Source organism: Ixodes scapularis, unplaced genomic scaffold (assembly GCF_016920785.2).
Source record: "Ixodes scapularis isolate PalLabHiFi unplaced genomic scaffold, ASM1692078v2 PGA_scaffold0__279_contigs__length_252992795, whole genome shotgun sequence".
Lineage (NCBI taxonomy): Eukaryota > Metazoa > Arthropoda > Arachnida > Ixodida > Ixodidae > Ixodes > Ixodes scapularis.
Window position 1 is genome coordinate 28,486,464 of NW_024609835.1, and position 68,175 is coordinate 28,554,638.

At 43.7% G+C, this 68,175-nt stretch overlaps 1 protein-coding gene across 1 annotated transcript; it reads left to right on the forward strand.

Moving 5' to 3' along the window:
• Positions 1 to 29,902: 29,902 nt before the first annotated feature.
• Positions 29,903 to 45,997, forward strand: LOC8025628 (dermonecrotic toxin SPH-like). The gene is made up of 6 exons (XM_029983579.4): positions 29,903 to 29,938; positions 33,425 to 33,662; positions 35,073 to 35,201; positions 36,277 to 36,396; positions 41,887 to 42,124; positions 45,772 to 45,997. Exons 1-6 carry the CDS (start codon positions 29,903 to 29,905, stop codon positions 45,896 to 45,898), a joined length of 888 nt encoding a protein of 295 aa, XP_029839439.4. The 3' UTR covers positions 45,899 to 45,997.
• The last annotated feature ends 22,178 nt before the right edge of the window (positions 45,998 to 68,175 follow it).

Genomic DNA, 68,175 nt, shown 5'->3' on the forward strand with positions numbered 1-68,175 from the left:
CAAGACGCGCCGCAGCGAGCAAAAAGGTTGGCGCTTCGAACTACGTTTGCCCGGCTAAGGGATACGAGAAGGGATCACGCTCGCCGTGGGAGTATGCCAGTGAGTTCATCGACTGACGTTGGCCGTCCGCGCAACCACCCCGTTAAATTTAGCGGGAAATCGAATTGGTGCTGATTTCAGATGACGTCAATTTTTCCGCTAAATCTAGCGGAGAAACTGTATTTGCTCATGGGTGACGTGACACGAAGACATGTGACGCCATTTTCTCTGCTAAATTTAGCGGGGCAGTTGAATCGGTGTTGAGGTAGCGTGACGTCAATCTTCCTGTTAAATTTAGCGGGGAGCTGAACCCGCTAAATTTAACCGGGAAATTTTCCCGCCAAAGTTTAGCGGGACCTAGCGAGAAAATGTTACGCTAAATTTGGCGGAAAAATCTCATCGCTAAATTGAACGTACAAAATTTTCCCGCTAAACATCGGGAAAATATCCCCGCTATATCTAACGGAAAATTTTGTCCACTAAAGATAGCGAAGACAATTTTCACGCCAAATAAAGCGGGAAAATATTCGCGCTAACTATAGCGGGAAAAGTTTTCTGCTAAATTTAGCGAGGAAGTTTTCCTGTTAAATTTAGAGGGGATTTTTTCTTTCTCACTAAGTTTAGCGGGAAACCTTTGCCCGCTGAATTTAGAGGGGAAATTTTCCCGCTAAATTTAGCGGGATAGTTCTCGGCTAAGTTTAGCGGGTTAAGAGGAGGAGGTGAGGTTCTGTACCCTCCTCTTCTCCTCAAAAGCTGCGCTCTAATTTCGCATTACAGATATTTGTAAACGTCTTTCATATTTTATGCTAACCTTTAAGTTGCGTGTAAACAATACGGCCCTCACGGCCCTCTCCTCCCTCACGGCCCTCACGGCCCTCACCTCCCTCACGGCCCTCACCGCCCTCACGGCCTCACCGCCCTCACGGCCCTCACCGCCCTCACGGCACTCACTCACCCTCACACTCATGAATTTTCCTGGTTCAGAAACTCACTCACCTGTGAAGATGAGGGTGAGTGAGGGTGAGTGAGGGCCCTCAGGAGTGAGGTTTCCCGAGGTATGTAACACAGTTGGATAACCTGTGTTGTACACGCCCCTTCCCACAAGTAATAAATACACTTACTTGCTACTTCATCAAAACGTAACCAAAATGAGCGTTACTCCAACCTTCTCTCCAAGAAGTAACCAAGCCATCATTATTGAAAAGAATCAAGATAGAATTAACGCGTTACTGTACTCCGTCTCACCCTATGATGGACTAGGGCCCGAAGGCTGGCGGGCGGAGCACTGCCTCAGAAAAGCGTGGATCCGCATTGCAAAAGAGTGCGCGAGAGAAATTCTGATACGCAGAGTACGAAAATCACTAACATATATTGTTCTCTGTTCTGATAGCGCGCTATTTGATATTGGTGAAGTAGAGGTACATGGTACTTAGTTTCATAAACATTTTTGCCATAATTCGTAAACATGATAACTGCTGGGAGAAGTTGAACGGCGCGCAGGCAACGCTGACATTAAGTCGTTTCGCCTTGGCCATAACAATCCAATCCAATCCTACTTTCGTGTACGTTAAACGTACCCTGACCAACACCTCCCTCCGCACGCGGTCCGTATATACGCTCCCGTGTCAAACACACAATCCGACTCATACTTCCTAATGGCCGCTGGTTCTGATCCCGGGTTCTCTTCGCCCCATCGCTTCCAGACGGTACTTAATCCCTTCCACGGTGTTCAGTAGAAGCAGACGGAGCCGCCGCGAGGGCACGATAAGTGGACGAAAAACTCGCCTCCCCATGGCGCGGTTTAGCGCACTGATACGTACGACGGAGCAACTATACCACGTGGTTTCTAACAGTTTCTAAACTCCGCGTCGCTCGGAATCCGTTTTCACGTTTTTCGCGGACGAAGACATTCACTAAATACGCGCGCGTAGTCACAATTTTTATATCCCGGGTACAAAATTTTGTTTTAAAACGGTGTTTTTTTGTTTTTTTTAAAATAGCTACTTGAGTGATGCTTCATCCACCTCATCGAAGGATTGCGGCAGTCATAGTTGACGAAGGAACTAAAGTATATTTAAGGGAGCAAATCCAGTAGGAACAACGAAATGCCCAAGAAACGAACTGCTCGAGTTACTGCTTTTGAATAGACGGCGCTAGGGTCGTAGGGATTAACGACGGCAATTGTTCACTTCACGCACCTTTTTTTTTTTTTTTTTGAAGAGTGCAGTGCAAAGACTATGATGACACCACCATTCAAGCAAATAAAAAAAAATGAGCATCTTCATGAAGTAATTTTATTAAGAACAGTGTGCATGTAGAGCGTAGATGCCTACTCGTACCTTAAAAAATTCTGGGAACCTAAAAAAACATATTTAACATCACCTAGAAATAGCACAACTCGAATGAAAGGCACATGACCGTGGCTGTTTGGCCACGGTCACGTGCCTACCATTGCTTTGGGGGGGGGGGGGGGGGGGGGGGGGCAGGAACCCGTCAAACTGCATACTTGCAGCTTTTTTTCGTAGCCCCCCTTGTCACATGTGTTTAAAAGCGCTGTGACGAAAATAACCTTATTTTGATTCTGATTCTGATGCATACCAATCAACAACCCTCTTGACGTGTTCTGTGGTGCTGGGATACAGATCAAGAATCAATGCCTAGGATGTGATCGAAATCAATTGTTGTAGCGCAATGTGCAAGTTCATCCTGAAGATACTGTTTTTGCATGCACCTAAGAGGTGTTAAAGCTGGTTCACACTATTGCAACCGACTGCGACCGAGTTGTACAAAACAGGGGTTTATGCCGCTTACGACTGCCATTACAGCTGCCCGCCACGGTCATAAGCCGTCACAAGAAGCTTAAAGACTGGCTTTGTTGAACTCAGTCCTTGTCGGTTGGAAAAGTGTGAACCTGCCTTTAGACACAAATTGTATACAGCAATGGGCTCCATGGCTCCAAGAATGCTTTAAGAAACTCCCTTTAACTTTACAAGAACCTCAGGCATTTAAACGTTGTTGTATTTAGGGAGCCGTCACGTTCGAAACTGGATCTCCTTGATTTGAACGTGTCTCTGTTGTACAAGTGGGAGCGCCTGCCAGATGTGCGAGTTTCCGCTGCAGCACTTGTACTACTAAACACTGCATACGAGATCAGAACATTTTCATCAAATCATTCAACCTTTTTCCTCAGCCATGTAAACTATTTGTGCACCCGTGGGTTCTACAAGTCACGAAAATTTAACGGGTAATTTAAAACGTCTCTAAGGCAAAAATTATAACCTTTATTAGCAACAGTAGAAGTACTCAGGGTGGGTCGCAAGGATAGACATACATATATGCAGGGGCCCAAGCGCATGAGCGCCTGCTAGACATTTAATCAGAGCAAGATAATTACAATAACAAACAGGCAACACGAAAAAAAAAAAAAAAAAAAGAACAAGCACTATGAGATTACCAGAGTTCAGTCAACATTTTTAAGAAACTCCAGGTCCGCACGCCTCCCCCCACCGCCATGGACAGCAAACCGGCGCGAGGCACACGCCATACGCGAGCTCAACGACCTCGCTCAGCTATGGGAATGTGCCCTACCGACCCGCTAAACGCCAGCGCCACATGGCACCTAAACCGCGCCCCGCACCACCCCGCTGGACACGGCGTCAAACCCCAGTGCGCGCAGACAGGGAGTTGCGAGACACTGGGTACAACTCAACGCAGTCGTTAACGTAAGGAAGGATGAAACGACACGCCAAAGCAAAAGTCACCCAATTCTTCACGTGTGTCACCATCCCGAACACATCCAAGGCGCTTGTTCCAAGATCCGTATCCAAGCGTTTGGCAACACAGAACAGTTTAGCGCAACTGGCACAACTTGACAGTGTGTCCAAAGGGCTCACTGATATCATCAGAAACTTTAGAAACTGTTGTGGGCGGCGGTAGTGCCAAGTTTGAACACTTTCAGTAATCGGGTTGCAAACACTGTGCCCACATCTTGTGTAAAACGCCATTGCCTCGTGGGATAAAGATGCTTTTGGTTTCCGGCTCTGGACGCTCTGTTGCTTGCTTGCCGTCGCTGGTGGGCCGTGCAGTTTTACCCACGGCCAAAGCCCGGCACGATGCATGGTGCCAGAAGCAGTGGCCATGAGGCCTATGTCCCTTCGGACCTCTTGACAGCGCACTAGGCCTACGTTCCGCCGTCCTTCAACAGCTCCAACGTGGGTGGGCGTCTTCCTACGTCAGCCCGCTGGTTTCAACTTCGACCAACAACGGTTCTCATCCTACGTGGCTTACGGAATTCGACTACTACGCTTATGTCTCCGGACTTCACCAAGCACCACCGGACATTCAAGTGCAGATACTCCTCGACTGTATGGGCCCCGAGGCTCGGGTCCTTCTCGACACGTTCGGCTTGTACGCCGCCTCCCTGAAAGACTACAACACGGTGGTCAAGCGCTTTTCGAAGCACTTCGTGCACCCTGTCTACAAGTTGTACGAGTCCTCGAGGTTCCACAAGCGGGTTTATCAGCCGGGAGAGAGCGTCGACAGTTACTACACCGAGCTCTGCAAGCTTGAGCTTGTCAAGCGGTGCAACTACCCATCCCCCGAAGTCGAAGAGCGCCTGGTTCGCGACAGGTTTGATGCCGGCCTTTGCGACGGACGCCTCTCCCACCAGCACCACCGGAGCGTCAAGCTCAGCCTCAAGGACGCGTTGACTCAGGCAAGGAAGGCCGAAGACGCCGGAAAAGAAAAGACTGCTCATGGGTGTCAAGAGTCATCCCAGGTCACCGTCAATGCTGACGCCAAATCTTGTCGTGGTCCGACGCACCAACGCAAGACAACAAAACGGTCAGTCGACGTGTCAGCCGTGTCTTCACGCGGCGATAACTACTCAGGTTCCCGCAGCTACTGCGGTCGAGCCCCCCACGCACGCTCCGACTGCCCTGCTCGGCAGTCGCTGTGCATATACTACAAAAAAGGCCCCTTTGCAGGCGTTTGTCGCGCTCGCAAACGAAAGCAGAGTATGGTGGCGGCCTTACAGCTCCACGCAATGAGAAGGCCAAGGCCAAGTACGTCAAGGTCACTGTCAAAAACTACACGGCGACATTTATAAATGTTTAAAACGCACCAACACGCTCAAATAGTACAAGATTCTGGCCCGGAGGTGTCTACTGTTTCGGAAGCCTTCCCGAACTTACCTCGTCATCTGGACAAGGTCGACGACCTCCTGGCTGGACCAGGATACCAGTCGCTAAAATTCATTGTGTCCTTCATGGCTACCCTGTGGTGAAAACCCTTACTCAAATTATTAGCGCACTACTGAAAAAGTACACTCATTCCTTACACACGAAAAAGAAAGGAAAAATTCAAACGAGCCGCACTGACCGACAACTCGTTTTTATATACTTTGTCTTCTTCTATGTCTGGAACTACCGAATTTTCCGAATCACGCGCATCAATTTCCTAGACGACTAGAAAATGTTTTTCTTTTTCTGTCAGGTTCAAAGATGGTATATTGATACAGTTTTCGTAATTCCTGATGATGTGTTCGGCCTCTATAATTTCTCTCGTTAATTGATTACTGTGCCTACATAAAACTGCACAAGATGGCAGGTGAACCTCGCACCAACAATCGCGGCAGTGTATGCCCAGGTGGCCAGAGTTAGGTCTGATGCTATTGTTTTTTGTGTTTACGGAGCCTATCATTAAGGCATCGTCCAGTCTGCCCTATGTACATTTTCCCAGACAAAAAAGGAAATGAATACACCACTTCCTCCGCGCACTCGACGAAGCTGTTCTGATGTTTCTTGGTACAAGTTACCGTTCGGTGAGAATATGATGAGTTAACGTGTTTGCAAAGGTTGGCAAGCTGATTAGGAGCAGAAAAGACGCCGTCGATGTGTCACTTATTAGCGATTTTTTTGATGCCATGAGAGAACCTGTGTATGTAGGGAAGAACGACTGGTCTTGTGGTTCTATCTCTGGCTCTTGGTGTGACAGATGTTATTTTATTTTTGGTTTTCGGGATGCTCTCTGCAATCGATGTTAATAAAGAGATGGGAACCCCGGCAGATGTTAATCTTAAAATTTGCCCATCAAAGCTTACTGAAATGGAGTGCTCGCAAGATTTTTAAAGAGAGCTGTTTAGACATAATTATACAATTCCTCTTTTTACCAGCTGAGAATGTGCTGATTTGAAAGGAAGAACCGTTTTTTTTTACCCCTTGGCTCATATGTCACTGAAATGGAGTGCTCGCAAGAGTTTTGAAGAGAGTTGTTTAGACATATTTTTACGATTCCTCTTTTTATCAGCTTAGAATGTGCTGAATTGAAAGGAAGAATCGGTTTTTCACCCCTGGGCTCATATGTCACTGAAATGGAGTGCTCGCATAATTTTTTAAAGAGAGTTGTTTAGACATATTTTTAGGGTTCCTCTTTTAACCAGCCTAGAATGTGCTTAATTGAAGGGAAGACTCAGTTTCTTCACTCCTTGGCTGATATGTCACTAAAATAAAGCGCTCGCAAGGTTTTTGAAGATAGTTGTTTAGACGTAATTTTACGATTCCTCTTTTTACCAGCTTAGAATGTGCAGAATTGAAAGGAAGAATCGTTTTTTACCCCTTCACTCATATGTCACTGAAATGGAGTGCTCGCAAGATTTTTGAAGATAGTTGTTTAGACATAATTTACTGAAATTGAGTGCTATTGCGAGCACTCCATTTTAGTGACATAAGAGCCAAGGGGTAAAAACCGATTGTTCTTTTTAATTCAGCACATTCTAAGCTGGTAAAAAGAGGTATCGTATAATTATGTATAAACAACTCTCTTCAAAAATCTTGCGAGAACTCCATTTCAGTAAGCTTCGATGCGCAAATTTTAAGATTAACATCTTCCGGATATCCCATCTCTTTATCAACATCGAATGCAGAGAGCATCCTGACAACCAAAAATAAAGTAACCTCTATCACACCAAGAGCCAGAGATAGAACCACGAGACCTGTCATTCTTCCCTACATACACAGGTTCTCTCATGGCATCAAGAAATCGCTAATAACTTTAACATCGACGTCGTATTTTCTGCTCCTAATACGCTTGCCAACCTGTGCAAGCAACTAAACTCACCGTATATTACTCTATGTCACCATATTCCGGCCGAACAGTAAGCTGTACCAAAAAAACATCAGAACAGCTTCGTCGAGTGCAGAGAGGAAGTGGTGTATTCATATTCACCTTCGTGCGTTAAAACGTAAACAGGGCAGACTGGACGATTCCTTAATGATAGGCTCCGTGAACAAAAATACAATAGTACCAGAGCTAACTCTGGCCACCTGGGCATACACTGCCATGATTGTGAATGCGAGGTTCACCAGCCATCTTGTACAATTTCAGGTAGGCACAGTAATCAATTACTGAGAGAAATTATTGACGCCGAATGCATCGTCAGGAATTTTGAAAATTTTATCACTACACCATCTTTCATCTTGACAGAAAAAGAAGAAACATTTTCTAGGCGTATAGGTCTGTGTTCCAAAATTTGCTCGATCCGACTCCGGAGCAAAGATTCAGTACAGTGGCGTTTCAAAATTTATTCACGCTCATTCGATGAAGTCAGAACTCGCGTTCCAGAAGCGGGTTGTTTACTCCGCAGTAATTGCTCACGCTACCCTCATCGATCGGGGGGTAACGCCGGATCAAATCGAGTAAATAGGTCACGTGATCTGTTCGTCGTCTGCTTCCTGCGGTGACAGCCGTCAAAGCTCGTTTGCTCCGTTGGCTTTGGCGGCAGACGATCGAAATAACAAAGAATGAGGTGCCGCCATTTATGTGCTGTTTTCAACGCAGGCATTGATTGCACCCCATTCAGACCATGTACCTCCCCTCAGGAAGTTATGCTTGTTATTATCAGAGTGCGAGCGTAAACAGGAGCTTCTCCGCATCCTCGTCCTCGGTGGGAACTCTGTATTCTTACGTTAAAAGATGAAAATGCTCGAACGCAATAAATAATCTGGAAGTTTTTAGGATTTTCTTTTTCCCCAGAGTGTGTGTAATGAGAGGATAACGCATGTAAAGCAGTGAAGGCACGAAGGTTTTATGTGTACGATCAGTCAACAACCCCATCACGTTTCCCTCCCTAATAAATGGTCTATAGCGGTTTCGAAGTGCTCTCTTTGATTTTATAATTTCGCAATCACATCTCGCAATTTTCTTTTTCGCAATTTTGAGGCCCTTGTGGATTTCCTAAAAAAAGGCAATTCGGGAGGCTGTGAGTTCGTGTCCTTCGATGTTGAGGACATGTTTTATTCGATCCCTCATGGTGAATTGATGCTAGCTGTGGGAGAGTGCATAGAGGCAAGTGGTTAGGTGGCCTTCATGAACTCGATGGGTGTTGTGGTGGGCTTCTTTTTGGTATTATTGAGTTTTTACTTGAACTCCATCTATGTCACGTTTGAAAGTGAAATTTACTTGCAAAAGAGTGGGATCTGTATCGGATCGAGTGTGGCACCGGTCCTCAGTGATATATATCTGGCGAGATGTGACAGGTCTATAGCAAGGTCTTTGGGTTGTCAGGTTTTGAGAGTGTTTCGGTATGTGGACGACTACCTAGTGCTGTACAATGACAACCAGAGCCTTAGCCCTCAAGGCGTGTGTTTGGATTTCTTGGCCTGCTTTACGAAGTGTTCTCCCGGTTTATCCTTTAAGTTCGAAACACCCTCAGGAGGAGCACTGCAGTTTTTGGACCTGGGGCTTACTATGCAGCAGTCACATACATGTTGGTCCTATGAGCCACGTTCAAAGAAAGGGGTTCTTCTATTCGGGTCAGCGCATTCTAAGCCTGTGAAGAGGGCGGTTACTACGGCGTGTATGAGGGCTTCTCTGCTGAAGTCATGCTACCATAGGTGTGAGGACTGTCTATTGTTTCAGGTATCTAGGCTGAGATCGGCGGGATACCCTCTGACGTTGATAGTGGGTGAGGCAGAGTCCCTCATAAAAGTGTTTAGAGGCCGCCCCAATCCTAAGATTAGACAAAAACCGACAACAAGACCGGTGGTGGTGCCTTATGTTCACGCTCTCTCTCATCAGGTCAAGCGAGTGGCGCACAAATATAACGTGCCAGTGGTGTTTTCTGCACCCCAAAAGCTGTCACGACTGTGCTCTGCTGTGAACCGAGGGAGTACCAGTGATTTGCAATGTGATGTCACCCACCGCGCTCCTTTTGCACCATGCGCACTAGAGGTTGTGTATCAGATCCCCTTCACATTGGACAAACGGTGAGGTGCCTGAACGTGAGGGTGAGGGAGCATTCCCTTTCTCTCCACTCCTCCCCCGCTGGCCACTTAGCGGTACATTGCAGTAGGTGCGGTTGCGTACCTATATTTAATCACTTGACGATCTTGGCGCGTAATAAAAGTAAGACCGCTAGAGAGATTGAAGAGGCCTTTTTCATTTTATCAAAAGGGGAAGGGGAATGTGTGAGCGCACCGTCGGTGCACTTGTGGGATCACGAAGGCCTTTTTATTAAGGAGAATGGCAGGCACGCGTGGGCGTGATGACGTGGTAGAAATCTTGTCGGTTGGAATGTATTTTTGTTTCTTGATTGGTTCTTTCCTATGCTCCCTGTGTTTATTTTTGTGGTTCGCTTGAAAATTAAACTTTAGTTGATAGTCAGCACTTTGTCCGTGCACTTCTTTCACTCGTCCCTTGTCAAATTTTTTGCGCTGTTTTTACGTTTGAAGATGTTCAACCAACTCGCCCAATTTACCGCCTTGTTGTAAATTACTGGTCGATTTTCTGTTCTTGAGGTAGAGAATATTGAAGAGAACCACACTCGCAAAGGCTCACAAACGCACAGTTACCGTATTGCCTACTCCGCTCCTCGCCGAAACCGCTGTTTTATACTAAACTGTACGATGGTAACAGCACGACTGCTCGGCGTCCATTTGCAATCCATGGCCCCGTCGCGTTCGCGCGCGTGCTCAAACATTTGCCGATTTTTTGCTGAATCTTTGCCAAACTTTTTTTTAAAAATTTCGACATGTGCCGGACTTTGCCGAATCTGAAGTCAACAGATTCGGCTCATCTCTAATTTTTATGGCGCAGACGATTGAACCCCTAGCAACGACGCTCACGCCGGATTGGCTTCTCGGCAACGCGGGGGAACTTAAATTTCAGATTTGGACGGCACATGTACACTCGAAGCGCGTTAACCCACCACCCCACCTGCGTTCACGCCGCTTTGCGGCGGCAGTATGCAGCTACTAATTACAAAACTAGTAACCCACTAAAACGCCCCCCCCCCCCCCCCCCCCCCCCCCGGCCCCGTACACGCCGCTTTGAGGCGTCCAGCCGGCAACCCAAGCCCCACTTTCCTACATGAACCTCGGTAAATAGAGACCCATACCGTTTAGCTCAGCGAAGTTTCGTCGACAACATACGTTTTTATCAGTGTTAATCGCAAAAAATAAATTTCGCAAATATCGCCAAATGACTCGACAAACCGAAATGCTAAAAAAATTAATAAATAGAAGTAGTAAGCCTACACCGTGAATCGAACCCGGTCCGCTACGCATGAGGCAGATATTTTACCACTAAGGTATACGCTACCGCTTTGGAAACTCGCGTTGCAACAGCTGCCTATATTGATGGCGGCAGCGGCTATCTCCACGTACCATCCAATCCGGCGTGAGCGCCGTTGCTGGGGTGTGCATCGCCTTCGCGTTAACAATATGCCCCGCGGGTCGGGGTACGGTGCCCTTGGTATTCCTTGGGCGGCGCCGGCTAGTGTTTGCCCTGCCCGGTGGCGGCTGTTTTAGGGGGGGGGGGGGGGGGGGGGGGCAAAACACATGCCTTGCCCCCCCATTCTTAGAACTGGGGGGGGGGGGGGGCAAGCCCCCCCCCCCCTCGATCAACCTCCAAGTTAGCTGCAAATTAACACTGATTTTAAGGAACAATGATGCATGGATATCTTTGTTGCCAAAACGTAAGCTGTTTGAGCAGGATTCCCAGCTCGAGGATGGCTCCAGATCGAGAACTGAGAAGAGTTGCGAAACACAATTAAAAGTCTTAGCTTCTGTAATGATTTATCAAAAGGTGTTAAGCGTTCCGGAAAAAAAAAAACACATAAGACAGGGTGATTACCTGAGAAAACCGCAGAGGCGTGTTTCTGTTTTCCTTAGCAATTCATTAAAACAGGTGTTTGACTCACAGAGAAGATCATGTCCTGTGAACAACCAAACAACAATTAAAGTATAGGTTCCCGTAATAATAGTTTTGCCTTCTATAGGCGGTAATAAAATTTCAGATATCAGATAGATAAAATACGTTAGGAATTTTTAACTTTTAATGTTTCTTAAACTTTTCCAGAAAATCAGAGAAAAAAAAAAGAATAACGCAAGCCTTTTCAGGGAAAGAAATAGGAGGAGCCTTATGCATCCTATAGGGATTGAATAAAGGCAGATTACCTTTTTTCAATGACACGCACTCGTATGTTGGTCAGACACGTCGTCATGTACTGGGTTAGTTTACTTAGGCCAATTAAAAAATGCCACTTTATTCTAAGAATTAGCACGCCGTTGCCGTGTTTTACTGAAGGTATCGCTCAATCAGTGTACACTTCTATTAGAATTTTTTTTTTAATTTAGTCGGAAAAACAACCCAATTAACCTGACTCACATCTTTCAGAGCTTTTTTCTAAGAAGGCCCTTTGCAAATGAGCACTATACATTTTACTGCACTTCAATCTTCCTTTCTTAATGCTGATATCCAAAAAATACATAAAATGATATGAACAAAAGCATATATGTGGTCATTCGTTAGGTATATATATAGAGATTGAAAAACACACAAATAACCTCAAAAATTCGAAGCGAGTCAATTTGTAAACAAGTATGTGATCACGTGATGTTTCTGGCAAAAAAAGGAACGCAATACGATGGGTAATTTTCTCATATCACGACATCTTATAAAGGTTTCTTTTTGGAAGTTACATATTGATGATACTGATAAAACATCCAAAGCACAGCCGTCCAATTGACGTTAAGGGTTTTTACGTGCTATACCAATGAAGGACATTTTACACGCCCCAGCGGAGGAGTAACGATGAATTTTGACCACATGGGGATCTTTTTACGTTCAACCGAAAGCTCGGTTAGAGGGGGGTCTTCTGCACAGTAAGCCTCCGTCAGATTGGGGGAAAGTAGAGGTGTGAGTTCGCGACCTTAAAAAGGGACGCGTGGAATGCGCTAGTTCCCGTACACACAACCATATTCAATATAAAACGGATCATGCACCTGTGCCATTCTCTGCATCGTAGAAAATCATGAGAGGAAGTAGAAGTATTGTGAAACCAGTCTGTCCTTATTTTTCAAGCTAAAAGTCTACCCCCTTTTCTAAAAAAAAAAATAAAGCACACTTTCTGCTATATCGATACTTAAGAAAACTTCTAACCACTCTTTGAGTGGTCCTTCAATGTATGAATTTTTCTCGGCAAAGTAATTGCAATCGCGTGTGTCACGAGCGCGAAGGCATGGTTTCAGCTGACGAGCGCTCACTCGCCAGCTGAAACCAAACGACTCTTATATCTAACACAGTAAAGGCAACAAATGACAGCTGTAGTTAACTTAAAATTTCCAAACATACTATTTATTCGTTCCACACAAGTGTAGGTTGTTAACGAATCTTAATGACATTATCACAATATTGAGCAAAATCATAGTTTTGGTGAACATTGAAATCTGGTAATCTTTGACGTGCTCATGCGCTTGGGCTAGCAGAATTATCGGTGCCAACGAGTATAATATTTAGCATAAAATAAGTTACCATTGTATTTCTATTTACTTTACCACAAAGAGTTGTGACTATAACTTTGATTATTAAAGACTATTGTTTTTTTTTTCCGTTTTCATGCGCCGTTTTCTGTTTATGGTCACATATTAAACCAGATCTCCTAGTGAAACGTCGACACTTCGTTGTGAGGTTTACCAAAAGCTCCCTCTTTACACTACATTAGTATGCGCTAAAAGGTCTGAGACCGTCTTGAGATTGCGTAGTTTTGCTCGAAGAACGTTTCCGCATATGCGACCAGACGCGAGTAGATAGCGTGGCTCTCTAAGCGCGAGCAAGCAATTGCCATTTTTTTTTTTGTTTAATTGAATGATCGCAATCAAACTTATAAGTGCGGCAAAAAGTGATTTCTGGGTGACTACCTGAGCGGTAAAACTTAACACGTGTCAATAGCTTTTTGAAGTAAAATGCAAAAACTCTGAGATGTTATGTTCGTAATAAAAATGTCGCGCATTGTGCACACAAAGCAAACGGCGGACTGCTAGCGAAGAGCAGAGTAGACGCGAGTGTTTATTTATTTATTTGTTTAAATAACTTCAGGATCCCTTGGGGGTATTAGATAATGGGTGGGTAGAAAACACATAAACGTTAAGCGAAAAGTCACCAAGGAATAGCGCATAAAAAAATACTCAAAGTCGAAACATCAAAGGGGATGAAAAATATACACACAAAATAGTTTCGCAAAAATCTAAAATACGATATCTAATAAAATTTCCTTAAATTATTTTGCGTCAGGACTTGTGACAGTGACAGCGTTTGAGGGAAGACGGATCCAATCAATGGCAGGGCGTAAAAATAAAGCAATTTTAAACGTGACCGTTCTTGCTTCTGAGCGTGCTACGTGGGGGGTATGGCCCGTGGGACGATGACGGGGTACTGAAGATGAGGTGTATGATGACCGGCGGTATGGGTTGTATTTAAATTTGTGAAAAAGAAATAAAGGAGAGAAAGGCTTGCACGCGTGCTAAGGAAAGAGACGCTTGTGAATGAAGAAGAATCTGAATAAACGAAACGTAGTGGCACGGTTCCTTTCTGATTCAGCGTTTTTGGTTAGATAAGCCTGATGTGGGTCCCAGAGGGTAAATGCGAACTCGAGTTTAGGACGGAGGAGGGATGATTAAGCAAGCAGCTTCGAATGAGGAAGGGTCAGTGTAAGGTTGCGCTTAAGAAAAAAAAAAAACCTAGAGATCGATTAGCAGAGGATATAGTGTGGCTGATATGAGTGGCACAGCACAGATCAGATGGAAGGTGTACCCGAGGTACTTTACGAATCGTTATTTTGCATTAGTGCGCTGTAAGAGAATAGGAAAACACTGAAGGGTTTAAACATCATGTAACTGATATGAGCTCGCACTTCTGAACATTGAGGAACATCTGACATGTTTCGCACCGTGGATGAATACGAAAGAAGTCATCTGGTATGTGATCGGATGCGGTAGTCACTTGACGATGAATGACGCAATAATACTCGAAGAGATGAACTTGCGATAAGATTGATGAGGGTGGGTTATTAATGTACACTAAAACAGAAGTGGGCTGAGAATCGATCCCCGAGGAACACCTGAAGTGACTTCCGCAAGAGAAGATGGTGCCTAGTTAGCGGTTACTAGCTGCTGTCGATAGATTAGAAAGTTGATGATTCAGTTTGGGACCGAGGGATCTAAGTTAATTTGGGACAACTTCTCTATGAGACGCCTTTGGCGAACCTTATCAGATGCTTTGGCAAATTATAGAAATATGGCGTCAGTTTCAATATTTGAATCGAGGTTAACATTCAGGTTATGAACAAAGTATGTAAGCTGAGTTTCACAGGGAACATTTTTCTGGAAACCGTGTGGCGAGGAATCAATGAAGTTGTTATCCGTCCCCAAGTGAATAATTTTAGAGTAGGTGATGTGCTCCAAAAGTTTACACGAGACACTTGTTAGGGAGACGGGGCTGTAGCTTGAGGGAGAGCACTTGTCGGCATTTTTGTAAATTTGAAAGATCTTCTCCACCTTCCAGTCGTATGGCAGAATACCGAATGAAAGTTATGGTTAAAGTTTTTACCCAATATCACGTTTGAGAATTCCTTGCTATTCTCCTATATTTTAGATTTATTTCACCCATACCTTCTGAGGAAACAATCTTAAGGTTTTCTATTATATTTGCAATGCCAGCACGTTGAAACGTAATTCCTGCCATGGGTGTGACAAAAGCAGGAGGAGTAGTAGAAAATGAATGACCTAATTCCCAAGTAAAAACTAAATAAAACACATAATTAAACAACTCTGCTCATTCATCATCAGGCACCAAGGCTTGACATCGGTTGGCGCTTGTGTGGCCGCTCACGCTGTATCTCGAACATCTGTACGTGCAACGATTCATCAACTGCTAGTCAGAATTCTTTCGGTCGTCATCTGCACATTTTAACAAAATATAAATATAAACTTGGGGCTCTACTTGCCCCTCATCGATACGAAGAAATCTTCTAACAAAATCGAAAAAGGTTTTGTGGCGTCCACCGATCAAATTTCAGCCACATATTCTAGAGCAATAATGTTTATTTCATTAGTAAATTTATTTATATTATTGTAGGACGAAAAAACGATGTAACCCTTAAGCACTAGCAGTCAGGCGAGAGGAAGAAAGTTCCGTGTGACAAGCTTTCGGAACAAGAAAAGCAATGAAGCACACCGCAGATGAGCACAATAGAACAGTGGAGCTCTGTTCGAATCACATATGGGTGCTGGCACATGTTGTGTAACGTAAAAGTGGTGAAGCTAAAAATGGCATGGCTTTCTGGAGACATTTACGAAACCTGACAGCAGCTTTCTTTTTCAGACAAATATGATAAATGATACTAAAGTAACCATGTGACAGCGGATGACTGCTACGAGCTGAATGAGGGCTAGGTTGTTAATAATTTGATCTGCGTGAAATAAAAAGTCGCTCACACGCACGGCTTATTGTTTTTTTTTTTTCATTCTAACTCCACAATTGTGTGTTTATTACTTTTCCTCTGCCGCGGCCACGATGTCCTTAGTTGGAACCGTATATATTTCTGAAAGATGTCTACCCTCGAATAAGGGCCGAGATTGGTGCAAAAAACTTTCTTATCCCGTGAGGCCCACATTAAAAGGACTTCCCCAAACTAAAAACGTCAGATTAGCTGGCCAATAAAAAAGGAATCGATTTATTTACTTTACAGGGAGCAGATACAGAAATTTGACGTCCCCGTGTTTAGACAGCTGAGGTGGGACGGCCTTTAAGGTATGGCGACATTGGAAATTTAGCCAGTGCAATACGACTGCACTCCCGTACAATACTCATCCGCTGCGAATCACTAGCACACTCGGCAATTAATTTCCCTGGGAGCAGAGACCTCATCAGGCCTTGTGACGTTTTGCTTTTTTCTGTCCTCCGGATGCGTTCCCGAAAACGAAAATAATAAAAAGCTCAGCAAGCTTGAACATTTCCAAAGAGTAATGGTTATCGGGGTCAAACTTCAGATAACCTATTTCGCTTTGCACACACCGTCTGAACCGAAGCAGCAAAACTTCAATTCACGATTGAGCTACATTTAAAAGGTGGTTTAATTCTCAGGCAATAAAGTCAGTTAAAGACAATGCAAACGTCCGTAAAGACATTTTATATGTGGAACAAGGAAACCAGGATCCCAGGCTCCCCACAAATTGGCCATCAATCCGAACACTCAATTGCTACATTTTTTAATTTTGTAGGATTCCAGTATTAAAGATGGGAAGTTATTCGGGTCGTATTACTTAGAGCTTCCCACTGCCGCCAGCTATGTGCACCGAACCGATAAAAATGGTCAGGATGCACTTCATAGGCCTTGCAATCATGCCTAGCGAAAGTTCCGTATTAACCCCCAGCTCCATTGAACGCGATTTTGGAGCTGCCTGTTTAAATCATCTCAGTGTTGGACAGGATGCTCGATAAGACTATTTAAGATAAGTTAATATATACCTGCCTGATAAAGTGTTTGGTGTGCTTCATGTTCCTGTTCCTTTTCCTGCAAAACGTCTTAAGTAGAGTACAAAAACTTAGCAAAAACCTGCATTCCGTATTTTGTATAAACTTCAGCGACAAACGCATGCACACTGTGGCCTAAATCTTGTTTAGCATAATGTTACACTTGCATGTGACAAAAGCGAAAAAAACAAATCGCAGTGCTATTGAATGCAGTACCATTACAAGAAGCAGGATAACACTGGTGTAGGTTTGTAGATTAATACAAAAAGAGCAATACAAGTTTATACTTATAGTAACATAGCCGGAAATCACATAGTTGGGATGGTTTTATAACGCGGACCTCAGTCGCATTGTTTTACAACGTTACATAGTTGCTCTATACTATAAAGATTTCACAATAGACATATTTTGAATATGCATAAGAATGAGTGAATAAAAAAAAATGAAAGACGTTTACCATTCTCTGTAATGCCGAATTAAAGCGCAGCTCTTGAGGAGGAGGAGAGGATGGTACAGGAGGAGCGTATGCTCCTCCTCCCCCTCCGTACCTTTTCCCCCTCCCCTCCTGCTCCCCTCCCATTTAGCTGAATTTTCGCTAAATTTCCTGCTAAATTTAGCGAAAATTTCTCCGATAAATTTAGCGGGAAATTTATTGGCAAATTTAGTAAAAAATGTTCCGCAGCGGGGAAAGGGAATTGGTGTTGAGGTCATGTGATGTCGATTTCCCCGCTAAATTTAGCGGGGAAAGTGATCCGCTAAATTTGGCAGAAAAGATTGTCCACTAAATTTCACGTGACGTCACATTCATTCACGTGACGTCACAGGTGACGTCACGTGTGCCGTCAGGAGGTAAAAATTTTCACATAAACTTAGTGGGAAAATTTTCCCCTACATTTTGCGGGAAAAATCCCCGTTATATTTAGCGGAAAGTTTTTTGCCGCTAAACCTAGCAAAACAATTGGCCGCCAAATTTGGCGGGAAACTTTCACCCTTATGATTTCACGTGTGACATCATTATGGGAAACGGCCCACAATGCAACGCGCTGTTACGCAGACGGCGACTGCGACGCCGCTCAACCTGGAAACGGGCGCCTAAGAGCTGCGCTCTGAAAATATCTTCTCACGTACGCATGGTACTTGTCGCGCTATCCTCTATATAGGTTTCTTGAAATACTACAACACACGTCATTCAAATAACACGAAAGTTCAAGAAGTCCACAAGGGGATTAGCCAATTTCATTGCCATTTATTGGCAATGAAATTGGCTAATATACTGCTGCGACCATGGCGAATTGGCCCCGAAGCGAACGGAAAGGGGTCCGCCATGTTTGCCGACGCAACCGGCCTTAAGCTATTAGCCCAGAGAAGTTCGCGTGGCGCCCCCTTACGGCAAACCGGGGTGACGTCATGGCGAGGAGAGAATTTTTCCCCGACTCGCCCCGCTTGCCCTGTGGAAGCTGTGACGACGCTAGCTATCGGCGCGCTCGTTTCTATTTAATCCTTCTTGGCGTGTTTTTCGTAGGAAGTGTAAATTTTTATATGTGCCTTTATTGAGGTATGGCCTGTAGCTAGAGGCGAAACTTCAACCAACATTTTAAGCATGGTTGACAGGGCAGGCAGCCCATGAATCGCAGCTGGTATATGAAAATAAAGAAATATGGCCACAATTGCAGGGGCGTCACTATAGATTTACATCTCGCGCAGTAAATGCTGCTGATGGTCGGAATAAATTGGCAGGTTATGTATACTATTTGTTTTTTGTATCTCTGTTTTTAAACAATATCGCCGAAGCAGAAAAGCTGCATGCTGCTCGAGCAACATGCTAAATACAGTCTTCGCCTTGGGTAGAGAATCACAAGTAAGACAGCCCAAGTGAAGTGGCAAAGTAAAAAAAAAAAAAAAAACTAGGAACATTTATTATATACATAGCTCCCATTTGATCTTTGCTGGATTCGGATAGTATTTCAATGGACTACACGGGTGGTATCTGTGGACTTGTTTATATCAACCCTCAAGTAATGTAAAACAAACGTAAGCGAAGGTGTCTAGCTCGTTATTAGTCCCTTAAGCCCTAAAATTGAGATTTTACTTAAATTGAATTGTCCTGAAGCTGAAATACCAGAAGCTTTTCTCAGGCAGATGTTCTCAGAGAGTCCAGCTTTAGGGAGTTTGAGGCTGAGGAAGCTCTTGGAGACCAGCAGCAGTGTCTCTTTTAATTGGAAATGACAATTCAGACTAAACGGTGTATTCTCCGAATACCCAAGGCTGGAATAAAAATGTAAGGGAAAAGTATAAACATTCGAAATTCCAGCACTATTGCTGTGCATATTTTGGGCAGTTCAATACATATCACACAGGCAACTGGGGGAAATTCGGCCGTTTTTCCCGCTACCATACAAACTAATTTCCAGTAGTTGTGCATCTTCTAAGAAATATGCCTGCATACGTGTATAAACTATATAATTAATTCACGAACAAGCTTCATTTATGTAAAACAACCCTGTTCCACGAGCACTTCAAAGATAATAGAGACACAGGGCCTTTAAAACATCTGCGAACCAGCGCATGCAGAGTGGCAGCGCAAAGTCGGGGTCGCGAGCTAATTTGCCGACCACCCAAAGGCCCATGATATTAATGCCACTTCAAATGCCTCGAAAAGGGGATGTAATATCGTCCTAAATCATGAACGTGCAGGGAACAGACCTCCAGTGTCTGAAACACTCGCGCCACCGCTTCACCGATCCCTCGCAAAATTGCCTTGTGTCGTGTGGACGGACGGGGAGGTTCATCGGCGGAATTGCCTCCGCCGATATCTTTCGGGATTTGTAACCCAATTTTAAAGGTGAATGGGACAAGCAGGCTTATAAAATGTACGGAAGCACGTCAATATCGGCCTAACTCAACGTCTTGTACACCGGGTAAACGAAGTCTAGCTCCTCGAAGAGCTTGCGGCACACAACGCCAAACCAGGAAACCGGTGCTGGGAAGCGAGCCGATGCGAGATCGCGGAGCGGAGTCATCCCCCTGACGTCACAGTACACCTCACCCAATCAGGGCGCGGCGACTGCAGCGACGCTTGTGTTCGCTCCTATCCTCTCCCCGCTTTTATTCTCTTCCAACATAACAACGCGATCTCTCTCTCTCCCGGGGCCCACGCCATTTCTCGTATTCTGCGTTGGGGACGAGCGCCAACCCCCAACCCAAGACGGAGTTTGGGTTCGGCGCATGCGCAGTGGTGAACCCCTATTTCTTTGGGGCCCCCAAGCTTTGCGGCCCCCTATTGTAAAACTCTATGAAGTCTCTGCTATGATGCCCGTGAGGAGTGCTTTTGGCCCTTAGCCAGCCTAAAGTCTACACGCCATACACATTGGTTTTGAAAATATATTTTTTATTCCTTCCGGATGTGAGGGAACCAAGTTGAGAAGTACCGGATATCAAAGCAAGCTGTTTCGTGACACGTATTACATATTCAATTGAAAGAAAAAAAAATACCCCCAAAAAATTGCATCATGAAAAAAAAAAAAAAAAAGATTACCGCTCCTTCCCTTGCATCATCTGAGAAAGAGCCGGACAATCTAGCGAAAGGAAAACGGTGACGTAAGCAAGGATTCATTTTGTTTTCATCTTGTTCTTGACTCCTCCGCCATATATGGACCTTTTTCACAAGGGCGCCGCCATCTTAAATTGTCGTCACTTCCAGTATGGGCGAAAACATTGTTTCGCCGCCGCCACGCCAATAGAAGGCATTTACGAAATAAGCGTAACCGTCACACAATCTCGTTTTTCCTCCCCTCTAGTTTTTAAACTATTTGCAGGTTGAAACGTTTTATTATGTTTTTGTTGCCCATACCGGATACGCCTTTCAGATGGCTGGGGACGAGAGTACACAAACAAGGTTTATACCAGCTGTCACGACGATTAACCCCCAGTTGCATGCCAGCCTTTTTGAAGTGCCCCTTTCTGTTTTAGCCAGGTGCTTTTGCGTAGGACGACATTTGACAATACGCCAGGGCTTCCGTTATAAAGGTAAAGTACTATTACTGGAGGGAAGCAACGGCAAGCGTGTACCCCGTCAGTTTCGTAAGTTGGTTAGAACTCATCAGGCAATCGATACCAGAGATATTTTGACAATAACCAGATCTATTTTTAAAGAATTAAGAAGTAAGAACAAAGTGAATAGGTTGGACTTTTTAGTTCAGATTAAATTAATTTTATTATAATCGGAATCATTCCATCTAAATCACTTCTTTCTAGATGTGCCTAGTTTTTAAACCTCGCTTGATAAGACTGATCGATTCAGTACTAGTTGCTTCATAGCACTTGAGCCTTACCATATCGTGCATTATTTATAAATAAATCATGTCGTGAAGAATGAGTTTTAACTTGGCTCAAATCAGGTGGCGACAAAAAACAAAAAACAGGGCAAATATAATTATATATTAGTTGCTAGTCAGCAGCCTTTTTTTGTGTTCATATTATCACGAAGAACGTTTATTTTTTTATAATATATCACACAAAAATAATAGCCGTTTTCGATAAATATTTTAATCTTGTAAAAAGAGCTTTGATACTTCTAAGATTGAAGATGCTCCCACAGGCACCATCCTTCTGAGATGCTGCCGATGAGCGTAGTTAGAAAAAGACCAATTCCCAATAGCTGTTTGATTAATATCACAACAAACATACATACGATTTAATAAAGTCAATATTTAGAAAATCTAGGTTAGTTCCCTTGACCTTGCATTGAACAATAAGCGTAGCCGGGAATACTTCGTTGCGGTGGCACAGAATTCGACATAAGCATGACTTTAATAAAAGACTTTACCATCGTTTACTGCCATAAAGCTCTACGGATTGTGATAATCACTTAGCTTTCATAACCCACCAAAAATAGAGACTCAAAAATACTCTTTCCTATTGCCCTTACGTTCTTGACAGTAAAACGACGCTATACCTATACGTTTCTAAATTAGAAACCCCCATCCCCCTAGATAGTTGTTCCACGAGTGCATCTGAAAATAGCAAGTAAAAAAAAAAACTTAAAAAAAAAATATTTTGGGCAAAAAATGTCTATTATTTTGTTTTTATGATATATTTATAGCAATTGTGATGCGTATCTCTCGTGCCTTTTGTGCGAAAAGCATTTCCATATTTATTAGCCACAGGTGGCTGAAAGAGATGACAACGCCAGTCGTCTGTGCTCTGCACACTTGCTTGCTCGGATTCGCTGGTTCAGACATTCGCGCTTTAGTGGGACTGACTTCGTCACGACCCCTAGTGACTGCTTACAATGACATAGTCGCTATGGCAACCGAGGCCCTCGTAAGCTGTCGCATAGTGAATCGGAAAGAGTCGTGGCTCGTCGTCCACACTAGGACACAAGTGTTTTAACCAGCCTTGACCAATTCCCGATTGGTGTCTGATTAATATCACAACAAAAATACATACGTTTTAGGTCAATAAAGTCAATATTTATAAAATCTAGGTTAGTTCACTTAACCTTGCATTCAAAGATGAGCGTAGCCGAGAGTACGTCGTTGCGGTGACACAAAATTCGACATAAGTATGACTTTACTAAAACACTTTACCATCGCTTACTACCATAAAACCCTTCCGACTGTGATAATTACTTGGCTTTCATAGCCCACCAAAAATAGAGACTCAAAAGTACTCTTTCCCGTTGCCCCTACGCTCTTGACAGGAAAACGACGCTATACCTATACGTTTCTAATTTAGAAATCCCCATCCCGCCTAAATGGTTGTACCACGAGTGCATCTGAAAATAGCAAGTCAAAGAAATCTTTACAGAAACCAAATTATTTTGGGAAAAAAATGTCTAATAATTTCTTCTTATGGTATATTTATAGCAATTGTGACGCGCATCTCTCGTGCCCTTTGGACGAGAAGCATTTCCATAGTTATTAGCCACAGGTGGCTGAAAGAGATGACAACGTGAGTCGTCTGTGCTCTGCACACCTGCTTGCTCGCATTCGCTGGTTCAAACATTCGCGCTTTAGTGGGACTGACTTCGTCACGACCCCTAGTGACTGCTTACAATGACATAGTCGCTATGGCAGCCGAGGCCCTCGTAAGCTGTCGTATAGTGAAACGGAGATAGTCGGTGACTCGTCGTCCACACTCGGACACAACTGTTTTAAGCAGCCTTGAGCCTCGCCGTCTTCGGGTTGCAGCGGTGGGTCGTGCACGTCGGCAGCCTTGGACTCAATTTGATAACGTTGGCCCAGACGTCTAAGTAACACGTTAATATTAAGACGTTACTTCTATCTCTATTTTTGTTTCCAGTAAGGACGACTTTGCTACTTTTTTGAGAGAAGGTAGGAGCAGATAAGAGCCACCACCCGAATGTCCGCCTCGGCGGACACTCGGGTCGTAGCTCGTGTCCAATTACTGCGACGATGTGAATAGCCGACCTCTAACAATGCCTGGAACTCAGCACGTGGTTTCTAATTTTCCAACCCCAGCGCGTAGCTAAGATTAAAGTTGGCGGCACAGGATAGGCATCAGGCCACGTCGCCGCTTGTTCTGGCTTCGAGTTGAGGTAATGAACGATGCTCATATTTCTCTATTTTTTTTTTCGGGCGACGGCCATGGCCTAGAAAGACAATGGCCGTCGATTGGATATAGGCAAGATCTTTGAGTTATTATTGTAAGGGAGTGATTCCGAGTAGTATTCAGCAAAGACAAACAGCTCGTTCTACTGCCCCTTTAAACGGGCCTTGAAAAGATATTGTGTTGAATGTTTTACTTTGCAGAGTTGTGCTGGTCTTAGTCTGGCCCAAGTTTACTCGCAGAGACCGCCACTGATTCAGGAGCTTCCTTGTCGCGGTGAAAGTGCGGGGATAAAGGGGGACTATTTATTTCAGCATTGCATTCTCAAATCTTAATGACGAAACTGTGCGATCGAAACCCCCCTCCCCCCCCTGACGACAGTCGAGCGCCGAGCGCAGCTTATGGATGGGACAGGAGAATTGCGTGAGCACTCGACTTCGGTTCGTAACAATCAATACCGCGGTGGACACTCGGGTAGTGGCTCGTGTTCAACCACTGCGATGATAAGAATAGCCAAACTCTAATAATGCACGGAGCTCTAGCAGGCGCTTTCTACTTTGCCTACCCTAACGCGTGGGGTCGGCAAAGTAGGAAACGCCTGCTGAGCTCCATCATTATTAGAGTTTGGCTATCCTTATCCCCGCAGTGATTGAACACAATCCACTACCCAAGTTTCCGCCGAGGCAATGACTGTTACGAGCCGAAGACGAGTGCTCAGGCAGTTTTCATATTCAATCCACGAGACGCACTCGACTGTCGTCAGGCGCGTGGTTTCGATTCGACAATTATATCATCAAGCTTTGAGCAGGCAAGACTGAAAAAAATGGTCCACCTTTCTCCTCGAAATTTCACCGTGACGCAGAAGCTTTTGAATTAGTGGCGGTCTGTAAGTTGGGCCAGACTAGGACCAGTACTCTCTGCAAAGTCATGAACGTTACAACACGATATCATTTCATGACCCCTTTAAAGTACGATCGCCTTCTCGAGCATGACCGTTCACTCAAATCTACGGTGGGCGGTCACCTTCCCGTTCATTGCAATTCCTGCTCGTGTGCTCCGATTCTTAAAGGCACAACAATAATTGGACACTATCGAGACAAGACGACTCGCGAAATCTTGGAAGCACATTGCATCAACAGCCTGGGGGACTGCTGCGTCAGCCACCCATCAGTGACACTACTAGAAACCGAAACCTTGTTTTTAGATTGGACTATGGGGCAAAGACATTGTAGTTAGATGGTGTTGTGTCGCGTGAGACAAGCACTACGTGCCCTGCGTGTCTTTCAGAACGTTTTTTTCTTCCTTTTGTGTATAAATTCAGTTGCGAGTCAGTGCTTGTGTGTCCTGCATGTTCCTTTTCTCTGTCCTTGTCTTTGTGTGCGCTGTTCTGTTCATCATGTTATCTCAACGTTTTTAATTTCTTGGTGAAAAATATTTTAAGAACATTCTATGTTCACTCACTGTGCAATGCCTCACCTCTCTCGGATTCAGTCATTATATAACGCCATCGCTCCACCCCACCTTGATACATCTGCAGCTGTTGCAATGTACCGTCTTCATTTGGATAATCTTACATTTGTCTCTTAACTTTATGCGTGTTCGGAATTTTTTCCTTGTCTGCTGGTTTTATTGTTTGTGCTGGTGCACCAAGGAGAAGACCGATGTGGTAGTTTTGATGGCACCCAAAATAAAAAAGGATTATTATTATTGTTATTATTATTATTATTACTCTTGATGTGACAAAGAGTGTAGCTTGAAAACACATTCATGTGCCTCCTATATCTTTGCTGGTGCTTCCTCTTTTTTTTTTTGGCGTGAGAGTCACATGCGCAATCTGGGCTGTTAACAAAGTTGGATAACCTGTGTTGTACACGCTCCTCTCCACAAGTCACAAATACACTTACTCGCTACTCCATTAAAAAGTAACCGAAAATACGCGTTTCTCCTACCTTCTTTCCAAAAAGTAATAAAGTCGGCATTACTGAAAAGAGTCAACAAAGAATTCATGCGTTACTAGTAACGTCTTGCGTAAAAGTCTGGGCCACCGCCATCAAATTGAGTCCAACGCTGCCGACGTGCACGACACACCGCTGCAACCTGAAGACGGCCAGGCTCAGGGCTGGTTAAAACACTTCTGTCCGAGTGTGGCCACTAACGACCGGCAGTGTGTCCAAGTGGTGCCACAAACGACCGGCAGTGTGTCCGAGTGTGGCCACTAACGATCGGCAGTGTGTCGGACTGTGGCCACTAACGACCGGCAGTGTGTCCAAGTGGTGCCACTAACGACCGGCAGTGAGTCCAAGTGGTGCCACTAACGACCGGCAGTGTGTCCGAGTGTGGCCACTAACGACCGGCAGTGTGTCCGAGTGTGGCCACTAATGACCGGCAGTGTGTCCGAGTGTGGCCACTAACGACCTGCAGGGGCTTGAACGGCTGGTTAGCAAGAAAATCCAGCAAGCCACCACGCAGCTCCCGACCAGAATGAACTACAAATTCGCGAAGATTATGTATTATCTTTAATAAGCTATAGACGAACCTACATGTCGCTAATCTACGGATCCGCAATGACCCCGCGAGCCACGTGTACACTGTGGAACTACACAAGTTACATGGAAGGAAAATCTACGGCCCGCGAACAGATCAAATATACCAAGCCAATCGCTATTTTACTCCAAGAAACACGCGGCGAATGCTCCCTCGCTGGCTACAAAACGTTCTAGAAACCCAGGATAACACATCAATGTAAAAGCCAACAGCAGCCACTGGCAATAAGACAAGCGGCACTGCCCATCAGAAATTATTGAGTAGCTGTGGAGGCCGACACCCAGCACCTGTGCAAGAATGACAAGGAAATTATAGCAGCGGACGTCCGACCTCTTGGCCAACAGCCGCTAGTCGTGGCATCGGTATACTATAGATCTTCCACGGGAAGCAGCACAAAAGACGATTGTTCATGGCTAACAGGCACTGAGAAATATGCAGCTGATCTTCTACTTCCTATAGGGGGGAGGGGGGAGGGACTTTCACGCCAGACATCGAAACTTGGGATGCCCTACCGACGATACCCGAAGTAAGGCGCTTGCAGAGACGATCGACTTCAACGAACTCGGTATCGTCAACACGGCCTCGACCCACACACGGCTAGGTCTCCATTACGAACAAAGTAACACCTAATTGGACTTAACGATAACCACGACAGGAATAGTTCGTCACTGGGAGACACACGGGACTACATGGGGCAGTCATCACTTCCCTATATTATCACACTAAGTCGCAATAAACTTCGAATAAAAACTGACAGAACGGATGCAATCGGGGAAACAAGGCAGCCATCCAGGGAGGAAATAAGCTGTGACGATGACACCGGACCTATAGACTGCCAGCTTGCCCAACACTGGAAACAGGTGGAAGACCTCACGAAGCTATATTGCTATGGGGGAAGGCGGCACAAAGATCGCGCTCCCCTCAAACATCTCTTTCAGCCCCTTCAACACCAGCAACAACTACGAGGTATTGTCATTGAGGGTTAACAAAAATATTGTGTCTGTCGTTTACCGCCCACCCGGTGGTAATAACCTGAATTTTTTTTAAATTTCTGGAGGAACTCTTTGAGTTTATAAGAACAAATAGGTATAGTATCATTTTGAGCGGGGATTTTAGTATCAACATGTTAACTGAAAGTTCTTCGGGAAGACAACTGGAACTTTTAATTCAAGCATTGATTATTAAAGTGTAATTAATACTCCAACACGAATCACTGAGAGGTCTGAATCATTAATAGACCTATTTGTAACAATCTTTGATTTATCTGTCGTAAAATTTGGTGTAGTCATTTGTAATATCAGTGATCACCTTGCCATACTTATATGCATTCATAAATGCGTGTCAAAACAAGCACCGCAAAGGGGAGCTAGGTTTCAGCTTATAACGAGTGATCGCTTAGACAGATTTCATGCTGAGTTAAACAACACTGACTGGAATAAAGTAACCAGTGAAACCAGCCCAGAGAAACCTTTTGATATATTCATCGATAAGTTTAGACCACTGTACGAAAAATATTTTCCTTACGAATCTATTAGAGGCCAAAAAAAATCTCGAACACCTTGGATGACCACAGAGTTACTTGGAAAAATTAGAATAAAAAATTCCCTTTATAAAAAATTTGTAAAGACAAGGAACCCAGATAAGCTAAGGACTTTTAAATCATATAGCCACAACCTGAATAACGAGATTAAGAATGCTAAAAAACGCTATTATTTTAATTTATTTAATAAGTGGACTGACCGTACATATAAAATGTGGAGATAGCTTAATTCGGTACTAAATCCACAGCGCTCGACTAACGCCATTGAGAAGCTCTATGTGAACGGAATGGGGTTATCTGGTCGAACTCTTGCAAATGCTTTCAACAAGTTTTTTGTTACTTTAGTGGATAATCGCCACGACACCAACATCTATAGATGCATTGCAAATAAAAATGAAAACACAGTCTACCTGAATCCGGTTATCCAGGCCGAAGTAATATCCGTATTTTTTAAAGCAAACAACATCAGCAGCTGTGATAATGAAGGAATTCAAATTAGGCCAGTTAAGCATGCTATTAAAGTAATTAGCCCTTGCCTAGTTCATATCATCAACCTTTGTTTATAAACTGCGATTTTCCCCCCGAGGATGCAGATTGCTAAGTGACAGTTCTATATAAACAAAGGCAACAAACACGAGCTCGGAAATTATAGACCGATTTTTATACTTTCAGTGTTTTCAAAGGGCCTTGAAAGCATTCTACATGATCGTCTTGTAAGCTTTTCATGAAAAATAACATTTTAACTGCATCACAATATGGGTTCCGAAAAATCGTTCCACGGAGTTAGCTTTACTCGACCAAAAAGAGTCCATACTGGGCCACTTTAAAAAGAAAAATATTCTCCTCGGTGTTTATGTAGATTTTACCAAAAGCATTGGATTACCTAAACCATAAACTACTCTTTCAAAATCTCGAGACATATGGTATCAGAGGACAGGCTTTAACATTACTAAAGAGCTAATTGTGCCACCGGAAGCAGTACGTCCCCATTAACGGTTATTCGTCAGATGTAAAGAATTTAACTTCAGGTGTGTCTCAAGGACGCATTTTAGGACCGTTTTTGTTTAATATATATATCAATGATTTAGTCAATATAAACAAGCAGGCAATTTTTTTATCTATGCTGACGACACCAGTGTCTTTGTATCTGCTCGGACTGGGGATGAAATATCTGATATTGCGAATAACGTACTAGCAGAGCTAGAATCATGGGCAAACGCAAACTTGCTAAAAATCAACACAGCTAAGACAAAGGCTATTTGCTTTAAACCTAAAAACAAATTTGTTGAAATTCCGACCAATATCATAATGTATACTCTTCACCGATTGAGGTTGTTAGATTATTTAAAACACTAGGGGTGTATTTTTCCGAACACACGTCTTGGGACGCTCACGCTGACCACATCACATCAAAACTAAGTCACGTGGTAGGTTTAATGTATCGGCATTCTTATATTATGCCATTCAGTGTTAAACTACTTCTGTACCAGTCAATATTTTTTGTTCCAATCTAAACTATTGTTATTTGATTTGGGGGACGACCACAGGATTGACGGTTCATAAAATACATCTCTTGCAAAAAAAAAAAGCTCTAAGAATAATTTGGAATGTCGGCTATGACTTTCACACAGAATCCTTTTTTCGCAATCTGAATGTCATGAAAATCTTCGCACTGTACAACTTTAAGTGATGCATGAAATATAAAACAGAATGCAGTAAAAATAGAGACTGTTTCATTTCTCTAGCGTCACTGAAGAAAAAAAGCTCAATTTATCAACTCGTAGTTCTGAATCCTGGTTCATTGAAAACTCCCGGTCCAACTATGGTCTTCACAGAATCAAAATAACTCTCCCGAAGTTGCTAAATATGCTAACCCTAAAGCCCATATACCTAAATACTCTTTCACCCAAAGAATTACAGTCTTATTATTTGTGTTTATTTATTTATTTATATATTTGCGAGTGATATGGTTACACTTGAGTTGCATTTGTATTGTCCTTGCTTTGTTGCTTTTTTTTGTTTTTAAATTCACTGTTTTCTGGACTAGCTAATATTGTATAACTTTTCTTTTTTTTTTCTTCTTCCTTTTAATATGTATACCCTGTGTGTGAACTCGCATTGCCGCTGCTGCTGAAAGTTTTGTGGTGCTGGGAACTCGTCAGGCTGTCCATGAAGCTTTTTTCCCAGCCCCCGCCATTGTAAAAAAAATGGTAAATAAACATTGAATTGAATTGAATTGAAATGATTAAGCGGGAACGAAACATCAAAATGTAGTGAAGAATGTCGTATACAAGGAGGCGCTTTTTGAACCTGAATATTTGTCATGGCGTAATATGATGTGAAAACACCTTATTTGTTTGCTTGTTTTCAGTCGTCTCAAGAATGGCTGCCTGCAACAGCATGACTACACTCCTTCTATTTGCCATTCTGCCATTGGTGAGTAAAGGGCTCCAGAAAGCGAAACGGTAAAGGCTCTTATTTAGTCATTCGAAAGAATAAAACTTAAGCTTCCCCACGGATTTTCGAAGGTGCTAACTACAGTCTCAATACTTGTTTTCATTGGCCTCTTAGAAAAAACGATAAGCGTTTAAAAAAAAAAAGGGAACACTCTGCACGTTTTTTTTTTTTTTACGTGAAGAGTCCTTTTTTGTATAATCAGGGTGGCAAATAATTATAATAAGTTCCTTTTTTTTAGGGGGGGGGGGGAGGCAGGGGGGGGGGAGGTGAGAGATAAGCATGAAATTTATTTAAAAGGTTAAAAAGCGCAACACAACAAGGACAATAAAGACACAACGACGACAGGACGGGATAGCGCCCCTCCTGTCGTCTTTGTGTCTTTATTGTCCTTGTTGTGTTGCGCTTTTAACCTTTTAAATCAGTATGAACCAACTCGCCCAAACACAAGTTTTAATGAAATTTATGGCAACGTGCTAGGCAATTGGGTTGCATACGTGAAACGTCCTAGCATTACAAACATTTAGCGATCCCTGCCGGGAAACCTAGGTAAAACTTTTCGCTATCTGTATTATGGAACTGAAAATCTATCTGGATTCTATCTTGATCTCAAGTTCTCAGAAATTGTTATTTTTGCCTGTAATCTGGATTTCAGGTTTCAAGAAACAATTCCAGTTAGGTTTACAGTTCCACAATTCAGATAGTAAGAAGTTATACTGTTCGTTGTTCTTTTCTTGTTTCGTTGTTTTGTTGTTTTTTTTTCGGTAAGATATATTTTGAGTTTCTCGTAGGGCGGCCGATAAACCTGGTGATATTATAGAGCCTTCCATTCTCTCGAGATCCCCTCCCTCAGTGCACACAGGTGGTCGAGCTTCTCCTCAACTACCTCACTTCTCCTCGCCCACCCTTCTGGTCCCGTGACCTCCCCCGTTAACCAATCAGCCTCGAGCTTTGCATCCAAGCTTATCGGGCTTAGCTAATCGGGCACCACGAAATGCTGAGCGCCTAGCCAAGATACGTTTCACGTTAATATTTAAGCTTCGCGCGTCTCTAACACGAAATACACGCGACTTCCGAATTGGTTCTTTTACGTAGTCTCCAGAAATTTGCCAAATTCACGGAGACTCCACTCCTCCCACGATCCGATCCCTCAGGGACCATGGGTCAGGGTTGGGCAGAAATACTCAAAAATGTATTTGGAAATACAAATACTGGGATACATCAAAATAGTAGCTAAAATACTGATACTAAGATACATTAGTAAAGATGTATCGCGATACGTATCGGAAATACATTTTAAAAAGAGGCAAAAAGTATTTGGAAATACAAATACAGGAATACATCTTAGGGAGGGCAGAAATACAAATACAAAAATACTGATAGTGCAATACATTTTGCAAACTTTTTGAGACGCCAACTGAGACGATGTTTGAAGTGGATGTTTTCGATCCCGAAATTACTTTCCTGTCGGCCTGGCACTTTGCCGTGAAGCTAGTGGTTTCGGACGACAAGGAGTCTTCAATGGGCCCAAGAAAACGTTCCATCAAGGGCTGACCGCGGTCCCTTCCATGGCATCTTGTCTGTGTGATGAGGGAATCCTGTCAACATTGATCACAAGATGTCACGGTGGAATGAACTAATATTCTTTATCTGTAGGTGTGGCCTTGAACATGAAACTTTACCACGCTGCTGTATGAATGGACAATACGTACTTTCGTTGTAGGTTACGAGGTTGAAGATCGTGCATACAGTGTCATTTGGAATTTTTGAGAATAGTGGACCACCTGAAGCATCTTGGAATACATGTCTTATCTTCTGTTACGGTTGAAAAAACGATACTGTAGCATCCTTGTTCTGAAAGTCCTTACAACCGACCCTCCGCCACCGACGCACGGAATGCAGTCCTCAAGTTTTGCCTAGCATTATCCAAACAGAGACCTCGTGGATTGCGAGCTGATACTGCCGGCACAGGTGCGAGCTGTCCGAGAAAGAGCAGTCTCGAGACGAGTCGCGGGAATACGTAGTGTGGGATGGCACAGAGAGGCCACGTCTGGCCTCCTTCTGGGTTTCGGATCACCAGAGCAATGGGTCATGTTCACGTCGGCTGATGACGTACCCTTGAGCCGTGCAATGTTATGGGCGCAGCCGCAGATGCATTCGAATATGTGTTGAACTTCACAGCGTGAGTCTTCCTACTATTTCAAGTCAACCACCGCCACGCTCGTGCTGCAACGGAATGTGACTCAGCGTTGCCGGCTGGGTGTACTCTGTATGCTAAGGCGAGAGGGGCGGTTAGCAGCGAACACTGGATGCCAGCAAACAATGACTCAAGAAATCCCTACCTAAGGACCTGCGGCAGAAGATGCTCTGACTCCACTCCTGGCACGCCACCTGGTTCGAGTCCCCAACTACGCAACACTTCTCAAAAGAGAGAAGAGGACGCATAAAAAAATAGTTTGCAGAATCAAAAGTTAAGGCCTGTTCACACATGCAGCGGAGCGCTTCAAGCGTAGCGCTAACCTCGCGCTAAGCGCGTGCTGACGGCAGCGTTCACCAGCTTTGTATCGCACCGTCAAAACGGTGGCTCATGGCAGACGATAAGTAGCTGACGGCACGTGAGGAGCGCTACATCAGCGCTTCGCTGCATGTGAGAACCGGCCTTACCCCCCATTCACACTGGAAGCGGATCCGCGTTCGCGAAGCGGTTGCGAAAGCGGTTGTATAAAGATCCAGTGCAATTGCACGCGCATTTGATGTCATCGTGTGCGCGTGCAATTGTACTGAATCCTTATACAACCGCGTTCGCAACCGCTTTGTGAACGCGGATCCGCTTCCAGTGTGAATGAGCCCTTAACCCGCATAGAAACACTGCCCCCGCATCTCCTTGACCCTGGTGCCCTCAGAAGCAAAAAAAAAAGCGTTCGAACTTCTTTTTTTTTCGGTGCGGGGGGTGGGGGGGGGGGGGGGGGAGGGGGTGGGGAGTATTTCTCAAGAAATGTAACGAAATACATTTTATCCTGATTGTATCGCGATACAAAGAAACATTCCAAATGTATTTCGATACAGGAATACAGATACTGGTAAAAAAAATGTATCGCGATACAGAAATACAGATACGAAATGTATTTCTAAAATACTATCGCGATACATTTGTATCGCGATACTGCCCAACTCTGCCATAGGTCACCAGAGAATAGGAGGGCATACAAATTCACATTGAAAAGACAAGTTCATGTTCAGAAAGTTGAAGTCATAGCTTGCGATCATGTGGATGATCGTCGCAATGTTATTCTCGTAACTTTTAATTGAAAACGATAGCTTGCTGTTTGTTATGATACTCATAAAATAATAAAAGGCATCCCTGCAGTAAGACTATGGAATAAATATCTGCGAAATTGGACTTAGCTTTCAAAACATGATTTGGAAAGATAACAATGATGTGATTCACATTTGTCTTTTACCACATAGCTACTAAGCCAAGAACTTCGCCCGATCTACAACATCGCGCACATGGTGAACTCTAAAGAACAAGTCAGCGAGTTTATGGAAAAAGGGGCCAATGCAATTGAATTCGACGTGCAGTTTTATGACAACGGCACTGCGTACCGCACATATCATGGAATTCCATGCGACTGCTTCAGAATCTGCACTAAAAGCGCTGAAATCGAGGACTATTTTGATTACATTCGAAATCTTACGATTTCTGGTAAGGATAGTGTTTTTTGTTTATTGTATTTTCATTTGTTTGTGCAGTAAACAACGTTTAGCGTAACATGTGTCTAAAACATGCTGTTTCACTTCGGAAACCTTTGCTGTGTGGAGTTAAATATATACATTACTGATTATGGTACACGAAACGCCATTCCTTGAGATTCGTCATGAGAAAACTTGTAAAAACACCTTGCAGAAAAGTCATGCAATATTAATAGTAGTAACAATGTTATATTTTTATTTTATAAAAAGCAACGTTTGACATACAGTACACACATTTGGGCAAAGAACATAAATTGGCAAACGTTTTGTTTCTGTTCTCGCTAAATGTGTGTATCGTATAACCCACGCGGTAATACTGATTTTAATGTACAGTATGCCATCCACAAAATAATTGAATAACTTAAAAAAGAGGGGAAAATGTTCCTTCGTGCTGATAAGGACATGGGATTCTCAAAAAAGGCATATTTTGCAATATTACGGCTAAAAAGAGGTATCGCCTTACAATATATTAAGTTTTAAATAACCTGGCTGGAAATAAAAATTAAAAAGGGGCATGCTTTTTTTAACATTTTGGCCCTGTTGGGCTCATTTCATTCTATGTAGTTGAAATGAAATCGGGTATTGAAAGTGTTCTAGATAAAACTGCAAGGATTTTTTTTAATAATTTCTTAATTGCACTATTGCAATGCGATCTTTTTAAAGCACTGATTTATTCTTTTATAATTCAAAGTCAGAATATATATATAAAACATTCAGGTCCCGCCGCACCATTAATTTTATATTTAGGTTGCATATAAAATATTGCTTTCTCTCCAGCCAGAGTAGAGAGTAAGAGAGAGTATATATCGAACACACTTGTATAATATTTGCGTTAGTGCTGAGAAGCAGGTAGCAATGTGTGTTTAAGATTACCGTTCAAAACCAGGACAAAATTAACAGAACCTCATAATGTTTGGTCCCTAGCTCGAGAACGTCAAACCATCTTACCAGAAAAACGTTTCGATTCTTGTTTCACACATCTCTCAAAAGATTGGAAGAGATTTTATAATGACGGTCTGCGTGTCTTCATTATCTCTTGAAGAACTTCAAAATACGCAAAAGTTTACGATGGGCAAAAGAAATTGTTTGACACACCGAGCCAGCCCTGCACTAAAAGAACTAGACAAATAGCTATGACAAATACGTCTTTGGTTCAAACGGTTATTTAAAAGAGAAGCTCCACTTTTTTTTTTTTGCATAATTCACTAGCTTAGGCGAAACAAGTGTGCAACTATCACTAAAGTTTTCCGGGCCGTCTCCGGTTACGAATCATTTCAACTCATTGTGCACCACACATGGAAATAAAATAGGTTATTATTGCATGAACCAACCGTCAAAACATAATTTTTGTTTTACTTTTTAGGGGGCAAATATTACGGAAAGTTACTACTTCTCATGTTAGATCTAAAGTCTTCCGACGTATCAATCGACAACAAACTATCAGCCGGAGCAGATATTGCCAGCAAGCTGATGGATCATCTCTGGATAAATGGTATACGCTAATTTCTCTAATTCGCGTTCTAAGGTCCATCACATATACCTGCGACATATGCTGGAATCATAGTTCACTTTCTTCCAGGCAGCAAATCATAGGCATCAGACATTTTATTCATAGTAACCCTGACGCGCTACCTTTCTTCACTTATCAAGCATTGTCACTTTCTATTACCTTTTTTACGTTGTTTGTTTGCGTGTGTGTGCGTGTGGGAAAATGGGGGGGGGGGGGGGGAATGTATCTGCACTAAAAGGGCCGGTACCTTGAAAAATTGTTTAGGGTCATGTTGCTGAATCATAAGATGGTTTTCGCTCCATGTTAATAAATCAAAGTATGTAGACTTAAAAAAAAATTTAATTTTTTTGTGAAGCCAGAAAAACTAATTGTCATAACTGAATATTATGTTAATTAGCGCCAAAATAAAACTGCTTGGAGTTTGGCTAAAAGCGGGCCTGGCACTTAATCTGGTACTGACGTCACGCAAAAGCTGCATTGAGGAACGATTCATAATTTCCTGAACTCTCAATGTTCCTAGCTCCATTCTTAATGCTGTTTCACACACTTGCTACTTCTAACCATTGAGTGCGCTAAAACCTCTCGTAATTTCTTACGACGAGAGTATACACTGGCTCCCTCTATCATGTAGCCATAAAATACGTGTGATTTCCTACCTTTTTCGCGCATCATTATTTTTCACTGCTTCCTAAAACTTCCAACAATGGCATAAATGACCATTGCTCATGGATAACAAGTGCACTTAATCACGCAAGTACTAGAAAACCTTCGCTCTAGCAAAACGCACTTCCAGGTTCACCTCATAGGTGGTGCCAGCTTGCCCATGTGTTCTCTCGTCATAAGAGATCACAAGATCTCGGTCGTAAGCAAACGCAAGTGTGTGTACCGGCCTTTATATCACATTGAGTGACTTTGCGAGTCCTCTACGGATATAGACGCACTGGAATTTAAGCGGCTATTACTTTTAATCTCACAACGCTGTACCATTTGATCTAAAATCACACCACCACGATCTCGTTTTATTGCACGAGTGTTTTATTTGTATTTGTCTTCACAGTTCCATTCAATGAAGCGGTGAATATATATCTGTCTATCGGGCACGTGACTGACAAGGACGTATTGAGAGGAGCTGTACAAGCCATACAACAACGTGACGCCAAGTATCTTGACCGCATCGGTTAGTTTTTTTTGTTTTTTTTTATTGCATCGTTTTAATATATTACTATTGCCTGGCAAGACTTTTGCCCCGGAAAGAAATGTGGGACTGAAAAAATGGGGAGCATAATTTGTTGAGGCAAGAAGAAATAGCTTCGATTGGAAACAAACACTAGTAGGACACATAAATGTACTCTTATCATAGAAAGCGAGTTTTCATAACATGATTTATTAACGCGTCAACCATGACAGACAGCAAGTAATGAAGCAGAGCATTCAAGATGTGTTAACTTCACAATCACGTTATGCAAAGGTGATAGCCATAACTTTCCTTTATTATAAAAATGTAAGATGAGCGACCTAATAGTGGCACCAAGGCACCTTCATACATTGTGGGGTGGTACAACAATCAAAACACGCTTTTTGTTGTTGGGGTACATGATAATGCTAACGACGCTCATGATTCCAAAGGTATTTTAGATTTTTATTAAAAAAATAATAATATGAAAGTTATATGACGTTAACTTTTTCAACTCGATAAAGAAACAAGCTTGGCGTTGTTTAGTACGCGAGATGCTCATCACAGGTCCTTACTTGAGCACGCAAACTATAGACCGAATGTTGGGCTCTATAGAGCCCAGCAATTTTAGTCACCGCAGTGTTTCAGAGCGATGTCTAGTATCAATATTGGCAGAGGAACTAACCGTTCGCGAGCCGGAGCCCACCACTGACGCAGGGCTCGTGTCTGGTCCATGAGCCAGGATGTTTGTCCAGTAGAGATTTTTTTTTTTCTAAAATTGCTCTTGGCAACAATAAGCCGCTGCCTTGACGGCGCTCGAAAGTGCGGCTCGCCACTGTGATCGGGCAAGGCGCTGCCATTATGGCTGCACACGCCCGCAGTCGCGAGCACCACCGCCGCTGGTCCCGAGTCGTTATCGTGGACCAGGAGCTCGCATGCTTGACATTCCAAACTGTAGAAGAGTAGTAAGTTGGGCGAGTTAGTAAACGTTGAACATGGTTAAAATCGTGACAAATTTGTTCTAAGGTTCGTGAAAAGGCGGAAAAATTATCAAAAAACACGTGCCACAAAAATCATGTGCGGCCATTTGTTCCCTGTTCATCGGGCGTTGTATATAGCATTCCTCTTTCATGTGGACGATGCTATGTTGGACAGACGGGACGGTGTCTGAATGACCGGCTACGAGAGCATAAACTTTCTTTAACATCCAATGTAGGAGGTCACCTTTCGGTGCACTGTAAAACCTGTATGTGCACACCATCTTTAGAAAAAACATCAATCATTGGCCGCTTTAAAGAAAAACAAACACGCGAGGAACTCGAGGCGTTCACCATCTTGAGCCTGACCCACTGTAGCCTGACCGATCGCTGCGTTAGCCAGCCGTCGGTAGCTTTGAGCGAAAAAGAAGTTGCCTTCTTGCGATCATTTGACTGCGGATGATCTGTTTCCCTCTGGTGACGTTGTCCCCTGTAAAAAATAGTGCTTCATCTTTATCTTCTTCACTTAATATACTAGAGTTGTGAGCGCGCGCCTGTCTGTGTTCTGTGTTCCTTCCTCGTTTGTCCTCGTCTCTTTGTGCGCGATTTTAACCATGTTTGACATTCCAAATTGTTACACTACGGATGAAGCAAATGACAACTACGTCGTCCACAAGACGAGCAAAAAAAACCCAAGGCGCAGTTCAAGTTCGTGGCTGAAAGTGACGTTGAGGCACCTTCGGTCGGAACGGCGACTTTGTTTCCGCGGCTTCGTTCTTATGTCGGCGATTGAGTAGGTTGTCGATTGGGCTAAGGCCATGGCCTTAGCCCATTCTGGTATATAAAGTGACAGAGGGGGAGAGGGTTGGGGGGAGTGAGACCCGTGTGGCTCTGCTTCCCAGCTCACCCGCTGCGTATGCTGTTGTTTATTCGGGGAGACGCTCCTGGATAGACTCTGGCTGTGCTGCGCTGCGTGCCTCCGCCTGTGCTCCCTTCCGGTGCGCCGGCAACAGCCGCAGCAGCAGTAGCGGTAGATGCAGAGATAGGGGCAGACTGGTGTGTGGGAGGGTTTGCCTGCGGCTAAAAGCGCAAGAGGGGCGACCGGTCCGATGTCACGCCGCTCTGTGACCTCGGTTTCATCCGCCGCCTCTCGCTATCGGTGTTCTGGTCCGGCCTCCGACTCCTCCGCGCTCCCCGTCGCATCGTCTGATCACGGCGTCATTGCTGGATACAGTTCCACGGGCGGGTTCCAGTGCCCCTCTCTGTCGCCGCCGGGGGGCGTGTCCCGCTGCCATGCTGGTTGTTTTTGTTGGTGACGCAGTTGCCGATGTTAATTTAGCAGCATGAGCCGCAGTCGTTGATTTTGCTCTTCAAGACGCACCTCTTTTTCTTGCTGTTGCTGGTCTGATTTCTCTTTGCCTCATTGCCTCTTAGTCGCCGATCTTCCGGCGAGTCGGGCCTTCGCCGCGCGCCAGCCTCCGCCTGAAAAGTTTATCTCCCTTGCCTCGTTGCGAGCTTGCACGTACGCGGGTAGCGCCAGTTGAATGCGCCGTGCCTCATGGCGCAGCTTGGGCAGCTGGGGGATTCCGCGCGCGAACAGGTGCCCTTCTTGTGAGCCTCCGGGCAGGTGGTGCAGGCGTTCACCGTAGTACGTCCCGCACAGACATGACCCAGCCTCCCGCAATGGAAGCACTGCTTCGGCCGAGGTGTTGGGGCCGAAACCGGCAAGTGGATGCCATAGAGGCTCGCTCATTGCGGAGGGGTCCGTCAAAGTGGACGCGGATAGTGTGGCCCCCGTTGACGACTTGTGGCTCCTGAACACTCACGGGGGCCTGGATATTTTCCTGAACCTCCTACCTTGTGCTAGCGGACAAGCGTGGTTGGACGATACCCGTCGACTGCCCTTGGGCCGGGCGAGGTGGGTCTTCACCTAGATGTTTTGCACAACGGTCACAGCCAGCAGCTCCTTCAGCTGCTGGCTGTGACCGTGGTGCAATATTTAGCCGCTGCTGGCTGTGACCGACGGCCGCAATATTTAGCCGCGTGTTGACCCTGATCTCCGTCGCTTGACCCTTAGCGGTGAGAACCAGGGCTTTCGCCACCTTGGCTTTGTTTTTGTCGTTGATTTTTCTTCGGTTCCCTTCCCTTCTGAAATGTCTCAGCGTTCCTTTTCAGACAGTCAGCGGCTCACACACAACGCAAATTTACCAGAATCGGAACCGGTTCATTCGAAAAGTTGTAAGGTTGTTGCGGAACCGCACGCAGTCCTGCGGTTACGGGGATAATCATAAATATAAATTTGGCACTTTCAACCTTGGTAACGCGTTGTGTATTACGTTTATATTATATATATATATATATATATAATAAATTGTACAAGACTGCACTTTTAAAACGTATATTAATGTCGGATAAACGCGCGTGAACACCACCGACAAGAATATTTTTTTCGCGCCTATACGATATATTTTCTCACGTAGTTGCTCCATGGCCTTCCTTCTCCGACATCGGGACGTAATCACTCGGAGCGCTACTACCTTATTTCTTGAAGGTGTTGGATGGAGCCGCTGCCTCGCGGACACCAGCGCCATGGGGTGGCGGTCGCTGAAACTGACGCGCCGGGGCCAATGGGAGCGTCGTCGATGCGCGCCAGCCAACGGGACCGAAGCCGAAATCCATCAGCTTTACTCCACTTCTCTGGGGTCGGGGAAACTGGGTGCCGTTTGGTTAGACTTTTCGCGTGGTTTCACAGCTGGGAGCTGGCTTCACTTGGAGAAAGGATTTAAGGTGCCGTTTGGCGCGGTTTCAAAGCTGATGACGTCGGCTCACTCCATGGGATAGTTAATGCTTTCGCATCGAAAATGCCTGGCTACGCCACTGAGCACTACAGAGTGCTAGCCTCTGCAACAGTGTACCCCATAATGGCGGCCACGGCCCCTCCGGAGCGGGGCACGTGACCGCTCCCAGCAAGTGCGCATAGCTGGAATCGGCGCGGCTAGATGGCGGCATTGCTAAATAGGTTAATTGTGACATCACGACTAAATGTATTAGCTTAAACCAAGTTGCTCGATACCGGCGTTTCGCACTGCAAGCGTCCCAAGAACCCATCCTATCTCTTCAGCAAAATCGGCAAGCTTTTGTAGGAGAAATTTAAGAAAATATATGGCGTCTTGGCTTTGATGTGACATCAAACATGGCTTCTAATTTATTAGCGTCACGACTTAGTACTTTTTTTTATCCAAGTTGGGTTTGTTAAGCTAAAGCTGCGTTCCTGAATTAGAAAGTATTTTTTTTATATTGTGTGTAGTTTTATACACATCACGGCTCAAAGTTTGGTTTCGGGGGTCTATGGCGAAACCGAGACTATCAGCTAGAGGGATGGCAACACTGATGATCAGTCGTGCAGCCGTTACAAACATCCACCCATCCATCCATCCGGGCGCGACGTGACGTCACAAGGTTGCTACGACTCGCGGTGCAAATAATCGACAGCAGCTCCACCCAACGTTACTACATTATCTCAGTTGTGGAACTCTCGCGGGAAGGGGTATCCCCCTCACTAACTTCAGTCCGCCTCCCGTCGTTTGAAGCGCCATCTAGATTGTAGTTTCGACGAAGTACGTACAGTGGCCCAATTGTTTCATAATATCACGCGAGCGTCGACCGCCGGGCCGGGTAGCGCCGCGCCGCGGAGGCGTGGTGCGATACAGGAGCGATTAGACGTGTGCGCACAAAGTTATTTCCGATGCGAGCGTCGTCTGCTAGGCTATTCCGTTGACCGCACGCAGCCCCTGCTCCGTAGCAAAGGAGCGCAAGGCGCTCATTGACATCCATAGTTTATCCAACGCCCACTTCTCTTTCTCTCTCACTTTCTCTGCTTCTCTTATCTGTTGTAAGAGCAAATGACCAAAGAGCGAGCGCTGGCGTGATACTCGTCTTACGCGGCATAAAGAGTAGTGCAATGACGCGCGGTTTATGCTACGCATGAGCAGTATCACGCAAGAAAGCGCTGTTATGTGCCAGCATAAGAGGAGCAGGGCTTTTGTACGGGCAACGGAATAGCCTATACTCTGTTTCACCTTATGATGTACAGCAGGAAAGGCTAAAAGCACGAGCTCCTTGCTCTAGGGCACATCGCGGCGGCACAAGCTCTCGTGCGTTAAGAGTAGCTCCCAACGCTATGAACTCGCGCTTCTAGCCTTGTCTGCGGTACAACATAATGTGAAACGGAGTATAGCAGATGACGCTCGTACCGGAAAGAGCTTTGTGCGCACGCGCCTAATCTCTCCCGTATCACAGCACGCCTCGGCAGCACGACGGTGGCCGGCCCGGCGGTCGACGCTCACTTGATATTATTAAAAAAATTGGGCCACAGTACATCACGCGCACATGAGATCGGCTGCGAAACCACGCCGATAACGACTTCCACTTTAAAACGCGATGGTCCACCGAGAGCCATCGCGTGTGCGCTTATCGTTCACTTCACTCTTCTGTCTGTCTGACACAACGTTTGCAGGGTTTGACGTGGGCCTGGGCGACAGCCTGGAGGACATACGCGACATGTACAGGGAACTGAACATCTCCGGGCATCGATGGCTAGGAGACGGAGACACTAACTGCTATTCTTTCCTGCTCCCCACGACACGACTGGAGGCGGCAATCGCCGACAGGAAGGCCAATAACGCCACCAGCTTTGTGGACAAAGTGTACTTTTGGACTACTGATAGTAAGACGACGATAAGAAAAGTACTCAGGTGAGTCTATACGCTTTAAAGGCATGGTACACAGACTTGCGACTGCTTTTGAGCGTCTGCCTTAACACCTTTCACCATCTCTAAAGGCCCTGTCGCACTCAGGCAACTGTTGGACAACCCTATCCGGCAACACGAGGAAATCGTGTTGCCGGCGACTCTGTCATATCGCGGCAACAACAACAGTCGGGCAATATGTTGCTGCCGCCCAGCAACCGTGTCGGCCGATTTGTTGCCCGACCACCCTGTCACAGCGAGCTGACTGCGGGGACAACACGGGGAACACTCCGTTATCTTGATTGTTTACCATCGTTCGTATGCGGCGCGGCGTCGCGTGAAATGTGACTCTACAAAGTGGTAGTGCGCTCGAAGAGCCGGAAATCACCACGGGACGACATAAATCAGTGACTGCGATTAGAAAACTTGACATGGGAGAGTATTTTCCTCGCCATCTTTTATCAAAGTGTTCTTCATTCGCGGACAAAGCAGATAGCACTAACCGAGGCAAGTGAGATCGCTCATATGTGTTCGGGATTTATGCCACCGTATGAAGTGTTTCTCTCCGGTTCTTTGTTTCATGCAATTCATATTTCTACTGTAAATTTGAGTTAGCACCGGCAATACCCCAAAGCGCCTTTTGTAGCGTGGTGTTGAGCTGAACTGAAAGTGCTTTAAAACTGCGACAACGACACACACGATCGGGCTTGATAACAATCGGCGGAATAAATATTTTTCAGCGCTGTTTGTTCGCCTATCGCCTGCTAAGTGCTCGCTTTGTTCCCTCAAAATATCCTGGGTATTTTTGAAAGAAATCAGGTGTCTAATAGCGGCTGTTTCCAAGTTCCAAGCATCAACAATCATGATCAGAGTGGTCGTTTCAAATGTTTGATTTTTTTAATCTTTGTTTTTTTAGATTATTTTTATTATACTTTATCAGCGGGTGTGTAGGCATGCCATTTTATTTCACTAGCAATAATGTGGGCTGGTCTCTCGGTGCTTCTAATTGAACACCCGTCTAAACAATTTAGGACAGTAGCAGTGACCATTTCCACAATCGCTTTCAGTTATTACACAGTAAAAACATTCATAAAGTTATTTTAGCTGCACGTCAGCCTTACTTATTGTTAAATAATGTTTTCCATGCCTTTATTTGAGTAAGGCGTTATTGAAAGCAAACTAGGTCAGCCATCAAAGCTATCTGTGTTGTCGTGTTGCCGGCCCGAAATTTGCTCAGTTTGCGATCAAAGCAACACACGTTGTCCAACACAAATTGCTACTGTTTTTGTTCCCGAAAGCTGTCACACCGCGGCAACATTTTCGTCGCCGTCAATGTGGTGCTGCTGTTGCCGCAATGTGGCAGGCTTGTTGGACAACACGGCGAACGAGCAACTAGTTGCCTGACTGTTGGACAATGTTTTCTGCTCCTGTTGCCGTCCTGTTGCTTCAGTGTAACAGGGCCTTTACGGCGAGCGAACACACTAGCGTCATCTGGGGGTAGTCATGGAACACTGGTATAGTTTCCGTGTATTTTTTTATTTTTTTCGCGTATGATTTTTTTATTTTTAAACTTCAAAATCATTGGAAAATGTTATAAACTACCATTTCTGAAAGATAGTGCGCTCATTCTACCTCGAAAATTCCGTAAAACCTTTGCTCAATTGGAATGCTGTTCCAAGGTCACCTCATAGATGGCGCCCGCGTACCAGTGTTCTGTCGTCGTATGAGATCACAAGAACTCGGTCCTAATCAAACGCACGTTTGTCTACGGCACTTAGGCATTCGCAGTATTATATTAGCCGTTACTTTTACTCCAACCGTCCCGTGTACTTCTGAATTTTTTGTAATTTATGTGTTACAAAATTTTCATGTAGAATAGCTGAAATTTCTAAATTGTATCGTGCTTTCAGAACGTTTAAAATTAAGTTTTTTGTTTAATATATCACTTGCACTTTAATATAGGTTCAAGAAAAGCTGGTTATTGGAGGCCGGCGGGGAATTTTATCCACCCATATGTTTCTCGCTTGTTCCGTTAGATGTCGACACGTATCCCGCATGGTTGGCTTCCCCTCAAAATATATAGTAGAGGTTGCGTGTTGGATTTCACAATGTCTCAATAGCTCTATTTACAAAACCTTGAGGTACAATTATTCAAAATTTACACTTGATATAGTTAAATATTTGTTTGTGCATTTTTAGTGGCGCACAAGCCTATTTATTTGCCCGTTATTTGCCACATTCCTGTCACAAGTGCGGGCGTGTGAAGCGCGTTGTTTGGGCAATAGAAGTAATTGCTAAAGGTGCAAATTCCAGCCGAAAACCTGTTCGGTTAACGGCATTAATTTAGGGTGTACTCCTGACTGTAGCAGATACCGAGCTACGGGGTGTAATTCAAGGTAGTAGATACCCCGTAAAACTTCTCAGCTATAACTAACGCTTATTGAGTCTCACAGTGATGAGCAATAAATAATTTTCATCTTCCCCTAGACTGCGTTAAAATACGTTTTTCCTACAACTATTATTGATTTTAATAAAACTATCATTTAGTGCAACTCAGGCCGATTGGCTTGACAGTTTCCTGCATGGACCTCATCGTCAACCAACTTTCCCCTTATCCTACTGTGCCCGTATTTCGAGGGGGGGGGGGGGTTTAGTAGTATTAGTGAATAATCATAACTATGCACACATGTCTTAAGTTTCTTGAATGGTGGATCATTGCTCGGTGACTTTCCTCTAGTCAATAAAAGAGTTGAAATATGATACATTATAAAAATCTTTCTGAAAATAAAAAGGACGCAACTGGCGAAAGATATGCCAACCAGAGCAAGTGAAATTAAGTATATATGTCGTTCTTATTATGGCTATGTATTGTGCTTGTTCGTTTAACAGTGTTTTATAATACTAATACTAAAACTAGCTTCTTATTCTAGGTTTAAAACACTGGTGCACAATTGTTGTTTAACACCTCTGCTACCATAAAACCACATATATAAAAGAGTAATTCAGCGCTCGTTTTTTGTGCTACATATTATGTTGGTGTTCAATGCGTGCTGTATCAAAATATTGTAAGAATTACCCAACTCGCCTGTATCGCTTTAAACCACATAAAAACGAAGCCCACAAACATGTGCCTTACACCTCTTTATGTAAAAGTTGCGTGTATGCGTCCTGCATATCTGTTGTTGTTTTTTTCTTTTTTTGTTTTTTTTTTATCCTTCGTCTTGGATTGTTTAATCGGCGATTACAGAGCACTGCATACGCTTGCCAGGCAGGAACCTTCCAGTCCAGAGTGTTCTCACTTACCAGTAAACTGCAGACTGCAGAGAAAACAAAGCTCCGTCTCCCAAAATAAAAAAAAAAAACGAATTGTTAGCACCCAAAGAGAGTGTTAGCATGGTGATAAGTTCACCGAAAACAAAAGCATATAAGATATGGTTTCTTTTTAATTAGGCTTTAGTTAATCTCCACATCCACCAGTGTTGATGTCCCACCTCGCGGTAAAAAAAAAACATGGTCACACTATTTTAATCCACTTTTGTAAAAAATAAAACGTAAAAAAATATAAATGCTCTCGGGAATGTGGGAATCATCTCTTTCCCCTTCTCACGATATTTGTTTTAGTGGTTGCTTACTCTCTATTTTGTTCCTCGCAGGTTGGGGGTCGATGGTATCATCACCAATCATCCGGAATATCTGAGTGCAATTATCGAAGAAGAGGAATTCAAGAAGACCTTGAGGCTTGCTTCCACGCAGGACAATCCTTTTATGAGAATTCCGTAGTTAAAATCCGAGAGTGGAAACACCTTTTGTTCGGACAGCGAAATAAGATTTCGCAAGCACTGCAGACAAAAGAACAAAATTTTAATTTTCTTTCCCGAGCTTGTTGTTTGGTTTTTCTTCAAAGGTTTAAAATATAAAAATATTTTCATACATCTTAGAAATAGTCGTAGTGGGAAATTTATAAAAAGGTGGTTTTGTATGAAATCGAACACGGATGGGTGTTTTGATTTGCCCCCAAAGTTTTATGTTAAAGCCCCATTTCCTCACTAAACAAAGCGACATTTTACATCGTTTTAGAAAACTTATTTTTGTGAAGTATAAAGCAAGGCGGAATGCTACATATAGACTGCTTGATTTTTTCACCCTGTTCTGTCGGTTATTTTGATAAGTCAAAACGAAAACACCCGCAGTAATTTATCTTCAAATGTATGACGCATGGTATATTGTATATTACTTCGAACTAATATGCTTTGACGTATTTCATGCCAGAAATTTAAAAAAAAGCCAGAAATCGCACTTTTGACGTTTTGGTGAAATGTTTGTAGCCTTGTTTCTCAGAATTCATTACACATTTTGCTTATTACATACTATATACATTTAGGCCTATATACATGGGCTACCGAGTGGTACTATTTTAATCAAATTAGTTTTCACAAGATAATGTCTAAAAATTTTAAAATGTTGTCAAAAATTAATTTTTTTTTCTAATTTTAACTTTAGTAATTGAAAAGGAAAAGGCTATTTGCTCTTTCGTTCTTTTTTTTTTTTTTTTGTTCCCGTTGATGGTAACTTTCTGTGCTCCAATGAAAGTTTCCACTTTTTGTTTTGTGATATATTCTGTAGAAGTGGTGGAACACACATACATGCACCCGAATCGGCGAAAGGATAGTTTCGCAAGTTGGCTATACTGCAAGGTATTTAGCGTTAAAATGCTAAGCTAGTGTTTCGGTGGTGAAGGGGTGACGGAAAATGGCGGTGTAGAGGTGGGAGGAGTGAGTTGTGTGGACGTGGCCCCAATAAGAAAATATATTTGCCCCCCCCCCCCTCCGCCCACTCCACTATCCGCTCCTTTTTTTTTTTCTTGGGGGGGGGGGGGGATTTTAGTTATACCTCTTTTTCAGTTTAAGTTTAAATTCAGCTCACGCTACGAGCTAAGGGGAACATTTAAGCAGCGTCAAAAGCGGAGGCCACTAGGCCTTTTCTGTTTATGATTTGTTTAGCGATTAGAACACGCACGGAAACATATGATGAACACCGTGATGGTGTGTTTTTGAAGCTTTCTCATTGGTCCCATCCGCTCGTAGCATCGGCTGCGTCTGATGAAACGAAGTACACACCAGCACAGTGTTTCCAAACGAGTCCGCTTGGCCCAGATCAGGTGTGGGCAGTGCGCGTGCGCAGGAACCAAATTCGTAAGGAGTGAAGCGTCTGCGCATGCGCAGTACCGACTGCAGCGCCACCGCAGTGGTGTGGTGTCTGAAAGCTGAATTTTTCTATAGACGTTTTCTGTTTCCTGTAGTCACGTGGGTTCCGTAACTGGTATGCGGGACGAAAAAATAATAAAACATTTCAACCTGGAATATGCGAGAAAATAAACGTGAGGCAAAACAAGAGTGTGTGACAATCACGCGTTTTCGGTATACACCTTCTAGCAGCGTGGAGAGATCAAAACGATGTTTTATGGCAAAACTAGAAGTGACGATATTCAAAATGGCTGCGCCCTTGTGGAAAAGGTGCATAGGACACCTGAGTCGGGATGCATATTGTTTTCTTAGTTAGTATCAGGGTAATAAGAAATCATAAAATAAATCAGATACAAGTGATTTAAGTCAGATTTTTTTTTAATCAGATTACCGTAATTTGATTCAAATAACTACTCACGATAATAATTCTTTATTACTACATGTATTTTCAACTTGGTAGATTGTTTTATATCAATCCATCCTATCCCTGAAAAAATGCAGGAAACAAATTTTTGCAAATTTGAAGTACACCTTAATCAACTATTTTCAATTCGTGTAACCCCAGCCCCACTAAAAAAAAAAAAAAAACGGCTTGATTTTTTTTTTTTAGGTTGCTTTTTCCATCGCTTTGATTTGCTCGCAATAAGACGTTACTTTTTCTTCTTTGAGGTTCTAATTTGCTCTCAATAGGGCGCTAAGTAACTGCCGAACAAAGTGGAAGGTAGAAAGTAAGCTCAATGATCCGACTTGCTCAAAAGAACAATCCTTTTTTCTTGCGTTCAGCCCTATAGAAATCTTGCTTGGGGATTTTTTTTAAAGGCTTGAGCGTGTTGGTGATCTAAATTGACTTAAAACGAAATAAAGACACAAGAGGACGAAAGAAACGACACAGCTTGTGTCGTTTTTGTTGTCTTTTTGTGTGTTTCTTTCGTTTTAAGACTTTTTTTATTTTTTACTATTTTAGTACAAAATAAATTCACATAGAAAGCGTCAAACGGTAAAAGAAACGGTAAAGAAAACCATTATTTTTGGCAATCATTCTTGCGGGAGAGGCTCGATTTAAATCATCATAGTAAAAATGCTCTCATTTAAATCACGATTTGTATCATCTTGATTTCCATTCTTCAGCCTGGATACTATATATTTATATTTGATTTTATCTCATCTCGTCTGAATTTGTCTGCTGTTAATAACCATAAGACGAGATCTGCTACCGGCCGTCTTTGTGTGCAGCTATCCTTCCAGTCCTTCGCTCGAGCTTTTTACATTCGAAGTTGTTTGTGTGCAGTTTTATCATTCACGGATTTGATGAAGTCTCCTTACAATGGTCAATATTAGATATACCAAAAATAAGATATATCGAAATGAACTTTGTTGGTCTGTGAAAAAGCACCTCGACGTTGATCTGCTGAGATCATCCTTGACCCCTCACAGTGCTGCTGTGATGACGTATACTAACGTGCTTTGTCCAGAATTGCTTCACACTAGTGACTAGAAACTCTGCGCGCTGCGCCAATAAGTTGAACTCAAGATTGTGCCCAAGTGTAGTTTCTAAGAATGATATGCTCAGGGTCATTACGGACGGAATTCCCGGCAGCGGATGAAACATGACTTCACGTGTATTCCTGTCGGCGTATGACAGAAAATTAAAATTCAAAACTGAAAAGGCAGTAAGACAGACTAAAAGTCACATTCAGTTGAAATGTTTTTTTATAAAATTATCTACTGCTTGTTAAACAAAACCAAAAAAGCTGATACTTCCCTGCTTATTGCTACCGGTTCGCGTGTGATGAGTTGGGGCTCAATGTGCGTCAAGATTGTATCAAGTCGTTACTTAGTCGGGAGATCTGATGCCAGCTTCGGATACTCACTTCTGTCAGCGTTACAGTGATACTCGAAGTAGAGATGTTATTTGGTTTTCGTCCCCAGACCTCGATGGACACCTTGTAGTTTGTCTACCTTTGGGGACCTGGCGGTGATCGCAAAAGATGGGACCGGATGCTGGCTGGAGTTGAAAAAGACTTCATGCTTCTGCTTGCTGTGGCTGACGGTGGAGAGTTAACTGATTCGGAGGCGAAGTTGTAATGAATACAACAAGCAAAAAGCTTGGGAGAGGCACTTAAGACTGCTTACGTGTAGGAATGCGCAAGCATTATAGTCCTTTTGGTAACACTAGGCACGCCTTTAGTCAACCACCACAGTGGAGTCGCTGTGGCGTCGAGAAGCGTGCTCGCCTCGCACCCCGGAAGCCCGGCTTTGATTCTCGCCCAGACCGAAATGCACCAACTTTTATTTTCAAATCCATCAACATATTTTGTTTACGGGAGCCTCCCTGAGAAGTGTGCCGTCAATCCGAGCATTTTTTGACGTGTTTTTAATCTTACAAATATTTAAAAAAAAAATTATTTAGCTGCCGAGCACGGCTTACGTAGTTAAGTACTTACAAAAACGTCGTCAAGTGTTCTCTCGTACACTTGACGTACACGGGCCCGTTCACGATCGACTATTTTCCATCCAGTCGGGGGTTATGACAGCGCGCCGAAAACTGTCCCATCCAATCAGGGTCTAGTTAGAACGCCGCTGGGTACAGGCGCCGACGCACTCTCAACCAATCGGACGGGCAAAACTACCTTCGCCAGGAGGCCAAAAGGTCAGCTCCCAAGGACGGGTCCCACGGCGAGAACCCAAACATTGATACACGAGCTCTGGTTTGTTTATGGTCGGAGAAAATAAACTGACTCCGATGATTGAAGTGAGAATCGCCAAAGCGTGCTTCATGGAGAAAACCGTCCCTCGGAGTGTGAGCATTAGGTACGTTAAAACCAATAGATGAACGTAGAACTTGCCAGACACAACACACATGGGTCTCGCGAACACAAACGAATCGAAAGATCACACCAGATTCCAAGAATACAAGGACCACCCTGGGGGGTTCGCCCCGGTGCTGAGTCTACCATGGGCGTACCAACCGGAGGGGGGGGGGGGGGATTGCCCCCCCCCCCCCCAGTTTTTACAGTGAAGAGAAGAGGGCAAGGCATGTGTTTTGCCCTCCCCCCCCCCCTTAAACAACTGCCACTGGGCAGGGCAAACACTGGCCGGCGGCGCCCAAGGGATACAAATGGAACTGCCCCCCGGTTTGGAGGATAAGGCGCGATCTGGTTTGCCCCCCTACCCAACTCCAAAACAAGTTAATACGCCTCTGGCGTCTACGTCTGTGCGTAAACCTCTGTCACGCTCGGGACCCCAGCAGCCAGCCCCTACAAGCACTGGAGCTTGTTCCGCGGTCTCCGCCGGTGTGGCCTGCGCGCGGGACTAGCGTCCGCGGGACTTCGTCTAGGTTACGAAACCGGCCTGCCCGTTGACAAATGCACAGAGGAGTTATGCTGGCTGTGTAGGTTTATGCGCCTGGATGCAACGGGCCTTGGAATACGGGGAAGACTTGCGGGTGATAACATTCCGTGGGAGAGACACAACCTCGCCGTTGGTCGAAAAACTGTGGTTCAGCATGTGCTGGAACGTATAAACAAATTCTTTCAGAAAAACGCCGTCTCAAAGCGCGCAAAAATGCGACCCCCTCTACACTCGAGTACTTCCCGAAACATAAAAATACCTGCTGCCAAAATGGACACAACTGCAACCCACTTTGGTATGTGAAAATTGGGAAAAATATTTTACGTGCGGGGATGGTTAGCGTCTAGGTACTGCAGTTGGCCACTAAGAATTGCTCAAGGAAGATCTTCATTGTTTCATTCAAATTCTAAACATGAAGCATGCCATGAAAGTAATGAAGAATTGCAGAAATAAAGTCGTATTCGGAACATTCTCAATGAGGTCTATGGGCTCAAATAAATGAAGGTGAACTCAAAGGAAACAGTATGTGCCTACTTGCTCTGTACCAATTTCTGTGTTTGCTTTGTCCTCGCTCAAAGCTAAAACTCCAAAGCAAGAACTCATCTCTATAAGCATTGTACAAGGCTGACTTTAGCAGAACCAGGTTAAGGAGTTTCATGAGGGGAAAACTTTCATTCTGATATACCCTTTTTATATCGGCCATCGTTTGGAGACGCGACCAACCCTGTGAACGTCAGTCATTTTTTTTTTTAGTTAGACCCGAATAAGTTTGAGCGTAAAAAGCTAGCGACAACACCAAGGCCACTTGCTAGAAACAGCGTCTCAGCTAAGACAAGGGGAGAGAAAGCATAGCCAAAGCCAGCGCAGAATCTGAGAGGGGCTCAAACCGCTTCACAAGTCGCTCGCGCTTTCCAGCCTTTGCGGGGCTATTTTTCAGTCAGGGTCGGCTGAGACGCTGTTCTAGCAATCCGGTTCTACCGTTTGCACCTGGTTTTAACCCGCGTTAAAATCGGGTCGATGCACTCTTCTGGAGAAAAAGAAAACCGAAGAACACTGACAAGATGAGGGATAAAAGGTATACATACTAAGCTGAAATAAACAACAATATGCACCCCATTCAATGGTGCTAACTTAAATAATAATAATAATATTGATAACATTAATATTAATTTTATTGCAAATATAAATCATCAATACAAAAGAAAGCAAGTCTGTCAAAAGCCAGAGGCGGCTTGTAAGATTAGTACACGGCATCGACATAGAGGAAAAACCATTATATATAAACATAACGTAAGACGAGAGCAAACACAAGTTACAAAAATTGTAGACAATCCTACAAAAAGAAAAGAACACGCCAAAAAAAAGCATATACCACCAAGCATAATGGTTTTGGAAAATCGACAAGGACATAGGCAGAAAATAGAATCCAAAACTTCGCATGAAAAAATAATATCGCTCCAAAAAGATACAAACCAGAAAAAAGTATACCTATTAGACGACTCATTCATAACGACATGCGATAAGTGGGCTAAGCAAACACAGGAGAAAAAAAACCCACCATGTATGTATGTGCACATATAAAAAGAGCAGTGTGTTGAAATATTAAAGACAGAGTTTTCAGTGCCTTAGCATATTGTTCTTAGTAGTTCATTAAGTTTACGTTTTGAATCTAATCTAAAAAAGGCATTAAAGAGGCCGTTAAAATGTTCAGGAACATAAAACGAGCGCAGTCGCCGTCCATGCTTCGCATACCATAAAACGCACACCTTCTCTTAAAGAGCAATGTATAACCATAGTAATTTTAAAAGGGCTTGACCAAATATGTTTACTAATAACGGATCTTTGGAAAAGAGCAGAAAAATGCGGAAGAAATAAATATGCAAACAAATTCTCACTTAGGATATTTATAGATGTGTACGCTACTCACTTTAGAATGTTTTTCACGATGCTATCATTTTTATCTTGCCAAAGCATAGAACCCTCGCGTAGATAGTAATACCATATCCCAAAAGACTATACACTAAAGCATTCACGATAATATTTCCAACAGAAAGAAAGATAATTATTTTGGTAGACTATAACTATAGATGATACACCTCGTAGCTTTTTAGCAACGTAACTAAGGTGAGAATTCCGGGACATATCACGGTCAAGATAAATTCCTAAATACTTATTTGTATGAACATATTCGAGAGGATTACATCTGCAGCTTGTACACTTTGGCGAGTGCAGCACAAAAGGGACCTGTGAACTCAAACGTTTTAAAGGACTATTGAAACACATCAGTTTTGTTTTATGAATGTTAATTTTAATAAAATTGGTGTCGAACTAGTTCATCAACTTGCTAGCATTAGCTTGCAATAGGTTAATCGCACTGTTACAATTTATAGGCGCTGACAATAGCAGCGTATCATCTGCGTATTGAAATATTTGACATCCTGAGACAGATTTCGTGAGGTCGTTGTATAAATTAAAGAAAATTGGAGATAAACTAGAACCCTGTGGTTCTTTTTTTTTTAATGACACTGGCGTTCCGGTTATTGCAGATTGAAAGATGCGGTGTCCGGTTTGCTTGAAAATCTTGAATTAAGTTAAAAAATGGCCATCTGAAACCGCAGTTAAAAATTAGTTTCAGAAGTATTTTATGACTGATAAAGTGAAATGCCTTAGCAACACCTAGAAACAGAGCGCAGGCATATTTGTTGTTTCCAAACGTACGTAATGATGATAGTACGAGGACTTTCAGTAGAGATTCGGTGCCACAATCTGCAATAAAACCGTACTGCGACGGAGATAATAAATTAAACTTATCAAGAAAAATTGCTTTACTCATGTATTTATGTACACTGTCTGACACTGTTAGCGTGAACACGGCATCGGCGCTTTTCTACAGGAGTTTCTACGTAATAAAGCAATGAAGAGCATCTGGAAAATCAAGATGGACGTCAAGAAGCACACTAGATTAGTTTCTACCTGCGCATGTAGACGATCAACATAGATTGAAAGCCAACTATAATGAGTGCGATTTGCAACAAATAAAATTCGTTTTATTCACGCTGCGTGCATGGGTGAAAAGGTATTGATGATAATGACATTAAGGCAAAGGTGCAAGCGAAGCTGGTCAAGAATGACGAAAAGGTAAGATTGTTCTAGCGTTCAAAACCTTATATCTGTATGCTCGACAACTTTAAAAATGGGGGAAAGCCGGAACACGCTTGTCGGCCAATAAATTCAGCCTATTAAAAAGAGAGCGAAAAAAACGTTTATGACAGTTGGCGTACTTCTGCTGTTTTCCGCGTTTTAACCGATCGTAAAGGGGGGTAATTTTAGTGGCATATAAATCTCGCAGATGATCAACGTTAGCGTCATCGGGTTGTTGGCGCTTCTTGAACAAGACCCACGTTCTCTCCAACTGTTATTCCTATAGGTTCGTCGCTTGTCTTTACACACTTCCTGTGGAACATAGGATTGAGCCCGCAATAGATGGGAAATATAAACATTACTCACTGGTATAAAAATAAAATACAGTAACTAAAGCAATACCACTTTTATATTGTTAATAAAGTTAGCTATAATCATCTACAACCCATCTAGCAAAAGTAATTACTGTTATTCTCCGGCGAAGAGACAAAATGCAGGGGAGTTTTTCCATATGGATGCAGAGGATAACCGGAAAAGTAAACGTGTTGCTGTTTGCTTCTATTTGAAACAGGAAGTCTCAAATTTCAATGACACTAGCGCCAGTTCAACCTGTTGAGCACATTTATATCCTTTAGTACTCTAGAAAAAAATTCGTTCTTGAAAGGTTCATTGTCTCCCCAAGAACGCTTTCAGCTCGTGAAGAACGGTTTCGCTTCAAGAAAGAAGCTGAAAAGAACATTTTATAGGCTTTTCATAAGAGCCCTTTTAGGGAGGGCTTAAAATAACTTTGCCAAACCGGCCAGAGCTAGGCCTTTCGAGTCGGATCTGTTCGGTTGCGATCGCTCCCACCCCACGTCAATCAGGGGTGTGGGTCCATATCATATGAGCGAAGGACGTTTTAGCGAACAGTGGTCATTTGAGTGATTCGACGTTTTAGCGAATGACGTACCACTGGGGCGCGTACTGACCCACCCGCCCCCTTCGTTCAAGTCGCTTCGCGGCGACAGTCTGCGACGGCTCATTACAAAAATATTAATCCACCTGGCTCACCCGCACACGCCGCTTTGCGGCGGCCGACCATTTGCTTTCGATGTGTCTTTCGATGAAAAGTCGCGGGTGGGACTTCGCTAAAACGTCGTTTGACAAATTGAGTTCCACCCCAGGGGTGAACAGGCGGGACTGGATCGTAAAACATCGTAAGCATTGACATTGATCCTGTGTTAAAGATCGAGAAAAGGAGCGATAGAAAATCCGATGGAAGAAGACGCAAAACTAGGCGTGTTCATGTTGTCTGTCGCAACCGATTGTTGTCCACTGCAATTCACCGGCGTTGTTTTTTTTTTCTTTTGTTTGTTTGCGCAATAAAGTAAGGTCAGACTAGGGAACGACCGTACAAACGATGTTCTGCTACCTCTCTGTGTTTATTAAAGTCTTACCAGCACTCGGAGACCTATCACGATTTATTCATCATTTATTTTTCCTTGAGGGCCCGTGGGGCATTATACAAGGGGGGTGGCAATAGAACAAAAACAAAAAGAACAGTAAACACAATTATAACACTGTAAGCTAGCTAGGTAGGTTAGATAAAGAGAGGGTAATGGCTTCAACAAATTTAGTAGTATCATTAATAGAAACGATGTTATGAGGTAGTGAATTCCAATCCTCGACGGCCAATGGTAGTGTGGAAGTCTGGTGAGAAACAGTTGATGATCGAATTGGACGTAATTTACATAGGTAATCTAGACGCGGGAAAATACGATGGGGAGGTGATAGCAGTGATTCTTTGAGGTGGCTATTGTGATAAAAAATTCGATGGAGGAGAGAAAGGCGTGATACTCGGCGGCGAAGGGAAAGTGAATGAAGGTTAGCTGATTGGCGTAATCCTGATACGCTGGTATATGGTGAGTAGTTGTTATAAATAAAACGAAGGGCTCTGTTTTGGACGGATTCTAGATTATTTGCAAGGTAGGACTGCCATGGGGACCATAATGATGAGGCGTATTCTAATTTCGATCTTATAAGAGTAGTATACGCTAGTCGTTTTACGGAGGGTGTAGCAAGTTTAAGGTTACGGCGCAAGTATCCGAGAGAACGGTTAGTATCAGAAATAACAGAAGTTATGTGAGTAGTCCATGATAGGTTAGAAGAGAGATGAACACCCAGGTACTTATAAGATGAGCATGCTATTACTTGAGTGTTAGAGAAGTAATAAGAAAATGGTGTGGCACGCGAACTGCAGGAAAATGATAGGGATCTACATTTATTGAAGTTTAATGTCATCTGCCATTTTTCGCACCAATGGATTACAGACTCTAGGTCTTCCTATCGATAACGATCGCTGAGCGCGCCCCGCCGCTCTGAGGCTGGCGACAGCGGATGGTGGAGAACGCGGACCTCTTCCTTTTTGTTACGACATGGACCCCACGACTGCGCCAGACCTGTGTCGCGTGTTTATTCCGCAGCTAGACCAGCTGGGCAGCAACAGTAATGGGACAAATCGTTGAAGAGCTCTATCGGCCCGTCAAGTTCGAGCTTGGGCAAGTTCGAGCAGCGGTCATTTTGAACGACAGACCGTCTCCGGCGAATCGCTCCAAAAATGCAAATCCATCTTCCGCTTGTCGATTTGAAGCATGCCCCACGAAGCGAATTTTCGTCGCTTTCGCGAATTTCGGAAACCGCTTTGGATCTAACAGTGGAATTCACCATAATACATTCACCTCATAAAGTCTACAAAAGTGACTTGCGTAGTATACATAATTTGTAATGATGTAACTATTGGTGATGTAAAATCACTGTCGTCGACATTTACACATTTCAACATAACAATAACCATTATTTCGAATTATTGGTGCCCACTATCTAGACTCTGAAATGGATGTATAGCGAAATACTACCAGGTTTTGTGGCATCTAGAACATGTAAGACCACGTGATGCTATTTGTTACCCGCCCTCCTTTTTCAGCATGGACTGCCAACCAGAGCGAGAGCGAACATCAACCAGAGCATCAAAGTAAGCAAATATGAATAAGTAATATTTAAAATGATTCAGCATACTTATGTGAGCCGTGCGAGATGTTTTGAGTGGCAGTCGTGCTTTACAAATGGCAGAACATCACTGCAGGGTAAAGAAAGTAGGACCTTCTCCAACTCCTCTTCATCGTCCAGTGATGTTCCACCATTTTTGATGCACGAGTCCCACTCAAAACACGTCGTACGGATCACTGCCTTTGCGCCGTAAGTCTGCTGAATCATTTCAAAAGTCTCAGTCACCTTTTCGAGGGAGAGACAGTCGTGATTGTAATAACCGACGCTGGCGATTACTCGGAAGTTGCCAAAAATAATATAAAATGCTGTTCGGTCTCGCTGAGCATGCTGCAACAAGGTACACTTTTAGTCACCAGTACGACACCGTTTATTACATTGACAAACATCAAGTTACATAAAAACACAAATATTTGTCTGAAAGACGAAGCCCAACCCTTTTGGTTTCCGTTCTAAAGCTGTATCTCGTGTGCTCCTGTTGCAAAACGTACAGCGCCACGAAAGCGGGGAATTTTGGGAATCCTCGGTACAGATCACGTGCTTTTTTGTTGCTCCTCCGTGACCGCCCGTAAATCGCGGCAGTTACCGCCAGCAGCCGTCGCAGCCGTCCACCATCCCCCCCATTTGCCGGAACGTCGTACGTCGTTGGCGGCGTGCCGTATTTGTGGCAGCATAAACGGATCGCGATAGGTAGAGCTATTCACTTATTTGAGTAGGTTATTCGCCATAACTTACCTTCACGTCTTCTAGTTTCATCCAATCCACTTATTTTGCACCGCAACCGCGGCAAGTTTTGACTACGTTCGGCAAAGTGTGGGTACAGCATGCAACGGAGCCGGTACAAAGGAGAGGGATGAGAAACGGGCAGCCTCCCAAAATAGCTAACGCGATACCTTCTCCTTCACTTCCATACGCTCTTCGCTCGTCGGACGACTCGGCTGGTCTAACGTCGTTGCCTTGGTAATTAACCAACGCCCGCTCGCGTATGTCACGTGATAGCTGGAGGTACTACGATGGGAATGGTGTACCGAGGACTCCCATTATTGGTCGCGAGGCGCGCGCGGGCTTTCGGGATTTTTGCAAAGAGTATATTTGTAGACACGCGAAAGATCTCCCTTTCCTTTCTAGACAACACAGGCCCAGACATCAAGGTTGAAAGGTGATGAAAAGGTGATACACAGAAGACAGCGTTGCTGTGTTGGTGTATTGTACCCAGTGTTCAGGAAAATTTAACACCTATATACACACGACAGGCAAAGCAACACCACGTAAAAGTTGATTAATTTTTCACCCGATTGTTCAATTTTCCTGAATAAAACTAGTTGAAAGTTAGCGCCTGTCCTTTCTACTTTTTGTCCTTGTCCTTCTGTTGCGCTATTTTATGCTTTACCAGAAAAGTTGGAAATGCCCGAACGGTCTCAAAGTGACGTCAAAGCTATCCACAAATTGCCGTCAAAGCCTGATAAAATTTCGGGAACCATTATCAAGTTTGCATCACAGACCACAAGGGACGCCTGGTTGGACAGAAGAGCTCGGCTGAGAAACGCTGGTATCAACGTGTACGTTAGCGAAAACATGAGAGGTAAAACAGGGAGATGCTGGCCAAGACAAAAGAATGGGCGAAAAGGAAAGGATTCTTGTATGTCTGGCATCGGAACGGAAAGCTTTTTGTCAGGCGAAAGGATGGCGAGCGCTCTTACATCGTCAAGAACGAAGACATTTGCTCGCGCTTCAATCCTAGTTCTGCCTACGTGAATATGGCGCATCAGTTATTACTTGATGAATTCGCCTTATTTACTACTTACTGATTTGAAACAACGCCTAAGCTCATGGTCTAATATTTCCCTACGGGCTTTCCATTTAAACGTAAGTTCTGCAAAGAACAAAGTCATTGACCTCGAATATTGTTTTGGTCAGTTTGAAATTCCTTTTGATGTAATGATGTTAACTGAAACTTGGTATTCTGATAGGGGACGTTTTTTGTGTTTTTTTTTCATTTGCCATCCTACATTGCCTATTGTTTAAATTGCACCACTAGTGGTGGTGGAGGTGTGTGTGAAGTAATAAAAGAAGGCATGGACTGTGAACTGTTATCATGTTTTTGTTCTATCTCTAGTGATTACGATATCCTCTACTTGCTGACAGATAATACGCTTGTTTCTGTAGTTTACCGTCCACCTGATGGCAACTTTCCGAATTTTCTTGCTTTCTATGACACTCTCCCGGGATTCTGTAGCGACAATAAGTTACCTTGATTATTGGAGATGATTTTAACACTGACATTTACTTAATACCACACCTAGAATGATTTCGATGTTCTGCTTACTACGTATGACTGTGTTAATGTGATAACTAAACCAACGTGAATCACGGAAAACACAGAAACCCTTCTTGATCTCTTTCTCACAAATGTTGATAACACTTGTGTGATTAGCGAAATTTTAAGCGATCATATAAGTGACCATTTGCCAACTTTCTTTTGCATAACAGGCAAGCGATGCCATAAAAATAAGAAAAAGTCCATCAGTCGTTTTCAAGGTATCACGCTTGATAACCTTGAAAAGTTTGGTGAATGTATTAAAAATGAAAATTGATCTGAAGTTGTTAATGAAACAAACCATGATGTAGCGTACAATCTTTTTCTGGGCAGGTTTCAAGAACTGTATGCAAGCAATTTTCCGTATAAGACATTTACAGCATCCAAAAGAATTCGTAAGCCCTGGATTACCCCAGACCTTTTATTGGAAATTAATATAAAAATCTATTGTTTTAATCTATTGTTCTATTGTCTTATTGTTTCATGGAATTTAATAAAACAAAAATCAGACGGATCTAAACAATTTCAAATTATATAGAAATAGGCTAACAAAGGAACTTCAAAAGGCGAAGGCGTATTACTATCTAAGGAACTTGGGTTCGTCAAGTGCACGTGTTGATGTTCTATGGAAAATGATTAATTCAATCTTACGATGCGACTGGTCTCATGTTGGCGTAAAAAATCTTTGTGTGAATGGTACAAACTTACAGCTGTTGCTTTAGTTAATTCGATTACCGATCATTTTGTAAACTTAGCTACAGACGCATGTAGTAATGAAGCTTGTTCATACATTAAAAGAAGGAATGAGAATTCTGTTTTTCTAGATCCAGTTATTGATACCGAGGTGTTTTCGGTGTTTATGAATTTGATGAAAACCACGAGTAGAGATGCTGATGATATCCAGATTAAGCCAGTAAAATATGTTCTAGACATTATAACCCCTCATGTAACACATATTTTCAACTTGTGCATATCGACAGGAATAGTTCCTGTGCGTATGCAAGTAGCCAAGGTTTTCGCTTTGCACAAGAAGGGAGATAGGAATGACATTAATAACTAGAGACCTGTGTCAATACTGCCACTTTTTTCAAATGGACTTGAAAAAGTTATTCATACCGGCTTGTCTAGCTTTTTTGACAAACATAAGCGAATTACCAGATCCCAGTTTAGATTTAGAAAGCATAAATCAACTGAACTTGCCTTACTTGAAGAGAAAAAATTTATTTTAAGAAATCTCGTGAAACGAATACTAGTCCTTGCTATTTACGCAGACTTTACCAAGGTTGTTGATTTTCTAAACCATGAACTATTATTGAAAAAGCTGGAATTTAATGGGATTCGCGGACAAGCTTTCACTCTTCTTCAATCCTACCTTGGGAACCGCAAACAATACGTTTGTTGTAGTGATTTCACTTCCACAATCAAATCGGTAATATCGGGTGTACCTCAACGCAGTATTTTATTACCTTTTCGTTTTGACGTTTATGTCAATTATAGTGTGAACATTGAGCAGACAACTAAATTTGTTATATAGGCTGACGATGAACGCTTCTTTTTACTGCTGATAAGGCACATCAACTTATATATATGGCCAACACAGTACTTGATAAATTAGGAGTATGGACCGACAAAAACGCTTTAAAAATAAATAACAATAAAACAAAAGCTATGATATTTAGGTCGAAAAATTCAGTTATTTTTCCATTCGGACACATTTAAATAAACTTAGTAAATATTGAATTGTTTGACTCGTTCAAAACACTTGGCGCTGTGCTTTCACAAAACATGTCATGGGACCATCATATTGAGTATTTAAAAAGATAAATTAACAAGGGAAGTACTTCAGAAAACATGTTCAGAATGTATAATATATTAAGTATCTACAATATGTATAATTATAGCTCTCTACAAAGTATGAACGTGAATTGTTCAGTAACCGTACTTGCGTAATTGAACTGCCTGGTTCAAACCAACGCGTTCCCCATGAACAATTTTGAAACCCTGAATACTGGAATGTACCTACTTGCCGATTAAGAATTTGGGAAAGAAATTTTATTCTACAGATGACCTAAACTGCTTAAATGTTTTGTTCACAATGATGTTCATGTAGATACCATCAACATGAAAGAGTGGCGTGCGTTTATGTGCCATTTTGTTGTAGACGACTAATGTTTTTGGTGTGCGGGTGTGTTTTTTTTCAAATTTTCTTCTCTCGCCCTGTCACTGCTGTAGAATGCAGTTGGGGGGCCAAGAGCTCGTCGAGCCGTTTCGTGAAGCCTTTTTTCTTGGTTACGTTACAGCGAAATAAAAGGAACGCTTGACAGTTACCACTAGATATATATGAATATAAAAAGTAGCACACGTTACTTTTATTGATAAACTGGAGGTAACAGGGCTGTTTTGTTTTTCGCTGCAGCGTTTTTTGACACTGGAACAAAGGGCGTGGGCGTCGGGGTTCTTCTAAAGTGGGACTTTCTGCCCGAGTAAAAGACATGCAGAATTTGGAAAGTATGGGGAACGAATAAATATTTGGGCGTTGTGCGGATATTTAGACAGCCTGTAGTTGGTCAGCCATTTCAAAGTTGCGACGAGTCACTCGCAGTAGATGAGAAATTTAGCCAGTGCAGTAGAACTGCTAACCTGGGGTTTTTAACGTGCACCACGCAGTAGTGATACACCGACCGCACGCCGGTACGATGCTCCTCCAGATCGAAACGGGCAAGGGTGGGGATGGAACCCAGGACCCTTGGGTTCTGCAGCGCGAGCTTTCGCACCACGTGGTCCGAGCTGGTGTGCGCTAGCTCACTCAGCCACCGATCTCCCGGGGAACGAGTACAATATAAATGACTTGGCGCCAATACTTCGTTTCAGCTTAAGTACTTGACGCAGCCGACGCTACGAGCTAATGAGATCAATTAAGCGTCGAGGAAATCACAGTCACTGGGCCTTTTTTGTTTATGATTGGTTCAGCGATGATAGAACAAGTACAGAAACAAGATGAACACCACGATGGTGCCCTTTTGACGGTGTCTGATTGGTTCCATCAGCTTGAAGCGTGGGCTGCGTCTGGACTTCAGGTGAAACGAAGTACAAAAACACAAAACAAATTTAAGTGTTTCTTTCTTCGAGGTCTTGGGAAGAAGATGCAAGAAATAACGTAACTACGTTACCCTTTACTCGAAAGAAGTAACGTAAGTACGTTGCTCGTTCTCTTTTGAAAATGTAACAAGTACATTGCTATGTTACCGGTAACGCCGTCACTTGTAACGCGTTAGCACCAACACTGGTTTTACACGGCCCATCACTGTGCACTCGGATGGCGTACGTGCCAAGGTGCACGCATCCGGAGCTGTGTGGCGGGCTATTTCAAGTGTCTCGTCCGTCATGTAAAGTAAGAACAACGAACTGCGCTAGAAATACAGAAACAACGTGATCCCTGTGAAGGCAAGCCAACTGGAGCGGCATCGAAAGACATTCCTCCTCGGCAGACGCTTTTCTTTCCTAGACAAAACAACAAAAATTATACAAAATTAATATCTAACGTAAAAGTATCCGTTTCATAATTGCCGAATTTTTCGCAGAATAGATGTGTTTTTGTTTCATTGTACTCGCGCGCGTGGTCACAAAACCTCGTGTAGAGGTTTTGTGACCACGCGATAGAATGAACTTCAGTGCAGAAAAGGCTCGATGCACACTGACCTGGGTAGCGGAGAGTCCCAGGGCTACTTGCGCCAATGGGTAGAGTTCTGGATGGAGTTCGCTTCTCTCCTCCCAAAACTGTAACATGTTAGCGTCCCTTGAAAGCCGAGGCTCGTTGTCTAGCAATGCTCAGAAGAGCTGTGCGCCTTGATGTTTGTTTTTCTGAGGAGAAAACGTTTTGGTCCTTGCAGTCTCTGCAACCAGGGATGGACGCTGTTTTGCTGTTTTCTGTAGTTGTAACTGTTCACTAATCCCCCCCCCCCCCTTCCCTTCCAGGTTCTAAACTTTATTTCGGAGAGATTATTAAATTCGCTGAGTTGTTTTGAAAGCAGATTAGATGAATCACAGTATGGCAACTAGTGCAGGTTCTAAGATATCCATCGGCCTTTGTATCGCTTTCTTATCCGATAAGTTGTACAATGAAACCAAAGCGTTTAAAGTAGATTGCACAGAGCTCTACAAAATTGAAGACAAGAAAGACCAAACAAAGCTCAAACTAAATGCCTCCCCCCCCCCCCCCCCCACCAAAAAAAAAAAAAAAAAAAAAAAACAAGGCCAAAGAGAGGTATAGACAACACTAGGAGTGTTGTCTATACCTCTCTTTGTACTTTTTTTGCGTTTAGTCCGTGATGAAAAACCAACTAGCCCAACTCAGCGATTTTCCACCAAACATCACTTTTGCTGACGTACGAATGTCCTAGTGTTATATTTTCTTCGATAAGCCATTTCCGGTGCCCAAGAAAAGGTTGGGACGAATGTGGGCATTTGTTAAATAAATACATAAAACCAGAAATCCAGAAGAATTTGTAAGTACTGTGCTCATTTCGCTTGAGTTCTCGAGACGACCTCTATTTATTATGAAGATGACCGTCATGTGAAAACCTGATAACGGAACGTTACAGAGCTAACCCCTACCAATTTTTTGCGTTTTTTGACTCCCCACATGAACCAAACACCGCAAAAAGAATTGGTCAGTTTTGCTCAGGAACGAAAAAAAAAAATTATTTCGGTCCAGTTCAACTTTGGTTTGCGCGAAAATATTTTTTTTTTTTTTCATTTTTTGGTTTACTTTTCAGGTTACTGTATTTTTGCCCCGCACTTTCCACACAACCTGACTTCGCGTGGAAAACATATCGGTTCCACTCCGGAGCGAGAAAAATTATTTCATTCCGGGTCAACTCCGGTTCGCGTGAAAATAACGGTTTGTTGCGGTTTTCGATTCACGGTTCGGGTTCGGTTCAATACCCTGGCATAATGCCACCACCACTCTCCGATTCTGGCGTAGGTGAAGCCACCAGAAGTTCGATGCTTGTCTCGGAAGTCGGGCGTCTGCTGGGCTTTCTAGTCGCTGTTTTGGTTTAGGCTTTCTTGGGACTTTGAGTGGGCTTTAATAATCCTGTTATGTATTAAATAACAATAATAAGGCATTTGAACATGGGACATATGCACACCTGATCAGAACGAACCTGGAACTTTTCACATCCAAAGGCTTCCCAGAATACTTCTCGGGTCTGTATGCGCTGTTACTGCGCAACAAGCAGGCTCTTTTGAGATGACAAGAAAAACTCCAGCGCCCTGTACGCTGTTCAAACAAGCACTCGCAAGAGTTCAAAATCCTGTCAAGTGCTCACTTCCGGGGCAAGCCGCTTACTTCCGCTGGCTTCATACCTGTTTGCACTATGTTCCATCCAGTCTCTTGAGGAGAGCAGTGAATGACAAGTCCCTGCCTTCGAACATATAGTTATTACAATAAACGCTAGAGGCTCAGCTGGTGCTACGGTATAAGAGGACTTCCGGTTGCAAATTGGAGCAGACAGCAACCTGTCTACTTTTCCAGCATTCCTGTGTATTCCTATGGGCCAAAGTACGTGATATTTTTCTTTTCACCAGGGAGTAATAGAAATCCGCGTAGTTTCTTTAGTCGTAACAGGTACTATGTAGTTTTATTCACATTATGGAAGTGTAATTTATTTATTCAATCTTTTGTTTTTATTACAGTGCGATGTTTAAGATATAAAAAATTGAGGCCCAGGTCGATGTTGTACAGCATGATATGTCAATGCAAGCTCCAAGCCAAGCAAAAGCAATCAAGCAAGCAATCCAAGCAAAAAGTTAAATTAAAAAGTGTGTAGGGTTTATACAAACTATAATAGCTTGAATAAGCTATTACAGCTTGAATGAGCAGTAATAGTTTGTTAGCAATCCAGTAAAGGTTTTTCTTTCCATAACTCCATGCTTCGTTCTTGCGTCTGTTTTGATTGTTTGATTTGGCATATATTGGCATCCTTTTGGTGTTTTTTCAATGCCTGCGCGTCTACTTACCCGCAAAACACACGAAGAGCCGATCTCTTCGATCTACGGAGTCAGCTCAGCGGAGGATGAGGCGGAATATCCGTTAGGCATGAAAATGAAATATGCGCCGTGGCATCACGCAATGCAAAGCGTCATGCTTGCATTGAGTAATGCCACAGCGCAGACCTAATTTTGATGTCTGAGCAGATGTTTCACCTCATCATTCACTGCGCTGATTTCGTAGATCGCAGAGATTGACTCTTCGAGTGTTTTGCGGGTAAGCAGACGCGCAGGTATTTCTTAGGGTGTAGTATTGAATATGTGCATAAATACGTGCCCTGTAACAGTAGGCAGCACGCGTCAGCGCGTTTCCTACCCTTTTTACGCCACAAAATTAGTCTCGGAACTTTTGGATCGCCCTTTGTACCGATTCTGAGTTGTTTTTGTTTTTCGATATTGTTGACAGTCTGTTATTTGCTTTCCTCTGAAATAATAAAATACTTAACGAAATGTTGTTTTACCAGTCTGACGCAAAACAGATTATTTTTTTTCTTTTAATAAAATAATTGTTATGCCATATGTCTTCTAAATATACCACTATATTAAAGAGAGGTTAGAACAATAATGTTTTAAGTTTTCATTTTTTAGTTACATCTTTGTTTTTTCACATTTCGTTTTAAATATATATTTCGAGTTTATAGCGTTTTAAACGATAATGGCAAACTTGCTATAGCGTGTACTATAAATTATAAACTATAAAAAAAAGTTGTTGCAGCTGGAATAAATTATGGCATCCTGTTTGTGCCGGGTGCTTCACTTGTCGAGGAAAACGAGCTTATATTTAAATACATGTGCTAGTATACGTCAAGTGTACAGTCATGAAGCCTCTACAAATGCCGTACCTCTACTTTCCTATGGAAGACCTAAACAGCCAATCACTGCGACCTTCGGGAGGATCTCGGCTAACGGAAAGGCCAGCAATGTGTTTTAACTTTCTGCGTTACATCGCAGACTTCTTGTCAGGGCATAAGCGACGGTGTACAGAGTACATTTGGTTGAAGCTCCATGGGAAATACAAGAACAGGTAATCTTCGAAGCTATACTTCGTGTCACCTTAGCTCCCGACGAAGCCGACGCTACGAGCTGATGGGATTAATCGGAGTGCGTCAAAAGCACACCATCATGGTGATCATCATGTCAATTTACGTGCTCTATCAACACTGAGTCAAAAATAAAGAGAGAAGGTTAGTGACTAGCGCTTTTGACGCTGCTTGATTGCTCGTGGACAACGTTTTATGGACACACGTTTCGTCGACACAAACGTTTCATCGACACTCGTGACGTGAATTGCACGCTGTATGGACATTTCGTCGGCGCGAGAATCACTGGGGTGCGTGTTAACCCATTCGCCCCCCCCCCCCCCCCCCACCCCTCCGTTTACGCCGCTGTTTTCGGAAGCTCACTACAAAAATGTTAACCCACCTGACCCACTCATACACGCCGCTTCGCGGCGACAGCCTAATGCTGCTTTATTAGAAAAAGAAAGAAAAGCTAATCTAAGTTGCCGATGGAATGATTTCTCGATGAAATATCGCGTGTCGATGAAACGTCGTTTGCTGAACTGATTGCCACCAGACGCAGAGTGCGCTGCGACGAAGGGGCCCAGAAAAATACGATTGCATTTACGCTACCACATAACGTGCGTCACCGCGACGGCAGCTCGGAGCTCGCATAATCCGCTATCATTCTGGCGTCGTTGTCGTTTCTGCGGCTCCCCCTGGGGATGCTTCTGGGGATTTTCAAGCAATTTTCGCTTCCGCTCTAAAATTCCACTCCCCTGCCTGACACGTACGACGAGCCTCCTCCGCCCGCCGTAACTGAAAGGAGCGTTTTTTCGGACCCGCTACGAACTTTCCCGAGATCAAGCCACGCGGCTCCAAATAGGATACTCCAGAAATCGTGAAGTGACACTCCTCCGCCAAGTGAAGTGCGTCAACTTGCTTCCGTCCGTCTTTTTTGCCGGCGGGGGGGGGGGGGGGGGGGGGGGGGGGGGGGGGGGGGGGTGCTTTCCTACGCTACGTCCGCTTGTGTTCTTCACGAAGGCCTAGAGCATGGTCATCACGTGGACCCGGAAAGCCACTCACGCGCTCTGTTGGCTGTCAATCATTCGCTCAAGGTCTCCGCTGCTCTTCAAGTCCCGAAAGCGGAAAGGGAAGGACACCAGGGCTAGGCAGAACAGATGGACAAGCAACACGTACACGGTCAGAAGGTGGCTTGTGACGCCTAGTCTGACGAGCAACGAGGTCACTGAAAAGCGGAGGAGGCGAGGAGGAAAGGGGTGACATTTGCCTGGTGGTGTTTAAACAGAAAACTGACTGCCGGACTTCAACTTCCCCTTCACACGCCGTTGAACGCCGCGTAAGCAAATGCCGACACACGCGTGTAAATGACCGTGGCTCGTGCATGATCGAGCAGTGCAGTACCGCTTTATGCTCAACGCAAACATTACATGGTTACGTCTTACGGACGCGATCGCGCTCCCTGACCTGGAGCAACATCGCAAAGGTTGGCGACTAGCAACTTCGGCGGCTCCCTCGAGCCCGGCCGAGGTACCCGCAATGTGATGCAGGCCCATCGCCGTGTAACCGAGATCTCTGGTACACGTCGAAAGATCCCTAGGTAGTCGAAATTAATCGTCTGTCCTCCGTAGGGGTGTGCCAGGTGACATTCGTTGACGCGTTGTCACATGAAACCATCAAAGTTGGACAATCCGCGTGCGCCGCGTACAAGAGGACGCGGTGGCGTTTCTTGTGAAGAGCGTATATCTATAGCTCGAGCAAAGACGGTGTGTATTCCTGGATAAAACCCCAGAACGATTTAGGTGGTGTTGTGTTTGTATAAAGCCGTTAGGTGCCCAAGCAACATATCAAAAGATATTTATTATTATGGTGCCGCATCATTTATTGTGACGG

What these genes read in the sequence shown, in the direction of transcription:
- LOC8025628 (XM_029983579.4), top strand. Translation starts at nt 29,903, where the DNA reads ATGACTACACTCCTTCTATTTGCCATTCTGCCATTG. An exon ending in GGATCATCTCTGGATAAATG is followed by an intron (nt 35,202 to 36,276) that starts GTATACGCTAAT and finishes TTGTCTTCACAG; the next exon opens with TTCCATTCAATGAAGCGGTG. An exon ending in CAAGTATCTTGACCGCATCG is followed by an intron (nt 36,397 to 41,886) that starts GTTAGTTTTTTT and finishes CAACGTTTGCAG; the next exon opens with GGTTTGACGTGGGCCTGGGC.